The 72,089-nt window shown below is 41.8% G+C and overlaps 1 non-coding gene across 1 annotated transcript; it reads right to left on the reverse strand.

The window, feature by feature from the left end:
- Positions 1–39,540: 39,540 nt before the first annotated feature.
- On the reverse strand, positions 39,541–39,677 carry LOC119924121. The gene has a single exon (XR_005449042.1). It is a non-coding gene; the product is annotated as a small nucleolar RNA SNORA7 (small nucleolar RNA).
- Between the last annotated feature and the right edge of the window lie 32,412 nt (positions 39,678–72,089).

Genomic DNA, 72,089 nt, shown 5'->3' on the forward strand with positions numbered 1-72,089 from the left:
CATGGTCCTTGGCCCTTATGGGCTCACAGTCTAAAAATGAGATGGGGAGAGGGGACTGGTGACAGACATATAAGGAGAGATGAAACAACAGACTAAGACAACCCACAAGGAGAGGAGCAATCAATTGTATCTATTGAGGGCTTACTCTGTCCAGAGCACTGTACTAAGTGCTCGGGAGAGTACAATCCAGTTGGTAGACACGACTCCCGCTCTCCAGGCTTCTCGTGGCTCAGAGTGCACAACCGTGACAATGGTGACGACTCCAACAGTGCCTTCCAGTCTTCCCACAGTGTTGTGGAGGTGGGGCCGGGCCGTGGCTGCTTTTCTCTGTCCCGCTAGAGTGGTGCAGGGTGGGTTGGGGCAGGGGTTTCTCGGTGACATGGAGGAGAGCACAGTGGTTCAGGGTCCTGGGATGGCCAGCATGGTCATCAGGTAGAAGAAGGCACTGGGAACGCTGAACATCAAGGTGGGAGGTGCCTGGCAGTGAGTGCAACTCTGCATCTAGGCCCCACTGGGCCTAAGCTTAAGAGCTGCAGTAATAATAATTATGGTATTTTTTTATGCATTTACTGTGTGCCAACAACCGTTTTAAGCACTGGGGTAGATACAAGGTTATCAGGTTGGACACACTCCCTTTCCCACATGGGGTACACTGTTTTAATCCCTATTTTACAGATGAGGTAAATGAGGCACTGAAAAGTTAAGTGACTCGTCCAAGGTTACACAGCTGAGAAGAGCATCAGCCTCCTTGCTAACCTCCCAGCCCCCTGTTTTTCCCCATTCCAGTCCATACTTCACTCTGCTGCCCAGATCATTTTTCTACAAAAACGTTCTGGACACGTCACGCTGCTCCTCAAAAAACTCCAGTGGCTGCCCATCCATCTCTATATCAAACAAAAACTCCTCTCCATTGGCTTTAAAACACTCCATCACCTTTCACCCTCCTACCTCACCTCGCTTCTCTCATTCTACAACCAAGCCCACACACTTCGCTCTTCTAGTGCTAACCTTCTCACTGTTCCTTGATCTTGCCGGTCTCACTGCCGACCCCTAGTCCATGTCCAACTCTGGCCTGAAATGCCCTCCCTTCTAAAATCCAACAGACAACTGCTCTCTCCTACTTCAAAGCCTTATAATAATAATACTAATAATAATAATAATGGCATTTGTTAAGTGCTTACTATGTGCAAAGTGCTGTTCTAAGTGCTGGGGGGCATACAAAGTGATCAGGTTGTCCCACGTGGGGCTCACAGTCTTCATCCCCATTTTACAGATGAGGCAACTGAGGCTCTGAAAAGTTAAGTGATTTGCCCAAGGGCACACAGCAGACATGTGGCGGAGCCGGGATTCGAACCCACGATCTCTGACTCCAAAGCCCATGCTCTTTCCACTGAGCCACGCTGCCTTATTGAAGGCACATCTCCTCAAGGCCTTCCCAGACTAAGCTCCACTTTTTCTCCTCTCCCCCTCCCTTCTGTGTCGCCTTGATTTGCCCCTTTTGCTCGTCCCCCCTCCCAGCTTCAAAGCACTTATGTACACATCTATAATTTTATTTATTTGTATTGTTGTCTGTCTCCCCCCCATCTAGACTGTGAGCTTGTTGTGGGCAGGGAATGTCACTGTTTATTGCTGTATTATACTTTCCCAAGCACTACAGTGATCTGCACATAGTGCTCAATAAATATGACTAAATGAATGAATGAAGTGGCAGAGCTAGGATTAGAACCCAGGTCCTTCTGACTCCCAGGACTGTCCTCTGCAAGCTGCCCATTGTGGTGGTAGCTCTCTTGCCTGGTTCCCTTGGGCTTGGCTTGCAGAACCCCTGGAACAACCCAAGTACAGTGCTCTGCACACAGTAAGCGCTCAATAAATATGATTGATGATGAACAACCCCTGCAACAACCCCCTTACCCAGACCCAAGGGTGCTCAGCTGGCAGAGCCACCACACTCTTGCCCTTACACTTGCCCTGTATGTCTGGGTGCAGGGCACCTCTCCCTTAGTTTCTCTGCTTGTCAGGGGCAGTTTTACCCCTCCTCATCCCTCTGGCCTTTTTTGCCTGCTTCTTCCAACTCCTCCTCCTATGTCAAATATAGGACCCAGTGCATATCCCTGCTGCAAAGTACCCAAAAAATTGGGGGGGGGGGTGGTCAGGTCCACCCAAAAAATGCCTATCCTGAATGTGTCTTGGAGAGCATTTTGAAGTTCTAAAGTGACCATCCTGGTGGAGGTCAATAATCATATTTTCACTCCATCCCGTGAATTTTGTTTAATTTGGAATGGAAGTGTTCATCCTTGGGCAAAGAATGAACCTGAGCTTCTGATACTTGGGGGCCCATTCTCAGGATTTGCTTCACGGCAACCTTAAGTCAAGGGTTTGTTTGTGTATGTTTATTTTATTTTATTTTATTTGTACATATTTATTCCATTTATTTTATTTTGTTAATGTTTTGTTTTGTTGTCTGTCTCCCCCTTCTAGACTGTGAGCCCACTGTTGGGTAGGGACCATCTCTATATGTTGCCAACTTGTACTTCCCAAGCACTTAGTACAGTGCTCTGCACACAGTAAGCACTCAATAAACATGATTGAATGGATGTTACGTTTATATGAGTGCATGATCATTTTATTTTCCTCAGGTCTAGGACAGGGAGGGACCAAAATCTTCAGGGTTCTGGGCCCAAGAAAGGAGAGAAGATTTGGGAATAGCCGGGGGACACAGAGATAATCATTGAGTGAAGAGGGAGAAAAGAAAACAAGGGGAGGAAGTAGAAAAAGGAGTGGATCAGGGTGAATGATGTATTAAACCACTTCAGTTATGTGGCTGTCCTCTGCTGCCATTACCTGCTACTGGCCCTGGACAAAGTCAGCCCCACCATCACAGAACTAGAGCTGGAGGATCAGCGAAGAAGTGCAGAGCAACTATGGAGAACAAATGGAGTAATTTTTCTGCTACAATTCTACAAGTTTGTGCTACATTGGGTAATAACATCCCCCTAATTCATTCACTCATTCATTCAATTGTATTTATTGAGCGCTTACTGTGTGCGGAGCACTGTACTAAGTACTTGGGAAGTACAAGTTGGCGACATATAGAGACAGTCCCTACCCAACAGTGGGCTCACAGTCTAGAAGGGGGACACAGACAACAAAAAAAAACAAGTAGGTGTCAATACCATCAGAATAGATAAATAGAATTATAGATATATGCACATCATTAATAAAATAGAGTAATAAATATGTATAAATATACACCCGGGCTGTGGGGAGGGGAAGGGGGTAGGGTAGGGGGGTGATGAGGGGGGAGGAGGAGCAGAGGAACGGGGGGCTCAGTCTGGGAAGGCCTCCTGGAGGAGGTGAGCTCTCAGTAGGGCTTGGAAAAGAGGAAGAGAGCTAGTTTGGCAGATGTGTGGAAGGAGGGCATTCCAGGCCAGGGGTAGGACATGAGCTGGGGGTCGATGGGACAGGTGAGAACAAGGCACAGTGAGGAGATTAGTGGCAGAGGAGCGGAGTGTGCGGGCTGGGCTGGAGAAGGAGAGAAGGGAGGTGAGGTAGGAGGAGGCAAGGTGATGGAGAGCTTTGAAGTCGATAGAGAGAAGTTTTTGCTTCATGAGAAGGCTGATAGGCAACCGCTGGAGATTTTTGAGGAGGGGAATGGCATGCCCAATAAATGTGTCTGGATGAAATATATTTCCAATCTCTAATAAACAGCCACTGGAGTGGCTTAGTAGAAAACGCACAGGACTTGAAACTCATTGCGGGCAGGGAATGTGTCTACCAACTCTGATGTTATATTGTACTCTCTCAAATGCTTATACAGTGCTGTGCACACAGTAACTGCTTAATAAACACAATCGATTGAGACCTGTATTCTAATCACAGCTGTCTGCTGTGTGACTTGCAAGTCACAAGTTCTCCAAGTGTAAAGTGGTCATTAAGTACTTGTTCTCAAATCCCCATAAATTGGGAGCTCCATGTTGGACAGATACTGCATCCAACATGATTCTCTGTAATCTTAGTATTCATTCATTCATTCAATTGTATTTATTAAGCACTTACTGTGTGCAGAGCACTGTACTAAGCACTTGGGAGAGTACAATATGACTATAAACAGGCACATTAATACAGTACTTGCCTCATGGGGCCTACTACGGACTATTATTATTATTATTGGTTCAGAATAAACAGATCCTCAGGAAACATAGGGATCTATTCCAGAGAGAAATAAAAGCTCCTGGTATCCATTTTAAGTAATCCAAATACAACAATGAGGCTTAATTCTGAAAAACTGAAAGCAAGAGACGGGAGAAAATTTATAGGAGCTCTAAATCACAAAACCTATGACCTCAAAGCTTAAATCTCTATCAGTGCATCACCAAGTTTCTCTGGGAAAACAAACAGAGGTTATCAGCTTAATAGAATCTAAAGAGGTTTATTCAAGACACAAGGAAAAACCATCCTCTCTGAGGAAGACCAAGATTCAGGGCCAGAGAGGCAGGCAGGAAAAGAGAAAAGGTCACCCCTTGGCCTTTTTAAAAACACTGCCCCAGGGTGTCTGAGAAAGCACGGAATTCAGACCTTTTTCCTTCTAGGAAGTATAGTCTGATTGGGAGGTTTTTCCAACTTCCTGTTACTGTCCCTTAGCCCTTAGCTCTGCCTTGAAAAGATATATAAAAATGTTTATCCAAAACAGATGCCAACATGTTTTGGTAGCAGCCCTTTCTAGACTGTGAGCCTGTTGTGGGCAGGGATTGTCTCTCTTTTTTCCTCCCCCTCCTAGATTGTGAGCCCGTTGTTGGGTAGGGACCGTCTCTATATGTTGCCAACTTGTATTTCCCAACTTCTTAGTACAGTGCTCTGCACACAGTAAGTGCTCAATAAATACGATTGAATGAATGAATTGCACTTTAAGTGCTTAGTACAGTGGTCTGCACACAGTAAACACTCAATAAATATGATTGAATGAATGAATGAAGATATATATATAAGAAAATGTACATAAGTGCTGTGGGAATGGGGTATCAAAGTGCTTAAGGAACATCCAGCTAAGTGCAAAGTGAATGCAGAGGGGAGGGTGGATGTGGGAAACGAGGGCTTAGCCAGGGAAGACCTCTTATAGGAGATGTGATTTTAGGAGGGTTTTTGTAGGTGGGAAGTGAGTTCTAGGCAGAGTAAGCTGACCTAAGAGGACTGAAGTGTGTAGATTTGGTTTTAGTAGATCAGTAGGCTGGGGGAAGAGATCTGATTGCCTCAAAGACAATGGTAAAGAGTTCTGTTTGATTCATTCAATCATATTTATTGAGCGCTTACTGTGTGTACAGCACTGTACTAAGCACTTGGGAAGTACAAGTTGGCAACATATAGAGACGGTCCCTACCCAACAGCGGGCTCACAGTCTAGAAGGGGGAGACAGACAACAAAACAAAACATATTAATAAAATAAATAGAATAAATATGTACAAATAAAGTAAATAGGGTAATAAATACATACAAACATATATACATATATACAGGTGCTGTGGGGAGGGGAAGGAGGTAAGGCAGGAGGGAGGAGGGGGAGAGGAAGGAGAGTATCATATTGTACTCTCTCAAGCACTTAGTTAAGTGCTCTGTACAGAGTAAATGGTCAATAAATATGATTGATTGGATGGACAACTATTGTAGGAGTTTTGACAAGTGGGAAGATATGGACTGAGTGGCTTTGCAGACAACTGATCTGAACAGCAGAGTGAAATATGGACTGGAGAGGAGAGAGATGGGAGGTAAGGAGATCAGTGAAGAGGCCGATGCAGTAGTTTAGGCAGGAAATAAGTGCTTGGATTGCAGTTTAAGCACTTTTTTTCCATCCCACTATCAGCCCCACAGCACGTATGTGCATACGCATAATTTATTTTAATGTCTGGTTCCCCCTATAGAATGTAACCTCCCTGCAAGTGGGAAATGTGTCTACCACTCTATTTTATTGTACTCTTCCAAGAGCTTAGTACAGTGCTTTGCACAGAGAAAACCCTCAATAAATGCTATTGATTGATGGAGAGCAAAGGACAGATTTTAGAGTTGTCCTGAAGATAGAACTGACAAGATTTTCTGACAGATCATCATCATCATCATCATCAATCGTATTTATTGAGCGCTTACTGTGTGCAGAGCACTGTACTAAGCGCTTGGGAAGTACAAATTGGCAACATATAGAGACAGTCCCTACCCAACAGTGGGCTCACAGTCTAAAAGGGGGAGACAGAGAACAAAATCAAACATACTAATAAAATAAATAGAATAGATATGTACAAGTAAAATAAATAAATAAATAAATATGTACAAACATATATACATATATACAGGTGCTGTGGGGAAGGGAAGGAGGTAAGATGGGGGGGATGGAGAGGGGGACGAGGGAGAGAGAAAGGAAGGGTCTCAGTCTGGGAAGGCCTCCTGGAGGAGGTGACAGATTGAACATATGGGCTGAATGAGAGAGACGAGTAGAGGATAATGCCAAGGTTACAGGCTTGTGAGACAGGGAGAATGGTTATATTGTCCACAGTGATAGGAAAGTCAGGAGAAGGATAGGGTTCAGATGGGAAGATAAATAATTCTGTTAGCACTAGGAAATAAAGGGATAAGAATTAGACCCAATTCCAGATCCCAAAAAGACTCACAACCTAAAAATAAGAGTGGGGGAGGGAGGTGACAGTGGATGCATAAGGAAAGCTCAAACAATAAAAGCAGAAGAATAATATGAAATCAATCAATAGAATTTACTGAGCACCTACTGTGTGCAGAAAGTGGTACTAGATGCTTGGAATAATAATAATATTAATGATGGCATTTATTAAGTGCTTACTATGGGCAAAGCACTGTTCTAAGCTCTGGGGAGGTTACAAGGTGATCAGGTTGTCCTACCGGAGGCTTACAGTCTTAATCCCCATTTTACAGATGAGGTAACTGAGGCACAAAGAAGTTAACTGACTTGCCCAAAGTCACACAGCTGACATTTGGCAGAGCCGGGATTTGAACCCATGACCTCTGCCTCCAAAGCCTATGCTCTTTCCACTGAGCCACGCTGCTTCTCTAAGAAGAGTACGGGAAGAGTACTGTTGAGTTAGTGGACATGATACCTGACCTTTAGGAGCTTACCGACTACTGAAGCAAACACTAAAATAATTGGCAGATAAAATGAAAGAACATTATTTTAGAAAAATGATTCAGGCAGAGGAGTGGTGTGTGGCATAGAGAGGGGAGAGAGAAAGGAGGCAGGGAGGTCAATGGGGAGGCTAACAGTAGTCTAAATGGGATATGATAAGTGCTTGAATCAGCAGTTTGGATAGTAAGGAAGGGACACATTTTAGAGATGTTGTGAAGGTAGAACTGACTGTGTAAGGTGATAGACTGCATATGCAGGTTAAATGAGAGAGATAAATCAAGGATTAATGGTTAATAAAATGGTAGATTATTGAGCATGTTCCCTCAAAGCGTAATTTACAAAGATACACCTTACTGAGGTACTAAGGGCTACAGAATTATTGGTTCTGTGGAGGCTTTATTTGATCTACTGGTTGAAATCCTTGCCTTGAGGAATGTTTACAGGTTGTTTCCTCTGGTTCCCCCAGACAGATCTTATTAATGGACACATCCGTCAATCCCTCTATTGAGGATCTGATTGGCAGAGGGGAAAGAAAGCAGTGGCGGGCTGCGTTACTCTGAGAGAAATGTATATTTTATAAATTAAAAGAGTGAAATTTTTGAACCTTGTAGTCCAGCTAGGTTTGGGAAATTGTGGGGTTGGGCGCATGGGCCCTTCCCAGATCAGTTCTCCTTCAAAGTTTGCTTCTGGGATGTTGCCACAACTCCAGGCTATGTTCCCAGGAAACAGAAAGATCCAGCTGGCTTCCTTTGCCCTGCCCATTCTTCACTAGTACAGGTGAAAGTGATGCTTAAATGATTTAGTAAAGCATTGCCAGCCCTCTAAGCCAATCCCATGTCTTCCAGTCTCTAAGGGATTTTCCAAATAGCAGGATCACTGTCCATTAAAGGCACTATTACTCTGTGGAACTGGACCAATATACCAGCTTTCCAAAAACTAATGTTTTCTGGAGGGATGATAATATTGATGTCTTAGATTTATATAACACCTTGCTTCCAAAGAACTCTAAGTAACTCTAAGTAAAAAAAAAAAAAAACCTCATAACTACATAATGTGGGTAGATAGGTCATGAATTAGAAGGATATTCTCATGCACTGCTTATTTTCATGCCAGCTTTAGCCTTTTTAAAAATTAAACACAGGATAATGCTGCAGTTCAGTTGACATTTAATATTGCATTGTCCATATAATTTTATCTTTCATCAGGCTTATTGCTTTTATATTATTAAAGTACCCCCGAATGATCTAACATGTTTTCAACTAGGAAATCTTATTTTCAGGACTGCTTTGAGTTTTATTCTAGAAAATATTTGAAAAGTTATCCCTGTACATTTTAACCTCTGATGGCCAGGAAGGAAAGTGTGAGAACCAGCATTGTCATCCAAGGGTAAAACCAGGGATTACCGTGAATTCCACCTGCTGATAGAGACTCAGGCATACTATGCATTTGAACTCTTTGGCTTCACAACCTGAAAATTATTACTATTCTTTTTTTATGGTATTTAAGTGCCTACTTTGTGCCAGGCACTATACGAAGCACTGGGATATGTACAAGCTAATCAAGTTGGACACAGTCCATGTCCCACATGGGGCTCACAGTCTTAAATCCCCATTTTACAATGAGATAACTGAGGCCCAGAGAAGTTAAATGACTTGCCCAAGGTCACACAGCAGTCATTTGGTGGAGCCAGGATTAAAACCCAGGTCCTCTGATTCCCAGGTCAGTGGTCTTTGTACAAGGCCATGCTGCTCCTCTTCATAGCTCCTCTGAGATCGTTTCTTCTCCAGGTTATCTTCCCTGATTAACATCCCATCTCCCAACCCTATATTCCCAACTGCCTTTTCAACACTTCAGCACCTGTGCACTTTAGTATTCACAACCCCACATAGCACTTATGTGCATACTTTTATATGCTATTACTTCCTCCTTTGTGTAATTTATTTAATGCTTGTATCCCCTACTAGATATCACAAACCCCTTGAGGGCAGGAATGATGTCTCCTATTCTTATGTAATGATAGTCATTAGGCACTTGTCCTAAGCCCTGGGGTAGACAGAGAATAATCAGGTTGAGCATGGTCCCTATCATGCAGGGGGCTCACAGTCTAATAGCCTTAATAGTCAAGGTGTTCTAAAGTATTTATTTTGTGCAGAGCAGTGTACTAAGCTCATTAGGCATGGTCCATGGCCCTCAAGGGACTCAGAGTAAACAACAAGAGAAATGAGGTGAGGGTGGGTCACAGACACATAAGCAAGAATGAAGGATAAAAACACAATAGGAAGGGAGAGAAGAACTTGAGGAATGAATAAGTTAAATGACTTGTGCATGATTACCAGACGGCTTTTGGCAGAGTTGGGATTAATACCCTGGTCTCCTGAATTCCAGTCTCATGTGTTTTGAACTAAACAAAGCTCTTAGTACAGTTTTCTACCCACAGTAGGCATCCAGTACTATTTAATAATAATAATAATAATAATGATAGTATTTAAGCACTATTTACTGACCTTCATCTGACTACAAGAGAAATTTAGTCAGTGGAAATTTCATTGCAGCTGTAGACATATGTAGACATACATCTACGTATAAATAGTTCACAGTATAAATAGGCTGTAAAATCATTATGGGTCCACTAATTAATTAATTATGGACATAAATGTGTCCACTAATTATGTTGTACTATCCCAATTGCTTAGTACAGTTCTTTGCACATAGCAAGTGCTCAATGAATGCCAATAATTGATTGAAATATGATTGTAATTTGCCAAAAAGTCAAGTAATAATAGTAATAATGATGGCATTTATTAAGTGCTTACTATGTGCAAAACACTGTTGTAAGCGCTGGGGAAGTTACAAGGTGATCAAGTTGTCCCACAGGGGGCTCACAGTCTTAATCCCCATTTTACAGATGAGGTAACTGAGGCACAGAGAAGTTAAGTGACTTGCCCAAGGTCATACAGCCGACAAATACAGTGCTCAGCACACAGTAAGCACTGAGTAACTTTATTCATTCGTTCATTCAATCGTATTTATTGCGCACTTACGGTGTGCAGAGCACTATACTAAGTGCTTGGGAAGTACAAGCCGGCAACATATAGAGACGGTCCCTACCCAACAACGGGCTCACAGTTTAGAAGGGGGAGACAGCCAACAAAATAAAACACGCCATTACTAGATTGATATGGGCAAGGCACCAGCAGCTATTAAATCAAGGTACAGTGAATAGATTGGCATTAAAGAATCAAAACATTCAGGTTGGGTTGTAATAAGAGACCGGTGAGGAAGGAAAGAGTTTCAATAAGCAGATAGTAAGGAGTATTTTGAATCTGGGACTTCTCCATCTGGACATTGGAACAGGCTATTTGTGGCCCAGCAAGCCTGAATGGCAAATGGAGCTCATCAGTTACAACGTAAGAGGAGTTGCTCCCTTCCAGATATAATGAATACCTAAAGTTGAAGAATTACAAGTTGGCTGGGTTGCCTTCGTTGTGGTTAGCTGAACTTGTTCATCTTCAAGTGAATATTTCAAATTTATATTAATGATACTCAAGATTTCTTTCTCCAAAGTGGGCATCTTTTCTGACTTTAATCAATGTTGAGTGATTAGATTTCTGAAAATGAACGTGCAAAACATTTCTAAATATGTGCCATCTGATGTGCTCTGTTCTCTGGAGATTTTGTTAATCCTAGCGAGTCTTATAAACTAAAAGCTTGGGGACTTTTTTTAACGCTATACACAAAGGTATTGATCATCTCTAAAGTTTTGAAGAAGGATTATTTTATAATTCAAAACATGATTACTACATATGACAGTAATGGTAGTGAACTTGCATCTTGTAGTCTTAATTGTACTTTCATTAGAATTTAATAATGATGGCATTTATTAAGTGCTTACTTTGTGCAAAGCATTGTTCTAAGCACTGGGGAGGTTACAAGGTGATCAGATTGTCCCACAGAGGGCTCACAGTCTTAATCCCCACTTTACAGATGAGGTAACTGAGGCACAGAGAAGTTAAGTGACTTTCCCAAAGCCACACAGCTGACAGTTGGCAGAGCCAGGATTTGAACCCATGACCTCTAACTCCAAAGCCCGTGCTCTTTCCACTGAGCTAAGATGTAGTGTATCAGCCCAAATTCAGCTAGTGCTATTAGGATTAGTGCTAGTGGTAGCCACATGGCCCACTCTCCTCACACTGCATGTCAACACCCACCACACACTTAAATCAATGGTAATAATAATAATAATAATGGTATTTGTTAAGTGCTTACTACGTGCAAAGCACTATTCTAAGCCCTGGGGGGATACAAGATGATCAGGTTGGCCCACGTGGGGCTCACAGTCTTAATCCCCCTTTGACAGATGAGGTAACTGAGGCCCAGAGAAGTGAAGTGACTTGCCCAAAGTCACACAGCTGACAATTGGCAGAGCCGGGATTGGAACCCATGACCTCTGACTCCAAAGCCCGGGCTCTTTCCACTGAGCCACGCTGCTTGCTTACTGTTTACAAAGAACTGCATTAAGCGCTTGGGAGAACGCGGTATCTAATGAGACAGTAGAGTTGATATACACCATCCCTGACCACAAGGAGCTTACAGTGACATGAAAATAAATTATGGGTAGGGGAAATGGCCAGGAATAAGACTATGTACATATATGCTGTGGGGCTAAGGGTACACTGAAGAGCAAATGCTTAAAAGATACAGATCCAAGTGTAAAGGTAGCACAGAAGGGAGTGGGGGTAAGGGAAATGAGGGCTCAGGGAAGGTCTCCCGGAGGAAATGTGATTTTTGGATGGCTTTGGGAAGACTGATGATCTGTCAGATAGGAAGGGAGAGAGTGTTTCAGGCCAGAGGGAGAACTCTATTACATCTTCTCCAAGAGTCCTTCCCCAAATAAGTAGTTATTTCCTCTTCTCCTGCTCCCCTCTGTGTCATTCAAAGCCCTACTGAGAGCTCACCTCCTCCAGGAGGCCTTTCCAGACTGAGCCCTCCCATATCCCTTCAAGGCCCTACTGAGAGCTCACCTCCTCCAGGAGGCCTTCCCAGACTGAGCCCCTTCCTTCCTCTCCCCCTCGTCCCCCTCTCCATCCCCCCCATCCTACCTCCTTCCCTTCCCCACAGCACCTGTATATATGTATATATGTTTGTACGTATTTATTACTCTATTTATTTTACTTGTACACATCTATTCTATTTATTTTATTTTGTTAGCATGTTTGGTTTTGTTCTCTGTCTCCCCCTTTTAGACTGTGAGCCCACTGTTGGGTAGGGACTTTCTCTATATGTTGCCAACTTGTACTTCCCAAGCGCTTAGTACAGTGCTCTGCACACAGTAAGCGCTCAATAAATATGATTGATTGATTGATTGATTGATATCCTCTGCTCCTCCTACCCTCCCCATCGCCCCCCCCGCCCTATGCCCTTCCCCTCCCCACAGCACTTGCGTATACTTGTACATATTTATTACTCTATTTATTTTATTAATGATGTGCATATATCTATAATTCTATTTATGTTGATGGTATTGACACCTGTCTACTTGTTTTGTTTTGCTGCCTATGTCCCCCTTATAGACTGTGAGCCCATTGTTGGGTAGGGACTATATATGTTGCCAAACTGTACTTTCCAAGCACTTAGTACAGTGTTCTGCATTCATTCAATCATTCATTCATTCAATCGTATTTATTGAGCGCTTACTGTATGCAGAGCACTGTACTAAGCACTTGGGAAGTACAAGTTGGCAACATATAGAGACGGTCCCTACCCAACAACGGGCTCACAGTCTAGAAGGGGGAGACAGACAACAAAACAAAACAGTAAGCACTGTTCAAGTATGAATGAATGAATCTTGCATTTGAATTTGCACCCTTTCATCACCCTTCTCTCAGACTCCTAACATTTATGTACATAGCCATAATTTAATTATATTTGTCTATCCCCTTCTAAACTGTAAGTTAATTATAGGCAGGGAATGTGTCTACCAACTCTGTTACGCTGTACTCTCCCAGCTGCTTAGCCCAATGCTCTGCACACAGTAAGCACTTAATCATTATCACTGAGGGATTGATTGACATTTGTCAAGCACCTAGTACAGTGCCCTGCATACATTAAGCATTCAGTAAATGCCATTGATCGATTGATATGGCAAGAGGTCAGCGGTGACTAAATAAAGGTACAGTGAATAGATTGCCATTAGAAGATTGAAGTGAGCCGGCTGGGTTGTAATAAGATGTCAGCAGGTGAGGAAAGAAGTGGGGCACTGATTGAGTGCCTTAAAGTCAATTATAAGAAGTATTTTGAATCTGTGTTCTTTTTAGAGGAATCTGGTTCTGCCCTTGATTCCAGCTAACGAAAAGAGTGACGACAATGAGTCTCAATTGGATTCTTTGTGGTCTTCCTAACGGACTCAGAATTTAGATGTACTTTTAGACTGGGAATTCATGCTCCACCAGGCCTAAATGGAAGCCCACAGTCGGTCCAATCTCCAAGGATATTATGAAACTAGCCTAAATTTCTAAAAAAAACCCCACCTCAGACTGAACCACATCCTCAGTCTCACACCCTATATCCCTGACCCACATGCTTATGCCTATCACAGGTAAAACTAGCCTATGACACTGAGACTCTAGTCACTTCCAATCAATCACTCCAGAATTTTCTGGAGTGGCTGAGTACAGAGCTCAGAGAAGGAGCAGAGACAGCAAATGGGCAACAAAGGGATGGACTGTGGATGAGAAGGTTTAGGGAGGGGATGAGGGTTAGGAATCAGTGAAGAGGAGAGTGATAGAGCTGACTTGCATTCCCTGAAGAGATTTTTCAAAGGTTGAAGTGGCTGCAGGGCAAGCTCATGTGTCCCAGAATTCAATTTTTCACACAACTTTGGTTAATTTCTGGGACTAACTTGAACCCTGAAGGCAAGGTTGGGCTGAGCGGTACCGGTGGATCACTGGAGAAATCTAGTTAAAAGAAGACTAGTCCCACTGATTTCACGGAACACCTCCCTTCTCACAGTGGTTTCTATAAAAGAACTGGAACGTTTCCCCTTTGGCAACTCTGAACATCTATCTTCCAAGACTTGGATCCCTTCTCAAATTTTCTTTAAGGGCTTAAGTCTCATTTGAGGAGGTCAGTCATCCCCGCCAGTCTCCCCACCAGCCCAGGACAATGAACTTTTCATAAGTGTGACTTCCCCTGGCCCTTTGAAATAGGGTAACATCCACCTGGGGGAAAGCTTGAAGGTCAAACTTGCTGAGGCTGACTCATGACCCTAACAGGGCCCTGGGCATCCTGGTGGCATGTGCTAAGTGACAGCCAGCCCAATTCCTTTAAAACATGGGTAGAAAGAGACTGTTCCTCAGGCAGGAGAAATGCCCTAAGCACCAACCCCTGGTACCCACCATTATGACACAGGAAACCTAGCAAGTTAGAAAGATAATCCTATCTCCAGCCCAAAACCACAGAGAGATGCCTCCATGGCTTAAAAACGCCTGGTAGTTGAACAACATGAAAGGAGACTGCACATTTTCCTTAAAGAACACTTCTCCCCTCCATTTCCACCCTAATATGGAGAAAATTGATAATTTTACAATGAGGTTTCCTTATGTCATGAAAATGATGAAAATTAATGTGGAGTTAATGAAAGGATTTTGTCGTTCTGATTGTGGATTATTGTTTAGAAAGCAAATAACAAGCAGCATGGCCAAGCAGAAAGAACACAGGCTTGGGACTCAAAAGGCCTGGATTCTAATCTTGACCCTCCCACTTGCCTGCTACATGATCTGGTATGAGGCACTTCATTCATCTGTGTCTGTTACCTCATCTGTAAAATGGGGAAAATGTGCCTATTCCTCCGCCTTTTTAGGTCTTGAGCCCATGTGGGGCAGGGACTGAGCCTGATCTATTTGTGTTGTGTCTATCAGCGCTTAGTACATTAAGTGCTCAGTACAGTGTTCTACACATGGTAAGTGCTTCATAAATGCAACTGAATGGAATGAATTTTGCACAATGTTGGTACATAGTAAGGACTTAACAAATACCACAATTATTATTACCATTATCATTGTTATTAGGATCATTATAAATAATAATAAGCTACATGAGAACAGCAGGTTTTCCTCTTGATTATACCCATGATTTGGATAATGATAGGCATGAACAGAAAAAATTCATATACAATTTCTGCTAATAAAGATGGTAAAGGAAATGGGTAATCTTTGGAGGAAAGTAAAGTAACTATTTTTGCAAACCCAAAGTAATTTTTAAAAAAGAGCAAAACAATCTCAATAATATAAAAATCTAATGAAAAATTTGATGCAGTTAATTTAAACTTAATAAAGCAATGATTGCATGATAGATGTTGGTCAACTAAGTCCCTAATAAGATTTCAAAACAATATCAAATTAAAATAAAATTGTCTAAATAGAAATATGAATTTACATAAATAGCAACTTCCAGATTGTGAGTTTGAAAATGATAGTCTTTGTCAATCAAACTTTGAGCAGGACTGATTATAAATCATTATTGAATGATGGCAAGACAACTCTCAGCTATTTTACTTTTGGTATTGTGTAATCCTTTGCCAAATAAAAAAGCATTAAAGATTTCTAAGATGTTAGTACCTACCTTATTCCCATGAGTTGCGGCGGCAAAGAGACAGGTTGGTCGTATAGTTGAGTTGTGCTTAGAAACAGAGTCAGTGTGGAGGATGGAGGAAGCATCATAACATAATGGAAATATCATGGGCCTTGGAGCCCAAAAACCTGGGTTCTAATCCCAGCTCTTTCACTTGCCTGTTTTATGACCTTGGGCAAGTCACTTAACTTCTCTGTGCCTCAGTTTCCTCAACTATAATATGAGGATTAAGACTAAGAGCCTCATGTAGAACATGGACTATGTCCTTCCTGATTATCTTCTATCTAGACCAGTGTTAAGTACAAAGCCAGGTACATAGTATGCGCCTAACAAATACCATGAACAAAACCCCCAAAAATATTGATTTGGAAGCATGGAAAACGGCTGTGTAGGGTTAGCGTTTGCTTTGCAAAAAATATTTCACATGAAAAACAGGCTTTGGGGTTTTGTCCTGTTTGGGGAGAGGGCATGGCTAAAGAACACTCGATAAATACCAATGATAGATTTTTTTTTATGGCATTTGTAAAGTGTTCACTATGTGCTAAGCACTGGGGCAGATACAATCTAGATAGGTTGGACACAGTCCATATCCCACATTGTGCTCACAGTCTTAGTCCTCATTTTACTGATGAGGTATCAGAAAAGAAAAGGTAAGTGACTTGCCCAAGGTCACAAAAGGGAAAATTGGTGGAGTAGGGATTAGTACCTAGTTCCTTCTGACTCCCAAACCCAGGTCCTCCTGACTCCAAAGGTCTGTGGTCTTTCCACTAGGCCACGCTGCTTCTCTTATTGATATCAATCGATTTATTGATTGATGTCTTGGACTCTCTTTGGTACACATGACTCCTACCCTCTAGGCAGTTCTGCCTAAGGTTTTTGGTGGTAAGCTTTAATGTCCACTCCATACCTACCTAGAGAACTCTGACTCAGAATTTCAGGAATGTTCTTGTTCCTAGCCCTGCTGCCATCAAGGTGGAGCTTGCTTGAACATACACATCTTCAGTGTGGGGAATCTGCTCATCTCATAGAAGCCTTTTTGAGAAGGAAACTCTAACTCTAAGGTCTAACGTCAACAATAAGTGGGGATCTCTGTGAGATCCTCTTACTTGGGCAGCTTCCCAATACCTGCTTCAGATATTTGGCCAAATGGAGGTTGGCGTAGTGGATAGAGCAAGAGCCTGAGAGTCAGGAGGTTACGGAATTTTTTCCTGGCTCTGCCACTTGCCTGTGTGAACTTATGCAAGTCACCTTACTTCTCTGTTCCTCAGTTACCTCATCTGTAAAATGGGGATTGAGACTATGAGCCCCATAATAATAATAATAATAATAATAATGACATTTATTAAGCGCTTACTATGTGCAAAGCACTGTTCTAAGTGCTGGGAAGGTTACAAGGTGATCAGGTTGTCCCATGGGGGGCTCACAGTCTTAATCCCCATTTTACAGATGAGGTAACTGAGGCCCAGAGAAGTTAAGCGACTTGCCCAAAGTCACACAGCTGGCAATTGGCGGAGCTGGGATTTGAACCCATGACCTCTGACTCCAAAGCCCGTGTTCTTTTCCACTGAGCCACGCTGCTTCTCCCCATGCTTCTGCTTCTCTGCTTCTGTCCCATGTGGGACAGGGACTGTATCCAACCCGATTTTCTTGTATATACCCCAGCACTTAGAACAGTGCCTTGAACATAGTAAGTGCTTAACAAATGTCATTATTATTATGATTATCCTTACAATGATAATAATAATAAACATCCCCCATCTCTCATTCCATACAGCATTTTACAGAAGTCCCTCTGAACCCCTGAACTTTGAGCACTTTTCCATCCCCCCAGGTCCAGAGCCATAGCGCCCCCTCCACCCTGCCAGGTCCCTGACGCCATCTCCAATAAAATCATCTAAATAGAAATGAAAATGTACATAAACATTGTGAGTTTGAAAATAATAGTATTTATTATAGGCGCCACCTCCAACTTGGATGGGCACTTTTCAAATCTTTAACTGCAGCTGGTCTTTCTAGACTGTGAGCCACTTTCTATACTGTGAGCCCACTGTTGGGTAGGGACCGTCTCTATATGTTGCCAACTTGTACTTCCCAAGCGCTTAGTACAGTGCTCTGCACACAGTAAGCGCTCAATAAATATGATTGAATGAATGAATGAATGCCAGTCCCTGTCCCCACCTTGTTACTGCACCCAGAGGGGGCTGTCCCATATGCTTCCTGCCTGAAACCAATCCTGCCCTAAGCCTATGAACACAGTAAAGTGACACTAATCCTGAAAAATCGGCTCAAAGATGAAAAAATAACTGCAAATAATAATAATTATTACATTTGCAAAGCTCTTACCAAGCACAGTACTCAGCACTGGGCTGAATACAAGCTATGCAGGTTGAACACAATATAAGGCTCACAACCTAAACAGGAATTTCATCCCCAATTTACAGATGAGGAAACTGAGACACAGAGAAGCTCTGTGAATTGTAGAAGGTCACACCGCAGGCAAGTGGCAGAGCCAGGAGTAGAACACAGGTCCTCTGATTCCCAGGCCTGCGCTCTTTCCATTAGGTCACATTGCTAAACAAAGCACGAAAAACACCATCTATACTTGACAGCTCCTCTTGACCATGATGACAGAGAAGGCTATAGAAGCTCTGGTATAGCAGGCACATCAGGCTAAGTAATGGGTATCTACTAATGGAACAACAAAACTCAAAGCAGCTGCACTTTCCTTCTTTCTCATTCTCTTCCCTGTCAACCCTGTGAGCTTGGTACTTCCCGGGGAAGGCAGAATGCAGGTTCCTAATCTCAAATGATAAATTCCTGCTGTTCTGTCAGTCACATGTTTCTATTTTCAGTCATAATTGCATACATGGGGTTGGTCTCTCAGAGTAGCATTTCCGTCACACGCAGAGGACAACTGTATAGTGGTTGGTATATATGTGTGCGCACGTGCGTCTGTGAGTTTTATCTGCCAGTGACTGTGCTCTGGAAACACACACCTAAGGGAATAGCAGTCCAACATTCAGTAGTATTTATTAAATGTTTAGGGTGTGTAGATCACAGTACTAAGCACTTGGGACAGTTCAATAGAGTTGGTACACATGACTCCTGCCCTCTAGGATCTTACAATCCAGTGGAAAGGCAGATATTAAAATAAATTCCAGATGAGGGAAGCAAGAGAGTATAAAGATATGTACAGAAGTGCTGTGGGGTGAGGGTGAAGTAAGTATCTAAGTGCTTAGGAGTAGGGACCCAAGTGCTTAGGTGATGCAGAAGGGAGCGGAGAGAGGTTGGGAAGATGAGTTTAGTTAGGGAAGCCTTCCTAGAGGACATTTGATTGTAGCAGAGCTTTGAACAATCAATGGTATTTTTTTTCTTAACGGAAATGCATTTGGTTTTGAGGTTTGGTTTTCAGGGCTGAGAAATTGTTTTTGGTAGGGCTGGAAATTCTTCAATATTTTCATAAATCACTAGCTTCACATCTCTTTCTTTCTCTTCCCACTTTCCATCAGACTTTGCTTGAAAAGGAAACGAGGCTATCAGAGTGAAATTAGGAACTCCGTAATTTCTTATCAATCAATCAGTGGTATTTATTGAGCACTTACCATGTGCAGAAAACTGTACTAAGAGCTTGGAAGAGTACAATACAACAAAGTTGGTGACATGTTGCCAGAGAAGCAGCATGGCCTATTGGATAGAGCTCGGACCTGGGAGCCAGAAGGACCTGGGTTCTAGTCCTGATTCCACTACTTATCCGCCATGTGGTCTTGGGCAAGGCACTTAATTTCTCTGTGCCTCAGTTACCATATATGTAAAATGGGGATTGACTGTGAGCCCCATATGGGACTTCAACTGTGGCCAACCTGATTAGCTTGTTTCTACTGCAGTGCTTAGAACAGTACCTGGCACATAGTAAGCACTTGACAAATACCATCGAAAAATGAGCTTACAGTCTAGAGAGTGCTTACAGTTAGTCTTTGAAGATGGGGAGAGTGATGGTAGGTTAGATATAAAAAGGGAGGGAACCTCAGGGAGAAAGGAGAGCATGAATTTTCAGTGACAAAAGAAATGAGATCGAGGCACAGTAAGTAGATTGGTGTTGGAGGAACAAGGGTTGTGCGTTGGGTGGGAGTGGGAGAGGAGCAAGAATATGCCGGTGATTCCAAACAACTTTAAGAAGTAGCAAAGATGTGGACTGTCAACTAGTCTGAAGAGGATCCAGGTTGTTTATGTATCAGCCTGTACTTGGCAAACTGTTTGTAGATATGGATCTCCAGTGGGATCTTGGAATTCGGCTACCTTGGCATCACATTTTCCAAATAATGCAAGGCTGAACTACAGAATCAAGAGGATAAAATGTTCTTTTGGAAGCTACAGTGACTTCAGCTACCATTTCTCTATGGATGTCTCCCAAATTTACAATGTTATCCCTAACCTCCTTTTCTGCAGTCTCATATTTTCTACTGCTTCTATGATATATCTACCTGAATGTCCCACTAGTGTCTCAGGTATACTGCATCCAAAACTGAACTACTCATCTTCCCTCCCAAATCCTCTCCTCCATGAAACATTCCAATCAACCTTATTTCTTTGAAAAGGGCCAATTTTTAAATAAAAATTTAGTTTAGTTAAACATTTTCAGTGTTGAAACATATACTGTTTTAGCTAGGATCCTCAGTTTCTCATGTAAACTCATAAATCCATGCTTTTTATAAAGGATGCTATTAAGTAATGCTAAATGCATTTTATAAAAGATGGTACTAAACAATACTAACTAAATTGAGACTGCATATGCAAAATCAACACCTAAATCCAGTGTTTCGGGTTGATATGGCTTTAAGTAAACTATAAATTCCCTAAAAACAGGATGAGTAATTTAAAATTTTACATTGTGAGCATTATGCTCTCATAGATCTCTATAATTTCAGGAATGTTCTTAACCATAATTATTTAATTGACTCCCTGTAACTGCAGTTGAGAATGCAAATTAAATATTGAATGAGTTTTATATTTGAAATACTTTATTCGAAGTGTTATTAAAATCTGTTTGGCGTCTGTTCTAATGGGCATTATATCTGCATCTTGCACTTTCATTCATTAAATTCTGACACCTTAGTTCATTTGAATGATGTTATTAGCCTTTTTAAATGAAGTAAATGCTCTTCAAAGCTTTATAAATTATTCTTTAAGTATCTGATAATGTGTTTAAATGGGCAACACACCAACAAAGTCTTGAGGAATCAATACTGGAACTTGAGCCAAAATAGAACAGCACTTTTGCTATTTAAAAATTAAAGAGTTTTTAAACTGTTGAGAGATTTCCTCATATTTCTTAACATGCAGTCTATTTGGAGCCCATGACAGTGTTTTTCTAATACAGATGGTCATTGTGATGTGTGTCCCCATTAGTAAAAACGGCTGACAGAAAAAACACTTTCAATTTAAAATCCACTCTATGTATTTCCGTTGACAGTTGTTCACCTTTCCATATCCTCTGTCCTACACCCCTTACACCCCATTGATTCTTTTGAAATGTATTGTTGGAGAAGGCTTTTGCAAATACCATGGACAGCCCCCCAAAACACCAAACAAATGGATTTTAGAGGAAATTAAACCAGGTGGTCTTTGGAAGGCCAAATAACTCAGATTAGCATATTTTGGGCACATAATCAGGAGAACTAATTTTCTGGAAAAGACACTAGTGCTAGGAAAAGTCCAGGGAAAACATGGAAGAGGCTAGATGGACAGTGACCATAACAACAATAATGGAAGAACCATTGGAAAGGTTGCAGATTATGGCAGAGGACAGGACTTCTGGAGAAAGCATATCCATGAAGTCACAATGAATCAGAAATGACTTGATGACATTTTATAATAATACACAAAGTTTCATCTCCAAGGACCACTGTCTCTGAGTGGTAGACTCACAATTTATGTTGGAAGGAATGCATTCAAAAGAAGAGGGGAAGACCTCTCAAGGATGCTACTTCTGTTCATATAGGCAAAGAGATAAGATTATTTTCCATCTCAACAGGGTAATAATCATTTTCCCAGTTACTAACCCAAAAATTTCTAGTAAGACAAAACTGAAGCCAGATGCCCTTCAGGTTCATATTAGGTAAAGGTGTATTTCTCTGACCTTATAATGATAATACTAATAATAATAATAATAATAATTGTGGCATTTCTTAAGCACTTACTACGTGTCAGGCACTGTACTAAATGCTGGGCTGGATACAAGCTAATCGGGTTGATCCAGTCCGTGTCCCACATGGGGCTCACAGTCTTAATCCACATTTTACAGATGCGGTAACTGAGGCATGGGGAAGTGAAGTGACTTGCTCAAGCTCACACAGCAGACGATTGGTGGAGCCGGAATTAGAACCCACAACCTTCTGACTTGCAGGCCGGTGCAGTACTACACTATGCTGCTTTTCAAGAAGTCAGAAAGAGAAGGCTTCAGGTTTGAGACCCTGCTAAAATCATAGGTATCTATTTAATTCCTGCATTTAATTTATTTTTTTATAAGTCCACGGATGGTCTTAGTAATTTTAAAATTCTTCCTGTCCTTCAAGCCATTCATTATAATCAACCAATCAGTTGATCGATGGTATTTATTGATTGTTTACTGTATACAGAGCACTGCACTATGCATTTGGAAGAGTTCACTATAGAAGAATTGGTAGATAAAATCCCTGCCCTGAAGGAGCTTACAGTCTAGTAAGGGAGCTTACCACCTGGTGTTTACAACTGTGTAGTCAGCCAGTCAGTCGGTATTTATTAAGTGCTTACTATGTGCAGAACATTGTACTAAGTGTTTGGGAGAGTGCAATATAAGAATGAAGACACATTCCCTGCCCACAATGAACTGCAGAATTAGTAACAGCTATCTACACTATCTCAGCTATGGATGATTAAAGACCTACCTACTCCTTAAATTTTCCGTTTTGCTTTGGATGCAGCAATCTTCCAAAAGGCAGGCACTGGAATTTTCAATACGTTTGTATGGCAGGCAAATTTGAAACTTGTAGACATATTTTAGAAGAGAGAGAGACCTTTCCATTTAAAAATGCCAACATGTTTAGTGGGAGTTTTGGTCGTCATGGAAGCATCTATGGTAACCATTGATTTGACAGTAGTCTATTTCAGGTGAGATCTATTGATAAATCAATACAAGCATATCATTTCAAAACCTGTGCATAAAATGGTGGCTTGGTATGTAGAAGCTTTTATTTTCCAGGAAGGTAGCAATTCCCTGGAAAGCAAGTTCCCTTTAATCCTACAATTTACTGGCTTCACTTTGGCTTTCCATAAATAGGAAACTTGGGAACCTTCCCCATTCCCCTTATCTACAGACCTCTGCCAAATAATTAACAGTTTTGCTCTTCCTGTTTATGCAAAAAAACAGGAAATAGGATCAAGAAGAACTAGAGGAAAATGACTGAAATAGCAGCCTCTGATTGTTTAGTCAGTTCTATATTTTGTATGTTAAATAAACTGCAGTCTTTAAATAAGAGGCCAATTTAGTATGATGCTTTTTAAACAAGATGAAAGGATCCTGGAATTTTAAGCCACAGTGGTATTTCCTTTAATAACTGAGCACATTATACATTATAGTGTTTTGGAGAACAGTCTTTTTGTTTAAAATACTTTTTCCTTCTCTCATGCATTGAAACACATTTTTAACCACTGCCCATCTAAATATCCCAAAATATCTGATCAAAAATAGTTTAAGGAGGAAAGAAAGGCAGAACTGCTAGTAAATGATAAGGCTGGGAAAAGATGTTAGGTTAAAAATATAAAACAAAATACAAAAAAAACCAAATACTCTAACTGAATAATTTGATTAAGAAAGCCTTACCATAAAAGCTTTGTAATCAAACCTGAATTTAAATATCAGGATAATTAGCTATGAAAAAGAGGAACGTTTGATTTTTAAAACCAGAAAACCCTTTCTTGAAAAGTGTCTCATAATATTCTCCCTCTAGGTATTGTAATAGCAGTTGGATGTTAGATGTTTATATACTGAACCTTGAAATTAAATTCGTGGCAGACTGAAAATACAACTGAGTAGTGAAAGTGTTAAGAGAGTGGTTCCTGCGAGGATAGAGATCTGCCTACCCAAAGGTTTCCACCTGGTTACTCAAATCCAAGTGGGTGACTCCCTTCCAAAGGATGTAGCTTTATGAAGGGCAATGAAGGGAGATACAGACACCAAAAGGAAATTAAGCCTCCTTTGCCCATTAATAAAAAGTCCTCGGACCCAGAGACACACCCAGACACACACAGATAGACACAAAGTGAAAGAAAGAAAAAAACACACAATGGCCTAGTGGAAAGAGCATGAGCTTGAGAGTCAGGAGACCTGGGTTCTAATTTTTATTATTATAATTATTATCAGTAATATTAATACTTGTTAAGCATTTACTATGTGCCAAGCACTCTTCTATGCACCAGCGAAGATACAAGTTAATGAAATTGGACAAGGTCTCTGTCCCATATGGGACTCACAGTCTAAGAACGAGAGAGTAGGATTGAATCCCCATTTTACGGATGAGTTGACTGAAGCACAGGGAAGTTGCGACTTGTCCAAAGTCACACAGAAGACACATAATAATAGTAATGATGGCATTTGTTAAGTGCTGACTACGTGCCAAGCACTGTTCTATGCGTTGGGGTCGGGGGATACAAGGTGATCACATTGTCCCATGTGGGGCTCACAGTCTTAATCCCCATTTTACAGATGAGGTAACTGAGGCTCAGAGAGGTGAAGTGACTTGCCCAAGGTCACACAACAGACGTGTGGGGGGAGCCGGGATTAGAACCCATGACCTCTGACTCCCAAACCCGTGCTCATTCATTCAATCGTATTTATTGAGCGCTTACTGTGTGCAGAGCACTGTACTAAGCGCTTGGGAAACACAAGTTGGCAATATCTAGAGACGGTCCCTACCCAACAGTAGGCTCACAGTCTAGCAGGGGGAGACAGACAACAAAACAAACCATATTAACAAAATAAAATAAATAGAATAAAGATGTACAAATCAAATAAATAGAGTAATAAATACGTACAAACATATATACATATATACAGGTGCTGTGGGGAGGGGAAGGAGGTAAGGCGGGGGGAGGGGAAGGAGGGGGAGAGGAAGGAGGGGGCTCAGTTTGCACCTCACATGAGGCTCACAATCTAAGTAATAATAATTGTGATATTTGTTAGGCGCTTACTAGTGCCTGGCACTATACTAAGCGCTGGAGTAGATAAAGGCAAATCGGGCTGGGCACAAGGAGAACACCTATTTAATCCCCATTTTACAGTTGGCGAAACCGAGGCACAGAGAAATTAAGTGACTTGCCCAGAGTCACACAACCGACAAGTTGGCAGTCAGGATTAGAACCCAGGTCCTCTGACTCCTAGGCCTGTGCTCTTTCCACTAGGCCACTCTTCTACTCCCTAGTTTTCTATTGGTGATTCACATCCGCGTGCTGAGCTCCAGAACCAGGTGCTGCAATTTCCACAAGTGGCTCAGTGGAAAGAGCCTGGACTTCGGAGTCAGAGGTCATGAGTTCAAATCCCGGCTCTGCCAATTGTCAGCTGTGTGACCCTGGGCAAGTCACCCAACCTCTCCGTGCCTCAGTGACCTCATCTGCAAAATGGCGATTAAGACTGTGAGCCCCCTGTGGGACAACCCGATCACCTTGTTACCTCTCCAGCGCTTAGAACAGTGCTTCGCACATAGTAAGTGCTTAATAGATGCCATAATCATCAACTGAGCCACGCTGCTTCTTGTGTCCTTTCTCAGGGCAAGCATGCGAATTTGTGCAAGTGACTTAATTTTTCTGTTCATCAGTTTTCTCATCTGTAAATGGGGATTAAATACCTTCTCTCTCCCACCTCCTTACACTGGGACAAGGACTCCGTTGATCTGATTGTACTGGATCTGTCCTAGCAGTTAACACAAGCTGGGGCAAAGCATTTAACAAATGTCATGATCATTATTATTATTATTTTACTCTATTTATTTTACCTGTACATATCTATTCTATTTATTTTATTTTGTTAATATGTTTTGTTTTGTTCTCTGTCTACCCCTTCTAGACTGTGAGCCCACTGTTGGGTAGGGACCATCTCTGTATGTTGCCAACTTGTACTTCCCAAACGCTTAGTACAGTGCTCTGCACACAGTAAGCGCTCAGTAAATACGATTGATTGATTGATTTAATATTAGCAGTCTGCCTTGCCCACATTTCCCCCCATTCTGTTCTTTGTATCTGCATTTCTGGGTCCCAAGGAGAGAAGCAAGACCCAGGCTGAACCAGGGCCAGCCCAAGACAGACCTAGAGAATAGAAAAGGAGGCACATGTCCCTTTACAACAAACTACTACCCCCATTTCACATGTCCAGAATTTTACATGATTTTTATTTAACCTACACATTCAATCTGTAACCAAAACCTGTCGGTTCTACTTTCAAGTCTCTAGAATCCTCTCCATCCAATGCTACTATGCTGATCTATAAGCACTTATCTTATCCTGCCTTGACTAGAACAGTGCTTTGCATGTAGTAAGTGCTTAACAAATACCATAATTATTATTATTACTGCATCAGCCTCCTTTTTGAACTCCCTGCCGCATAGAATGCACTCTTGGCACTCAAGAATAACAGGCATGTCTTCACCACTCCACTCCAGTACTGGATAGGAGACAGACCATTGCAAAACCCGACTAGAATAGATTAGTTCAATGACCACTCTGCTCTGCTCAGCTGCTAATGCTCAACTTCCTCCCCTCTGCTGTTTCAATTACTTCAGGGCCTAGCCATTACCACTTTTGCCTTTTCCCTGAATCCCACGAGACTTTAAAATGGTGTCTCAGAGGCTCACCTTCCCATAAATATTTCTTTCCATGTCAGGAATGGGCCAAATCATAGTGCCATCATACTTCTGGTATTGTGTTTCAAAGAAGTCAAGAACTGTTACTGCAATTTTGCAATGTCTATTCAGCTGACGGCCACTCTTGAAGTCATTCAATCAATAGACTTCATTGAGTACTTACTCTGTGCAGTGGACTCTACTAAGTACTTGCAGTACAGACATTGATTCTAAAGTAGAACTCCCACCAAAAAAAAATATTAAAGAACAGACAGATGATTTGGGATCAATTTCACTTCTGCACATTTCTGTGTTTATCTCTTGTTCTGCATATTTCTTAGCCACGCAAAACTACAAGGATTAAATCCATGTAGACATTCAGGGATGGCTTCACATGGTAAGCAAGGGAGGCTACCTCCTCAGGGTACACCTTCAAGGGGAAAGATGGCAGTGCAGGGGTAAGGTAACCTCATAATTCTGGAGATTTCACCTGTAAGGATTTTCAATTCAGAAGTATCAAAGCATGACCATTTTGAGAGTCTCATTAGTAGCAAACCTTGTTGAGGTGGCAGGCCCAGGTGGATAAATTTGGGTAAATTCAAGGTAGTGAAAAATAGTCTTGGGTGGACTCCCATAAAATAGTCGATAAACACATGCAGCTGCGTATGTGATGTTTGTTTCATGGCTCAGTTTTTTCTTTAACATTCTCCCTCCTGTCTCCTACAGCTCTCCCCATCTCCAAAGCCCTACTAAAATTGTATCTCCTCCAGGAAGCCCTCCCTTACTAATCTCTCATCTCTCCATTCTGTTCCCACCCCTATACTCTGTCACCTGTGCATTAAATTCATTCATTCATTCATTCAATTGTATTTATTGAGCACTTACTGTGTGCAGAGCACTGTACCAAGTGCTTGGGAAGTACAAGTCGGCAACATATAGAGACAGCCCCTACCCTACCCAACAACAGGCTCACAGTCTAGAAGAGGGAGACAGACAATAAAACAAAACATGTAGACAGGTGTGAAAATCGTCAGAACAAATAGAATTAAAGCTATATGCACATCATTAACAGAATAAATAGAATAGTAAATATGTACAAGTAAAATAGAGTAATAAATCTGTATAAATATATATACAGGTGCTGTGGCGAGGGGAAGGAGGAGAGGAAAAAGCGGGCTTAGTCTGGGAAGGCCTCCTGGATGAGGTGAGCTCTCAGTAGGGCTTTGAAGGGAGGAAGAGAGCTATCTTGGCAGATGTGTGGAGGGAGGGCATTCCAGGCCAGGGGAAGGACGTGGGCCAGGGGTCGACAGCGGGACAGGCAAGAATGAGGTATTGTGAGGAGTTTAGCAGCAGAGGAGCAGAAGGTGCGGGCTGGGCTGTAGAGGGAGAGAAGGGAGGTGAGGTAGGAGGAGGATAGGTGATGGAAAGCCTCGAAGCCGAGAATGAGGAGTTTTTGCTTGATTCATAGGTTGAGAGGCAGCCACTGGAGATTTTTGAGGAGGGGATTAACACGCCCAGAGCATTTCTGTACGAAGATAATCTGGGCAGCAGTGTGAAGTATAGACTGAAGTGGGGAGAGACAGGAGGATGAGAGATCAGAGAGGAGGCTGATACAGTAATCCAGGCAGGATAGGATGAGAGACTGAACCAGCAAGTTGGCAGTTTGGATGGAGAGGAAAGGGTGGATCTTGGCGATGTTGTGGAGGTGAGACCGGCAGGTTTTGATGATGGATTGGATGTGTAGAGTGAATGAGAGAGTGGAGTCAAGGATGACACCAAGGTTGCGGGCTTGTGAGACAGGAAGGATGTTAGTGCCATCTACAGTGATGGGAAAGTCAGTGAGCAGGCAGGGTTTGGGAGGATAGATAAGGAGTTCAGTCTTGGACATATTGAGTTTTAGATGGCATCCCTACTTGAGTCTGGACTCAGCTCAACCCCACAGCACTTACATCATACGTTTATACTATTTGTAATTTGTCTTAATGTCTGTGTCTCCTGATAGAATGTAAATTCTAAATTTCTTGAAGGTGTCCCAATAGCTACTTACTCTATAGTACTATCCCAAGCATCTAGTGCAGTGCTAATTGATGATCCACTAATTGAGGATCCAGTAGAATATGTAAATAAACCTGCAGGATGGTACTAATATAGATAGGAAGGTAGTAATTGATAATTGATGAGTGACAAATCAACAAAGCCTTTAGGGAAGTGCTGTAAGAAAATTTATAGAGCCCAGGTTATTTGAGAGACTCATAGACAGAAAATAGTGACTATGAGACATGAAGCTTTTTACCAAAATAGGCATAAAGCTGCAATAGTGTTCAAACAACTTTGTGACTGTGAGATAAGGAACTACCACAGAAGGCACATCCAGTATTATAATAATTATGGTATTTGTTAAGCACTTACTCCAGTATAATAATAATTATGGTATTTGTTAAGTGCTTACTATGTGCCAAGCACTGTTCTAAGCTCTGAAGTAGATAAAAGATAATCAGGTTGTCCCACAAGGGGCTCACAGTCCTAAGCCCTATTTTACAGATGAGGTAACTGAGGCACAGAGAAGTTAAATGGCTTGCCCAAGGTCACACAAAAGACATGTGGTGGACTCGGGATTAGAACCCACATCCTCTGACACGCAAGCCTGTGCTCTTGCTAGCAAGCCATGCTGCTTCTCATGTACCTACTCTCAACTTTTAACATCAAATGTCAGGGTGAAGTCATCCCACGAGATTTTGGAATACAATATATTGATCAGCATTAAGGCAATGATTATCTCAACACAGTTTTGGGCTGAAATGAGGCATATGTCAGCAGGTAGGGAAGAACAAACACCTTATAGATCTAGTGAAGCACGGTAACAACCTGAATGGTGTATAATCAGACTCTTAGAAGAAAACAGTCCAGGCAGACCACCCTGGCATGAAGAATCAGGGATGGGTTTTTTTTCTGGAGCAGAGTCTCCAGGAAGGATAGGGAATGAAGAAACAGATTCAACCTAACAACTGAGAAGCAGCATGGCCTAGTGGAGAGAGCTCAGTCTTTGCAGTCAGAAAACCTGGTTCTAAACCTGGCTTCCCCCTTGACTGATGTGTGACTTTGGCCAAGTCATTTAACTTCCTTGTGCCTCCGTTATCACATAAGTAAAATGGGGATTAAAACTTGGGAGCCTTATGTGGGAAATGAACTGTTTCCAACCTGTTTATCTTATATCTACCCCAGCACTTAGTACAGAGCCTGGAACATAGTAGTTGCTTCAGATACATTAAAAAAATTAGTACTACAAGTGATAAAACATCAGCATGGCCAAGGACAGGTTCCTATACACATAGTGTGGAATGGCTTATCAATTGTGTGTGGAGTTTTTTCAGTCACACTTTTAGGCATGGAGGGGATTCACTGTTAGCTCTGTCCTCTTCATCATGTTCCAGTTCACTTACCTGCCTAGTCCATTTAAGATCCACTGTATTCTCTGGACTCCTTTGTTGTTCTTTGAGCCCTTGTGCTTGCATTTTTACCATGTGCTGTGGTAACTCCACTTGAGGTGTCCCCTGTCTTTTTCCCAGTTACTCTTGTGACTTCAAAGCTCTGACAGAGTTCGGTGTAGCAATATCTTCTCCTCAATGATCATCTGGTGGGAGGAACAAGTTCACATTTTAAATCATGTTTTTAGGGGGGAATTGAGGCAATTGTACCAATTCACACATTTCAATTATTTATGACAAATTCTTATTGTTTACATTTTTGAAGTTTCAATTGCTGTCATTCTTAATGCATGTTTCCTATTAATTTTTTATTTGTTTACTTATTTTAATGGAATTTGTTGGGTACTTGCTATGTGCCAGGAACTGTACTAAGTGCTGGGGTAGATTCAAGATAATCAGGTTGGACACAGTCCATTTCCACAGAGACTCATGGTCTCAATCTCCATTTTACCAGTGAAGTAACTCAGGCAAGGAGAAGTTATTATTATTGATTTCTCTTGTTTTTTCTCAAGTATTCAAATGATACAAAACAACTATCACTATCCTCCACCTTCCTTAGTTATTTTACACTTCATCTCCACAAGAAGATATTATAGTACTCTTTCCTTTTGAGTGCTTAGTACAGTGCTCTGCACAAAGTAAACGCTCAATAAATATGATTGAATGAATGAACTCACATCTAACCCTTCATCTAGCATCCTCATCTTAGTATTGGGAACATCGGTTAATCCACAGAAGGAAAAGTAAAGGATTCTCAAGTACTCATTAGCAAAGCTAAAATAGGTTGGGCTGCTTGCTACCTACCCATGGCTGACAGAAGAAAAAACATTCAACTTTACTTATATTTTGGCTCTGTGACACTAAGCTAATACAGGGAATTTCACAGAGCACTTTTGAACACATCATTAGATAATGAGAGTCAACCCAGGAGCCAGAGTAAAGCCTTATTTTCTCCTCTGTACTAATGTTTTAAAAATGTGATTTCACATTTCGGCTGTCCAGTTATTCAATGTAATTTTTTAGCTTAAAGCATTCCAGGAAAATCTCCAGATTAAAGTCCTCCAGGCTCCTTAGGAGTTATATGTCATCTTTCCCAGGTAGCTTAAGTCCCAAAGATGAATTTCTCTTGAGTTCTCTTAAGGCGATTGGGGGTTGGATAAACAAAAAGAAACCAGGGCTAAGGAAATATAGTTTCATTAAAAACTACTGACAGTCAAAGCATCTTAGTAATGTTTACAACATTCACAGTCAGAATTTTAATGTGATGGTGGCCTGCTGTACATGTTTTCCGTGGAAAACTCCAGATTTGATCCAAATCAAAAGTGAATAACATTTTATCATCTGTTTTACAATCTAACAGTTACTTCAGACCTATTTAAAAGATTCAAGATTTGGGGATTCAAGGGTAGAGAAATCTCCTATTTTGCCCTAACGAGGAGGTTGATTGTTCATCATAAAGTTCTGCCCAGTGGAACAAGGACCACATGAGAGCTAGTGAAACATCAGGGAATAGCAACAAAAAGGCTGGAAAGACGCTGCTCTCATATTTCTCCTTCCTAAAATGCCTCTGGCCAGCTTGCTGGAGCTGTGCCAAGCCCAATACCAAAATACCTCTTTCCTCTGCGAAGTTGCTGCTACCACCACTGTCCTTGGTAGACTGTAAGCTCTTCATGGGCAGGGATTATGTCAGCTGATAGTATTGTGTTCTACTCTCCCAAGCACTTAATACAGTGACCTGCAGGCAGAAAGTGCTCAAGAAATATCATTGATTAATTGTTTGATAATGGAATTTGAGTAGAGTTGAGTGGTTGAAAAAACTGTTTATTTGACGTATAGGAGACAGAAGGCAGGTACCGTAGTAGATAAAATGGAGCTAGACTGGGGAAAGCCACTGTTGATTTTCCAAGGAATCTGGCTCAATAGATAGTGGATTTAAGTTGGAACCAGTTAAAGACAAAGGTACATAAGTAGCATGTCGTAGCGGAAAGAACGTGGACCTCAGAGTCAGAGGACCTTGGTTTTAATCTCAGCTCTGCCAGTTGCCTGCTGTGTGATTTTGGGCAGGTCACTTTAGTTTTTTGTGCCTGTTTCCTCATCTGTAAAATGGGGATTTAATACCCATTCTCCCTCCACTTAGAAAGTGAGCCCCACGTGGAACAGAGACTGCGTTTGACCAGATTATCTTTTAATAACAATAATAATAGTTAATAATCATTGTAGTACTTGTGAAGCACTACGTGCCAGGCACTGTACTAAATGCTGGGGTGGATACAAGCAAATTGAGTGGGACATAGCCCCTGTCCCACATGGGGCTCACAGTCTCAATTACCATTTTACAGATGAGGTAACTGAGGCCTAGAGAAGTGAAGTGACTTGCCCAAGTTCACACAGAAGACAAGTGGTGGAGCTGGGAATATAACCCATGCCCTTCTACTCCCAGGCCCATGCTCTATCCACTTCACCATGCCACTTCTAAGTAAACGCATAAATAACACTGTTATTACTATTATATTCTTTATTATTAAAGGCATACTTTGGAGCAGGTTAGCTAAAGATTTCCTGTCAATTCAGGAATGTGCCTCATTGACTAGACTGAAGAATATGTTATTCAGCCCAATGAATTGAGAGACTTCACATAGTGTCAGTGCTTTTGCACTGCATCAAGGAGTGGAACAAAGTGACCTTGAGATTACTTTGAATACTGTGATTCATATGATTTGCCCAGTAATTTTCGGGAATACACCTTCTGATAGCCCTAGTTATTGTTTTTACTAATCAGCTCTCAGGTTCCAAGTGCTCCCAAAAAGAGATAAAATGCCTGTCTCTATGTGAAATAAAAACAAGCATTTCAGCGGACAATATTCAGGTCTCCTTGTATCCAAGAACAAATAGTTCAGAATGGCATCAGGGACTATTTAAAGGTCAGTGTTATAGTATCACACAACGTTAGACCCAGGAAGGTAAACATAATGTTCTCTCAGTTAATAAGCCAGAACATTTTAAACATGTGACATGAACCAATTAGATCAGCCTGTAGTGCATTATCATTAAAAATGGTAATGATCTTCATTGCCAAGTGGATTAGTAAATTGCTCTTGACCTGCTTTTACCATCTATGCAAGCTTCAAGCCAGACTGCCACTATTTTTCTAAGGATTATATTCAATATGTTTGCCCCAGTGTAACAAACCTAAACCCTGGGCAAATGAAATTAGTCCAGGATGAAGAACAAGGCCACGTCTCAGTATGGAGGGCCATCCCAGAGTGGCACTCAATGATTCAGAATCAGGGGCTCACAGTACACTGCTCATTTTTTTAAAGGTCCTCCCAATAGAAACCAAATCACCTCAACCACAAGAAAGGATCCAGATAGATTACCTCTAAAGTATTTTGGGGGTAATCATACCAGATTCATCCTCGAGGGTTAGGCCGACAACGCTGACATTTAGCAGATGATGTTTTAATTTGACCTTTATGATCTTCTTTTGCTAGAGGAAAATTTTTGCACTGCCTAGTACCAAAGTGACTAGTTTTGCTTGAGCAGCTAATTACATCTTCAGTGGGCTATTTGCAAGCACATTTACTGGTAAATGAATAATGTCCTAATATGGTAACATTTGCAGTAGCAAAATTGAACCTGAAACTATTAGGTAAAACTGTTTGCTATGTTTAAAACTTACCTTGAAATTGGGGGATGGTTTTTTTTTTTTTCTAAATGTGACAACTTTTACATAGCAGCATCATCTGATAGGAAAAGGAACAAGTTCAATGATCAAGAGATCAGTTTGACATTATGTATATATATATATATATATATATACACACACAATATATGCATATATATATATATAAATGTATAAATATATAGGTATATATCTGTTTGGAGTTCATGCTAGAGATTTATGAGTAAATGATTAATAAATGGCTAGGTGGTTTTCCTTGAAATGTACCTGTAATATAGAATGCCTGAACAAACTGAACAAGTTCAATTTCCTCCTAGGCTGAAGAATGTGTAAATTCAGCTCTGTCGGTTTGCATGGGGCAGAGGTGGTATAAACATCCATTCCATTCATCATCCCCTCATTCCAGTTTATAATATTCATATAATATTTTTGCCCTATCCCCACCCCTCCCCCAGTCCTATTTACCTGAATTTACTCACCCTTCAAGATATCAAAAAAATACACTTCTTCTATTAGAGGCATGCTTTTAACACAATAAATGCACACTCCGGCATTATTCACCATGCAAATGGGCAATTAAATCCTCTGTCATTAGTTTACTTAGAGAAAATTGACATTTTATGTGTGCAGAACAAGCGGAGAAAATTTCTGAAGCATCTATTAAGAAGGTACTACCATGATTTTTCGCCTGGATATTTGTAAATGTATATTAATAAATGTAAATGCAGCCGTTGGAAAAAGGCTAAACAAGGATCATTCTTCTCACTAAGGCATTTTTCATCACTGTAGAAGTCACAAGGAGATCTTTCCCAGGTGTGCAGGAAATTGGAAAAAAAAAATAAAACATGTTTCAGGACCCTGGAGCATACCATTAGTTTAGTCGAAGGGGAAATTCCCATATGGAACTGTCACCTTGGACTACACAGCTGCTTATTTTACAAGATTTCTTGGTTTGGTTGCGGGGATTTGCAATTGTAAAATTGTTGCAAGATGTTCAGGCACATTTTCTCCCATGGAAAACAAATAGCTTAAAGTGTGTTAGAAGTAGTACACATCAAGTCAGACCATACTAGGCTGCGGATTATTTGATTCTCAAGGACCTTATAAATACTTGTGTTCATGCTGAAATCCCAGAATAATTGTGCTCTCAAAGGACAAAAGTCACAAGTCAACTGTTAAGTAGTCTGTTGCACTCTAGAGAATAGCAGGACTTTCTAAACCTGGTTGCATTGTTCAACCGTTAACATATAAACTCCTCAAGGGCAGGGATTAATTCACTTAATTTTGTCTATTTCCTAAATGCCTAGTGCAATGCTCAGATGCTGAGTACATATTGGCAATGATGGTGATTTTCTGAATCACTTGGACCCAGATGAGGATGGAATATTTCTAATCATCTGAACACCCTCCGACTGTTGCAATCCCCCTTTCTTTGTCCAGCTTTGTGACATTAGAGATTCAGTGTCTAGATAGAAAATTCTGTGACAGCAATCAGCTCTTTATTACAGCTGCAGATGCTTATTTATCTAGAAGGCTCATTAGGGTAATCACTGGAGTCAATGCACCTTATGCTAAGCACATAGCAGCAAGGGGCTTAGGAGAAATAGTGGCACCTAATGGAAAGAACATGGGCCTCTAAATTAGAGGACCTGAGTTCTAATTTTGGCTCTGCAACTTGTCTATTGTGTGACCTTGGAAAAATCACTTATCTTTCTGTACCTCAATTTCCTCATCTGTAAAATGAGGATAGAACACCTGTCCTCTCTATTACTTAGACAGTCAGTCCCTTGAGGGGACAGAGACTATGTCCAGTTTGTTTATTTTGTATCATCTACTCCAGCATTTAATGCAGTCGGGCACACAGTCAGTCAATAGACTTCACTGAGTGCTTACTGTGTGCTGAACACTGTAATAAGCACTTAGCAAAGTACAATATAATGGAGTTGATATACACAATCTCTGCCCACAAGGAGCTTGCAGTCTACATGGGGGAGACAGGCATTAAAATAAGTTACAGATAGTAGAGTATAAGGATAAGCACATACGTGTTGTGGGGCTGGGGTGAGTATCAAAATTGCTAAAGGTATACACAACCAAGTGGATAGTCAATGCAAAGGGGAAAGCAGAGAGGGGAAATAAGGGTTTAATAATAACAATAATGGCATTTATTAAGTGCTTACTATGTGCAAAGCACTGTTCTAAGTGCTGGGGAGGTCACAAGGTGATCAGGTTGTCCCACGGGGCGTTCACAGTCTTAATCCCCATTTTACAGATGAGGTACTGAGGCACAGAGAAGTTAAGTGACTTGCCCAAAGTCACACAGCTGACAATTGGTGGAGCCGGGATAAGATCGAGGTATAGAGAGTTGGTTGGCTTAGTGGAGAGAAGTGGGCAAATTGGGCTATAACAGGAGACTAGCAAGGTGAAGTAGGAAGGGACGAGCTGATTGAGTCCCTTAAAACAGATTGTATGGAGTTCTATTTCTGTTTCATGTGGAGGTGGATGGGCAGCCATTGGAGGTTTTTGAGGACTGGGGAGATGGGAACTGAACAATCTTTCAGAAAAATGATCTGGATGGCAGAGTGAAGTATCAACTGGAGTGGGGAGATACAGGAGGCAGTAAGGAGGCTGATGCAGTAGTGAATGTGGGGAAAAAAAGTGCCTGGATCAGACAAGTAGCAGTTTGGATGGAGAAATGACAGATTCTAGAGATGTTGGGAAGGTGGAATGGACAAGATTTCATGACACCGAGTCTGTGGCTTGAATGAGAGAGATGAGTCAAGTATAATGCCTAGATGAGACAGGGAGGGTAGTGTTGTCTGTGGTGATAGGAAAGACAGGGGGAAGACATGGTTTGGGTGGGAGATGAGGAGTTTAGTAAGTGCTTAACAAATACCACAGTTATTAGTGCTATTAGACTGTCTCAGGTCCCATTAACCAGAAGAATGCTTATTTCTCTTGATTTCAGGATGTTTCTTGGGGAAGAATTCTGAATCTCCAGATCTTGTACATTCCCTTCCCAGTTTTGGGTTTTTTTTATGGTATTTAAGTCCTTCCTTTGTGCCAGGCACTGTACTTAGCTCTGGGGTAGATACAAGCTAATCAGCTTGGACATAGTCCACATCACACAGGAAGCTCGCAGTCTAATCCCCATTTTACAGGTGGGTAAATAAGACGGAGAAATGAAGTGACATGCCCAAGGTCACCCAGCAGGCATATGGAGGAGCTCGGATTAGAACCCAGGTCCCCCTGACTCCCAAGCCTGTGCTCTGTCCACTATGCCAAGCTGCTTCTTGGCGTGAAATCTGGCACAGTGTCCAAGTCTCACAACTACACATTCATTCATTCAATCATAATTATTGAGCGCTTACTGTGTGCCGAGCACTGTACTTAGCACTTGGGAAGTACAAGTTGGCAACATATAGAGACGGTCCCTACCCAACAGTGGGCTCACAGTCTAGAAGGGGGAGATGGAGAATAAATAGAGTAATAAATACGTACAAACATATATATGTATATATATATATATATATATATATATATATATATATACAGGTGCTGTGGGGAAGGGAAGGAGGTAAGGCAGGGGGATGGAGAGGGGGAGGAGGGGGAGAGGAAGGAGGGGGCTCAGTCTGGGAAGGCCTCCTGGAGGATATGAGCTCTCTGTAGGGCCTTGAAGGGAGGAAGAGAGCTAGCTTGGCGAATGTGGGAATGGAGGGCATTCCAGGCCAGGGGGATGACGTGGGCCGGGGGTCAATGGTGGGACAGGCGAGAACGAGGCACGGTGAGGAGATTAGCGGCAGAGGAGCGGAGGGTGTGGGCTGGGCTATAGAAGGAGAGAAGGGAGGTGAGGTAGGAGGGGGCGAGGTGATGGACAGCCTTGAAGCCGAGGGTGAGGAGTTTCTGCCTGAAACAGTGAGTGAAAGAGCGAGAAGCCCAAGAGATGTAGGGAGCCAGAGCTCTGAAAATTAAATATAGAGGAAATGTGTTCAGTTATGGGACAAGGAAGCTAAAAACCAGACTGTATACAACTGGATATTGGTCATCTCAGGGCTTGCTGTTGGAGCATATGCACATGGCTTTGTTGTATCATGGGTTGTGAGTGGAAATTGTATTTTAAATTAGAAAGATGTGATAATTAGTAAAATTTTATAGCCCTTTTAATCCTCAGTAACCCCAAAGTTGACTCTATAGAACTTTTAAGTAGGGGATAATTAAACACAAAAGTATTTACTTTTCCATTTCCCTCAGGACATCTCAGTATATTTTCTTGCAGTCACATCTTTCTTGGTGGCTTAAAATGGTAGAATGTGTAAGTGCTAGATGAGTATCTTCTATCAAATTTTCCTGTTCTATTTTTACCCTCTTCAAGCTTCCAAAATTCTATATAATCACTTACCATCAAATATTTATTATCAATGTTATGTTAAGGGAGAGAATAAGTACTATACAAACTGTAATATTTTATTTATGAAGTGAACAAAAAGCATGTGGATTTTTATTTTTTTGAGTAATTGCTGAGGTTAATAGGCTTTGTCTGAAATTGAGCTGTGGCTGTTGCCCTAATAACCAATGTATTTCAAATATAACAGAATAAACCTAGTCCAAACCACATACGACAGTATATAGGATGACTTGATTGAGCTATAAAGGACAATTTCTACTTTGGAAAGAGCTTTTGATATCTTGCTCACCATCAAATTGGAAGCATAAAAATATTCAGGGGCCTTCATAGCCAGGACTCCAGTGAAATCAGAGAAAGCATAATGAGAATTACGCTGCAGAGTTGTAATGAGGAATTTATTATGAGTGTCTCTCCTCTCCACCCTTTCTGGTTAGATTTTCTTGGGAAGTTATGTTTTGGAGGAAATGTTGAAGATGGGGCAACAACAGAAGGTAAGCATTTTAGTGTGGAGTAGTGAATAAAGCCCAGGCCTGTGAGCCAGAAGGACCTGAATTCTAATCCCAGCTCTGCCACTTGTCTGCTGTGTAGCTGTGGGCAAGTCACTTCCCTTCTCTGTGTTTTGTTGCCACATCTGTAGTCTGCAAACTGGGGATTGAGACTGTGAATCCCATGTGGGACAGGGACTGTGTCCAAACTGAGAACCTTGTATCTACCCCAGTGCTTAGAACAGTGCTTGGCACATAGTAAGTGCTTAAATGCCATCATTATTATTATTATTTTTATTAGCCCCAAGTGATTTTTCCCCTCTAGGAGGATCACATGAGTAAGTTAAAGCTAGGAACAGGGAACAGTCTTTGTCAGCCACCTGAGATATATTTTCTGTAAAATAAATGGTGGCATTTCATTGTCACAACAACAAGAAATTTGGGGGTGGACATTTCTCCACAATAAGGCAGTTGGGCTCTAAGCAGCAGGGCCTCTTGGAAAGAGGATGGGATTGGGAGTCAAGAGACCTGGGTTCTAGGCATGGTTCATCCCACTTGCCTGTGTGGGGTCAAAACAGGATGCCTGCAGGGAGGCTTAGAGGGGAGGGAAGGTCTAGATAAATGTCTTGTCTTATGATATTGAGTCCTTTCCGATCGATAGCGATTCCATGGACACATCTCTCCCAGGGAGCCCTACCTCCATATGCAATCTTTCTGGTAGTGTACCCATAGAGTTTTCTTGGTAAAAATATGAAAGTGGTTTACCATTGCCTTCTTCCGCACAGTAAGCTTGAGTCTCCGCCCTCAACTCTCTCCCGTGCCCCTGTTGCCCAGCATAGGTGAGTTTTAACTTGTAGGAGATTACCTTCCACTCACTAGCCACTGCCCAACCTAGGAATGGAATGGGTATGCCTCTGCTTGACTCTCCCTCCCATAGCCAAGACTGGTAGAGTACTGAAAACTCTCCAGGTGAGGCCTGAGAGGGGTCTAGATAAATGTAGATGAAGTCAAATGGGGTACTTGTGAACCTAATGGCTCTTTACCAACTACTTTAAAGCTATCAGAAAATATAAATAGTAGAAGAATGTTGATTCTGCCGCATTTTGAATTCTGGCTCATAGTTCTAGGAACTGTGTAAGTACTTTTTCATCCTCATTTCTCTCAAAAGTGATCACAAAAGTGGATACTGTTTCGGCACTCGAAAGTATTTGCCCATATACATAGACTTTAATTAGCTGCTAAAGTAAACTCGAAAGTTTGTTTCAAAATGTTTCATCATCAGCATCATTTCCCATTAATTGAAAATCCATTAAATGCTCATTTTTTAGAACCAGACATCCAGCAACAGAGCTTTAACTTTGTGGGATGATGGGTACAGTCATTCTTGGACCTGAAACTTTGGATTGAAGCCTTTAGTAGCAGTAGTAGCATTTGTTGAGCACCCAGTAGCTTTGATGCTCTGTACTAAGTGCAGTGCTGCCTACTGAAAAGCAGCCTGGCTTGAGCATGAGCCTGAGAGTCAGAGGACCTGGGTCCTAATCCTGTCTCTACCACTTGTCTTGTTGGGTGATTTTGGGCAAGTCACTTAACTTTTCTGTGCCTCAGTTCCCTGGTCTACAAAATGGGAATTAAATACTTGTTCTCCCTCTTAGGTTGTAAGCTCCAAGTAGGACCTGATTATCATGTATCTATGCTAGTGGTTAGCACTTAACAAATACCACAATCACTATTAAGTGCTTAGAAAATACAAAATAAAAATTGCAGGCTCCTGCCCACAAGAATCTTACCCTCCAACAGAGGAGACTGCTTCAGGAAAACCTTGTTCCGTATGGCCTGGGAACCCTGCTCCCACTCCAGCCTTTCTGAAGCATCCCACCTCCCCTTACACCCCATGGTAGCCCAAGAACAAAGGTCACCCTATTTGGACAAGGATGCACTTTACTGCTGTGAATTCCCACCTAGAAAAATGAGAAGAGTCATTGCGGTTTGCCTGTTTACTATTATACTGTATTCTCCCAAGTACCTAATACAACGCTTCGTGCAGAATAAGCGTTCAGTAAATATGATTGAATGAATTAATGAATTAATTAAATGATTACATTATTTATACATGCCTAACCCCGGATCTGTCCTTTTCATTACCATTTGGCTTGTCATGGCTTTTTCTGAAAAGTTCCCTTTTCTTTCCAGAGAAGCAGCATGTGGAAAGACAGGTAACTTCAAGGGTGGTTGTCCTGTCTCCTCGCCATCACTGACCCTTTTCCTGGCCAGCTTAAACTAAAGGCTTGCAGTGCACCCTTACATCCATGCCTCCCGATTCATAGACTTCTCTTCTTCTGGTAGTCTACATTTTTTTCCACTGCAGCTGACCTTTCACCTGTTTTGCAACCCTGGCTTTTCACACTTAGACCTGAACTTCTGCCTCCCCTCTCATTTACAATTCTGGCTTTTCATCTTACATTCTTCTTTGTAAATCTGTCCTTCCATCTTGCATCCTTAAGTAAACCTGGTATTTTGCCTTACACTCCATAGGCCTATTTGGATCTCTCAGGACCGGTGTTTAGTGTCATTCATTCAGTCACTCAGTCGTATTTATTGAGCACTTACTGTGGGTAAAACACTGTAGTAAGCACTTGGAGAGAACAATATAGCAATAAACAGACATATTCCCTGCCCATGATGAGCTTACAGTCTAGGTCCCCAGCCCCCTTCCATTCCTCAGGGTGAGCAAGGGAATGGGGTGGGAGAGTCAAGAGTGAGGTACAGTTAGAAAGTTATCTTAGTTTAGTGGGGTGGGCGGGGGTCCCGCAGATGGTTCCCCTGTAGTCTTAAGAGGATTCCATTGTGGAGACAGAAGATTTCTTTTCCTTTAGTTTCACTTGCATAGCTTTTTGGTCACAGTGGGAAGTTAGCACTCTGCTATCTCCACCCTTTCTATTAAGTGGGGAACTGTTCAGAAACTGGAGTCACTCCATTCTGCCCCAAGTCCATCAGGCTTGTATCCTCTAACCAAATGGCTGTGTGTTTCCACCCCTTCTTGGCACATCCCCTAGGCCCACCACCCATATTGGCACAATGATATCTTCTGCTCCTTTAGGCAGTAAGAGGTTTTGGCCATCCATGTCCTTTATGCCAAACAGTATGTCCTTCCCAGATGGAGAAGTAGGCCAGAGTAGCCTACGCTGCTGGGTTAGGTTCATTTAAAGAATGAAGAAGGGAATTGAGTAACAGTGATTGCATTTATGTGCCTACGGGGTGTAAAACACTGCACTAAGTGCTGAGAAAAAAGTATCTGGATGAGATATAGACAGTGGTGCCCTGCCCCCAAGGGCGTCACAGCCTAAGAGTAGGGTAAGGACATAGCTGCTGATAGTCAAAGAGGAAAAATGAAAACATAATAATAATAATAAAATAATAATGGTGGTGTGTGTTAAGTGCTTAAGTTAAGTATTAAACACTGAACTGAGCTCTGGGGTAGAGACAAAATTATCAGGTCCCACAAGAGGCTCATGTTCTAAGTAGGAGGAAGCAGATGAAACAAAAAAAATGGAAAAACAATGTGAAAGATAAGGACTATGATAAGGTAGAAAGTTGGAGCAAAGGCAGACGTAATAGCTGGTGAGTATTTAAAAGATCTGCAAATAATTACAAAGTGATTTCCAAATTTTGGGCCCACTTTCAGTAGTAATCGAGATAGTAAACACAGCCAAGAGAAACCACATATAAGTAGGATGCCTTCCAACACTGAGTAAGAGAACTTACTCAAAAAACAAGAGAACTTGTCCATCTAGGAGGACATAACCTTTACTCTAATTTTAAGACAGTCACCAGTGCCATTAAAATGAGAAAAATGTCATAGCACCCAGGACGGTGGTTACCTTCTGAGATATACAAGCAGGCAGATTATGCACTGTTCCTCTACTTTTCTGCTGTCACCTTGGGCAAGTCACTTCACTTCTCTGTGCCTCAGTTACCTCATCTGTAAAATGGGGATTAAGACTGTGAGCCCTATGTGGGACAGGGACTGTGTCCAACCCAATTACCTTGTAGCTACCCCAGTGATTAATACAGCACCCAGCACATAGTAAGTACTTAGCAAATACCATTATTATTATTAGGATTCTCCATAGCACCCAGAGCACCAAGAAAACGTCCCAGGATTTCAAAGATTTTGCCCCTGTTTTTTACCATCTTTCCAAAGAAAGGCAAAGAAGCTGACTGAGAAACATATGAGATAATCTCACTAATCTTCACTGCTGGCAAGGTCCTGGGATAGAGTCTTCCTAGACTTGTACTGTGGCTTCAGATCACTGGAGGATGAAAGTGTGCGGAGAATGCGGGAGCAATATTAAAGCTCCAAACAGAATTTGTAGTCTTTACAAAATTATTTGACTCCATCATAATTCCTAGACTTGGATGCATTCATAAGAGATTTGGCTGTCCTGAAAAGTTCATTAACAACCCGCGGTTACTGCAATGGTTGAGAAATAGGTCCAGATTTATTCACCATTTTTTACTAAGCCTGTTAGAGAATGCAACAAGCAGCCTGAAGCAGCATGGCCCAAGTGGATAGAGCACAGGTGTGGGAATCAGACAGACCTGGGTCCTGATCCCGGCTCTGCCACTTCTCTGCTGCGTGACCTTGGGCAATTCACTTAATTTCCCTGTACCTCAGCTACCTCACCTGTAAAATGGGAATTAATACTGTGAGTCCCAGATGGGACATGGACTGTGTCCAACCTGATTAGCTTATATCTACCCGAGCACTTTCTATAATGTCTGGCATGTAGTAAGCTCTTAACAAATACCATAAAGAAAAGAAAAGAAAACAAAAAATCAAACAAGGAATACAGTGTGAGAATTTGATTCTGGTCTAGTGGAAAATGCATCTACCTGTCTACTTGTTTTGTTTTGTTGTCTGTCTCCCCCTTCTAGACTGTGATCCCGTTGTTGAGTAGGGACCATCTCTATATGTTGCCAATTTGTACTTCCCAAGTGCTTAGTACAGTGCTCTGCACACACTAAGTGCTCAATAAATACGATTGAATGAATGAATGCATAATGATAATAATAATGATTTTAGTATTTGTTAAGTGCTTACTATTGTGCCAAGCACTGTTCTAAGTGCTGGGAGAGATACAAGATAATCAGGTTATCCCACATGGGGCTCCCAGTCTTAATCCCCATTTTACAGATGAGAGAACTGAGGCACAGAGAAGTTAAGTGACTTGCCCAAAGTCACACAACTGATGAGAACCCATGACCTCTGATTCCTAAGCCCCTGCTCTTTCCACTGAGCCGTGCTGCTTCTCTATGAGAAGCACGAATGAATGAATGCATGAATCTAATTCAAGAGGATCAATAAATGTCTTTGTATCACTACTCATGCAAATGTTGCTGTGTGCTTATAACTAGTCTTCAGAAAATCACACATCGAAAAGACATTTCAAAACAGACTAGGGCTGTGAACTTTCAATTATCCTAAAGGACATATCTGGCAAGTCATACTCATGCAACCAGAAATCTCTATCAGGGGACAAAGAATAGAATGCTATCATTGAATTTTTCTACTTAAACTACTCTCCAATAACTCAAGGATCGGATCAGACACTCAAACCTGATGGAAGCCATTGATAACATAATCTTTAAACCCAAGGAACAGTGTATTCTCTATAGTCATTTTCCCTCTTTTTCTTTTCTAATTAGTTAATTTCAAAGTATAGTCCATTCTCCCTAGACCCCATGTCTAGGAGACATTCTTGGCAAACACTGCAGTAAGGAAAACTTACCTTATTTCTGTAGTATTCTCATGCCACATTCGATGGCTTATGCAGGTGCATATCATTTCTTACAGCAGCTCCCCATTATGTCATATCTAGGCAAATGCATGTTATAGGAAGAATGTTCTGTAATTCTTCTGTCTCAATTTATTGGAAATGCACTGTGAAAACAGGAGTTCCTGGAGAACTGAATTGAGCCAGTACGGTTTTGTTGCAGATAGAACCATGACCTTATATTCTACTTCAACCAATTTTAAAAGAATGACTCATGTATCAGCATTATTATTAAGGAAATTTTCCTTAACTCAAGTTTTTTCTTTGTTTTGAATCCTTAAAAGTTAAGGAAGTTAACCATTTTAATATTAATGAAATACTAAGACAGAAACTCAAGTAATCAATAGCCTTATGATGAAATAAAGAAATCAAGCCTTCTGAAGCTATACACATTAGGCCAGTTCCAAATAAAACATTTTATGTTCTTGTTATGGTTAATTGTTCTCTTTTTATGTCTTACACTCAAGTGAACATTAGACAATATGAGCCACTGGAAGCATCTATTAGAACCTCTACTTGGTGTTTCCAGGATTTGGGACTTTGTTTTACAAATTTTATATTGATTTTACTCAATATTATTTATGTTTAACTTCAGTTAATATGGTGAAGAAGCCACAAAAATAGAAATGAAGTAATGATTTCCTTAAACATCATCGGATAACTAGCTTGCTCTGCTTTCTCTACTTGGAAACATCTGTAGCCCGTCAGCTCCTTGGCAGTGCTCCTAAAGTCTTCTTACAGTTTGCATGCTGCCAGAGTGCACCCTTCCATCGTTACCAAATGGGAACTGAAATATTCAGATGTGCATGATATTCAAATATTTAATCCCCAAAAGGAGATCGGGAACAATGGCCTGGCTCCAAATTAGTATTTTCTTGAAGTTTTGCAGCAAGGAATATGGGCCCCCAGCCAAAGACAGAACGAATACATCTTTGAGGAACAGTAGATTTTCCACACTAGGCAAGTTTCCTATTTTCCGCTCAGGCCTGTTTTAAAATGCCCCATTGTTTTGTTGAATCTGAAGGATGCCGTAAAATAATCGAAATGCTATTCCTTCTGCATCTGACTCTGCCAGAGCAAAGGTCTGGGAGATAATGGCTTCTTCCAAGTTCCTGAACAATGCAAATGTGGAAACTCCTTATGGGAATCTAAAAGCAGCTCTATCACCAGTGAGGAAGTTTGAGTGCAAATGAATAGGACCCAACTAGAAATTAGCCTTTTCCCAAGCCAATCTACTGTTGGGATGGTTTAGTAAAACTGGCAAGTGAGTTGATGCAAACTAAAAGCAAGTGACATTTTCTAATCTTTTTATTTTCCTCTCATTTCTTTTTCATTTCTGGTACATTTTAGCTTTCCTGTAGGCAAGCAAGTCTTTGTTTCTGTCAATCAACTGTATTTAATAAGGATCTACTGTGAGCAGGTCACCATAGCTCAGTGGAAAGAGCCCAGGCTTTGGAGTCAGAGGTCATGGGTTCAAATCCCGGCTCCACCAGTTGTCAGCTGTGTGACTTTGGGCAAGTCACTTAACTTTTCTGGGCCTCAGTTACCTCATCTGCAAAATGGGGATTAAGGCTGTGACACACACACCCCCACCCCCACCCCGGGGACAACCCACCAATTGTCAGCTGTGTGACTTTGGGCAAGTCACTTAACTTCTCTGGGCCTCAGTTACCTCATCTGTAAAATGTGTGAGCCCCCCCTGGGACAACTTGATCACCTTGTAACCTCCCCAGTGCTTAGAACAGTGCCTTGCACATAGTAAGCGCTTAATAAATGCCATTATTATTATTATTATTACTACTTTTAGGGGAGAGTCATTTGATCTGGGCTTTTAAGAACACTTCTGGGATAGCATATAGTCAGTGATGTCAAATGTAAAGACTGTAAGAATTTGGTATGAGATATTGGATCCCCACAATTCTTTCTCTTCGGGATAAAAAGAAGTCTTTGCCCTGGGTAACAAGAATATTAGTAATAGAAATAGCTGTATATTTTGGGACAACATAAAACCTGTCATTAGTCTAACACTTTATTCATAAAATTCTGTTTGAAAATTGATGAACATTTTAGGGGTATCATGCAGGAAAGAGTTATATAGAACTCACATTAGCAATTTTATATGTAGTTTATGCAGGTACCTTTCATCCTTCTTATTTCCCAGGGAGTGTCGTTGTTGTTTCTCCATAACTCCTGGAATATCAAAAAGGAAACATGTATCTGACCACAAAGCCACACAATGAAACCCACCTTTTTAGCAGTTATGGATATGTGTGCCTCAAATGCCTTCAAACATCATTAACCTTTGTAATATCCTTGAAAGACAAATATTAAGCTTTATCCCCCGTTTGTGGAGGAGCCAAACGTAGGGTTAGTCTTTGAGCCGCATAACAAAATTAGTTCCTGAAAACTGAGACAATTTGAAACACTCTGTCAGAATTCCTTTTTCCTCATAGAAACAATGCTGTGATGGGGTAATTGGTTCCTGAACCAGGGTCTGATAGTCTATTTTTACTTAAATTACCAATCATGTTCTCAGTCAAATATAACTGAGTATTATGGCTACATTTATATATTTGGTTTGAGATATTTGGGAGAGAGATGTTCCACCCCTGCTCTCTCTCCCTCCCTCCAGTCTCATGTCTCCTCCTGCTTTCAGGACATCTCCATCTGGATGTCTGCCCACCATCTAAAACTCAATATGTCCAAGACTAAACTCCGTATCTTCCCTCCCAAACCCTGCCCTCTCCCTGACTTTCCCTTCACTGTGATCCTTCCCGTCTCACAAGCCCGCAACCTTGGTGTCATCCTCAACTCCACTCTCTCGTTTACCCCACACATTCAATCCATCACCAAAACCTGCCAGTCTCACCTCCACAACATCGCCAAGATCTGCCCTTTCCTCTCCATCCAAACTGCTACCTTGATGGTTCAATCTCTCATCCTATCCCGACTGAATTACTGCATCAGCCTCCTCTCTGATCTCCCATTCTCCTGTCTCTCCCCACTTCAGCCTATACCTCACTCTGCTGCCCGGATCATCTCTGCGCAGAAACGCTCTGGGCATGTTACTCCCCTCCTCAAAAATCTCCAGTGGCTGCCGGTCAACCCACGCATCAAGCAAAAACTTCTCACCCTCGGCTTCAAGGCTGTCCATCACCTCACCCCCTCCTACCTCACCTCCCTTCTCTCCTTCTACAGCCCAGCCCACACCCTCTGCTCCTCTGCCGCTAGCCTCCTTACTGTACCTCGTTCTCACCTGTCCTGCCGTCGACCCCCGGCCCATGTCCTTCCCCTGGCCTGGAATGCCTTCCCTCCACACATTCCCCAAGCTAGCTCTCTTCCTCCCTTCAAAGCCCTACTGAGGGCTCACCTTCTCCAGGAGGCCTTCTCAGACTGAGCCCTCTCCTACCTCTCCCCCTCCTCCCACTCCCCATCCCCCCCGCCTTACCTCCTTCCCCTCCCCACAGCACCTGTATATATGTGTATATGTTTGTACATATTTATTACTCTATTTTACTTGTACATATTTATTCTATTTATTTTATTTCGTTAATATGTTTGGTTTTGTCTGTCTCCCCCTTCTAGACTGTGAGCCTGCTGTTGGGTAGGGCCCGTCTCTATATGTTGCCAACTTGTACTTCCCAAGCGCTTAGTACAGTGCTCTGCACACAGTAAGCGCTCAATAAATACGATCAAATGAATGAATGAATAAAGCTTTAATTCTATTTGTTCTGACGATTTTGACACCTGTCAACATGGTTTGTTTTGTTGTCTGTCTCCCCCTTCTAGACTGTGAGCCCGTTGTTGGGTAGGGACCATCTCTATATGTTGCCGACTTGTACTTCCCAAGTGCTTAGTACAGTGCTCTGCATACAGTAAACGCTCAATGAATATGATTGAATGAATGAATAATAGGGTAGTTCACTTTTACTTCATTGGAACTAAATATTTCCCCTCTCCTTCCCCCACCCTCAATTTCAGTTTTGAAATTATCCAGATACCCTGCAGCTCTCAGCACTGCTGGTGCCATAAAAGAGGGTGGTGTTGTAAAGGCAAAATTAATGTGCTGAGCAGCTGAAACGGTGTAAATTTAGAATTGAAGGCATCATTCATCTTAACTCAAAACATCTTAAGTCGAGGACTGCCAGTTGAAGTTACTTAGACAAGTCATCTCTACCTCTTTGGTTGAGCCTAATCTAGGCAGCTATCTAAAGAATTAAAAATGCATTTTTACCTCAATCACCTAAGTATTTCTGACCATAACATTTAGCCTTCCACTCTGGCCAGGTCAATATAAGTCCTGTCTGGATCCAGCCAAGTACTTAAAAAATTCAAATTATAACAATACCTTAGGCCCACATATTCAAATATTTGAAACCCACATAATTATCCACATATTTGACTTACTTTTTTATGCCACCATGTTAGCTTTAGCACTCATTTCTGGATCCATGGTTGCATTTATGACACAGAATAACTTTTGCACCAAAATGTGCTCATTTCCGAACTCCAATATTATAACATTTTTCTCTGTATTTTTTTTTCTGGTTTAGGAAAGTGCTATTGTGAAAGGGAAAGCAGCACCAATGGGAATTCCAACAATTACTGTAGGGCTGTGTTTAGCTTATTTTTATACTTCAATCCTATTGCTTAAAATGTTATTACTGCTCTCTTGAGATTTCCTCACACTTGAAAAAAAAAAAGGTTATTTTAAGATTACATCTTACCTGGAAGTTATTCCTCCTCTTTACTCAATTGATTTATAAGAATTTATAAAATAAATTTTTTTAAAGGAACAGCATTATCTGAGATAATGGATGTAAATGTGCATGTTGGATGACAGAAGGAACTTTTTTGGGCTGCTGATCAGGTCTAATGCTTTATCTTTAACTTATTCTCTGTGGTTAGGGAAGATTGAGGAAAGAACCCAGTGAGCTGTAGAATAAAATGTAAAATCAATGTCAAAGCTGCTAGGGAAAAGGAATGAAGTCCCTTTATTGTGTGGTAATAATGAGTTGTACAAGCATTACTTGAAAATATTTCCTCTCATGGCTTCTAGGCCTAAGTCATGAAATGTGACCAATGGCTGAATGACGTCACAGACAGAAGATGTGTTTTATTTTTCATTAGAGCGGAGTTCCATTCCATCAACTAGATTTATTCACCTACTCTTGCCTGGCTGCCTCATTTTATGTCACTTCTTTTTCCTGAAATCAATCTTCAGATTTCTGATTTCTCTCTCTGTTCCTCATCGGTGGTATTTATCAAGTGCCTGCCAAGTACAGATAGTAGGCGCTTAGAAGAGTGAAACAGAAGGAGGAACTAGTGGCCTAGGAGTCAGGAGGACCTGAGTTCTAATTTTGGCTCCATCACATGTGTGCTGCGCTACTTTAAGCACATTTAACTTCTCTGTGCCTCAGTTCCCTCAACTATAAAATGAGGATTAAAACTTTGAGCCCAGTGTGGGACAGGGGCTGTGTCCAACCTGATTTGCTTGTATTCACCCCCACCTCCACCCCAACACTTAGAACAGTGCCTTTAGAACACATAGTAATAGCTTAAAAATATCATAGCGATTATTATTTTTGTTATTATCATTATTTTTAACTAGCCATTAGAATTAGGAAGCAAACATAATAATTAGTAATTATGGTATTTGTTACATGCTTGCAATATGTCAAGCACTGCACTAAACACTGGGATAGATTCATTCATTCATTCAATCGTATTTATTGAGTGCTTACTATGTGCAGAGCACTGTACTAAGCGCTTGGGAAGTACAAGTTGGCAACATATAGAGACGGTCCATACCCAACAACAGGCTCACAGTCTAGAAGGGGGAGACAGACAACAAAACAAAACATGTAGACAGGTGTCAAAATCATCAGAACAAATAAAATTATAGCTATATGTACATCATTAACAAAATAAATAGAATAGTAAATGTGTCCAAGTAAAATAGAGTACAAATCTGTACAGATATGGACAAGTGCTGTGGAGATGGGAAGTAGGATGGGAGGTGGGTTGGGGAGGAGGAGAGGAAAAAAGAGGCTCAGTCTGGGAAGGCCTCCTGGAGCAGGTGAGCTCTCAGTAGGGCTTTGAAGAGAGGAAGAGAGCTAGCTTGGCGGATGTGTGGAGGGAGGGCATTCCAGACCGGGGAAGGACGTGGGCTGGGAGTCGATGGCGGGACAGGTGAGAACGAGGCACAGTGAGGAGGTTAGCGGCAGAGGAGCGGAGGGTGCTGGCTGGGCTTTAGAAGGAGAGAAGGGAGGTGAGGTAGGAAGGGGCTGGGTGATGGAAAGCCTTGAAGCCTTGAGTGAGGAGTTTTTGATTGATGTGTAAGTTGACAGGCAACCACTGGAGATTTTTGAGGGGAGTGACATGCCCAGATAGTTTCTGTACAAAGATAATCCGGGCAGCAGAGTGAGGTATAGACTGAAGTAGGGAGGCACAGGAGGATGGGAGATCAAAGAGGAGGCTGATGCAGTAATCCAGTCGAAATAGGATGAGAGATTGAACCATCAAGGTAGCAGTTTGGATGGAGAAGAAAGGGCCGATCTTGGTGATGTTGTGGAGGTGAGACCGGCAGATTTTGGTGATGGATTGGATGTGTGCGGTGAACGAGAGAGCAGAGTCGAGGATGACACCAAGTTTGCAGGCTTGTGAGATGGAAAGGATGATAGTGTCATCTACAGTGATGGGAAAGCCATGTCTACTTAACTCAATTGTTAAATAAAAGTTGATCAGCTAGACGCAGTTCCTGTTCCACATGAGGCTTTGAAAGGGGAACAGCTATTGAATCCCCATTTAACAAATTAGGACACTGTGGCACGGGGAAGTTTCGTGGCTTCCCCGGGGTCACACACCAGACAAATGGCAGAACCGAGATAAGAGCCCAGGTCCTCTGACTCCTGGGTACAGGTTCTTTCCAGTAGGGCACACTGCTGCAAGATTTTTGGGTAAACAGTGGGACCAGGAGGAAGAACAAGGATATAACAGTAACTTCCATAAATGTGTCAGGATGAAATAGCTGAAATCTCCCCTAGCAAAGAGCTTGTTCTTTTTGGTTTGGAAAAAGCACCCACTGGCCTCCAGGTTTATCCTGTTCAAACTACCCTGAGTTATGCTGCCTGTGGCTTTATGGGCTCTCTGAAGAATGTTTGTGTTGCAATTTGTCACAGGCAAATTTCCTGGATGTCCTAGTCACATTAGTGGAGTTTCAAAGGAAACCAAAGAACAACCGATCCAAATAAAAAACAAACAAATAAACACATCAGCGATATTGGATGAGGCCTTATCAGGTGTAAGGATGAAAGTTAAACATGCAGTTGTTGAAGTCTTTGGCATGTCTTTTGCTGAATTTTAGGAAAGGTTCATAGAGGGGAAAAAGAGAACTGTAGGCCAGAAAGTCTGACTTCAGTTCCAGGAAAGATTCTAAAGTTATTTATAAGAGGTGAACTGGTGAGCTGCTTAGAGAAGTGGTAAACTAATACAAATTGCCAGCATGGGATTAAGAGAAACAAATCTTGCCAAACCAATTTGACAGAATCCTTTAAAGAGTTGACAAATAAAATTAATGTGGGGAAGGCCATGGATGCTGCACTGTTATTTCTCAACAAGGCTTTTCATAATGTATCACACCAGAAACTATTAAGAAAATCAAGGATTTTCAAATCATTGCTATAATAACAAATTTGATAGAAAACTGGCTACGGGACAGGGTTCTAAGAGTCTTAGTGATTCAGATTATGTTGCACTGAAAATGATGGTAAAACATGGGTTTTCTTGAATTGGGGCACCTGGTCTATTTTATATAATAATAATAGAATTGATTTTGAAGTATGCGCAAGATGTTCCTGATTGTACCATCACTGAAGGAACAGTAAGTACAATTGGAGAGAATTTAATCTTGAGAGTTGGATGGAAAGAGTTTAATATGATCCAATAAAAAAAACTATTGTTATAGGATCTGCTAAAATACTTTTTCAAAATTTTTTGGCCACATAACTTGGATTCAGACTGAACAGTTTCCATTATTATGAAGCACATTTGCCAACATCTTCTACTGGTTCCCTTATCATTAGGTTAAGTAACATAAACATGAAGAAGCAGAGAGACCTAGTGGAAAGAACATAGCCCTGGCAAGTCAGAGGACCTGGGTTCTAATCCCTGCTCCTCCACTTGTCTGATGTATGACCTTGGGCAAGTCACTTAATTTTTCTGTGCTTCCATTACCTCATCTGCAAAATGGGGATTAAAACTGTGAAGCCCATAAAGGACATGGACTATGCAACCTGATTAGCTTGTTTCTACCCCGGTGCTTAGTACAGTGCCTGGTACGTAGTAAGTGCTTAACACGTACCATTATGAATAAATAAACATCTATTTGCAGAAAAATTAGCAAACATTATCCCACAAAGAAGCCTGTGAAAACTAAAAAGGAAATAGAAAGGAGAAACTGAGTCTTTCAATGATGAAGTCCCTAGGGCCAATCCAGATGAGTTTTAAGTCCTGAGCACAAGCACAGAAACATTTTTGTGTTTGTCAGCCTGACAGAGGCTCTTGCTGACTGGGGCCTAAGTGAGCCATAGAACCGAAGAGACTGTAAGCATCTAGAGTTCCAAGTCCCCTGGATCTCCATGCACACAACCAATGTCTTGGGCCAGTAGGAAAATAGAATGGAAGAATATTTCCCAAGAGATGGTAGAACTCCAGGGAATTTGACACTAGCTTAGCCAAAGCTCCTCCCAGACCATATGTGGCCCTTTTTAAAGAAAAACCAAAGCTCTCACCTGGGACAACTGCAGATCAATCAATCAATCAATCATATTTATTGAGTGCTTACTGTGTGCAGAGCACTGTACTAAGTGCATGGGAAGTACAAGCTGGCAACATATAGAGACAGTCCCTACCCAACAGTGGGCTCACAGTCTAGAAGATAGCTGGCCTCTCTGAGGCATGCAAAAATTAGCTACCTCCTCCCATTCTATATGTTTTTGCATTGTATTGGGAGAAGCAGTATGGTATAGTGGATAGGGCACAGGCCCAGGTGTCAGAAAGACCTGGTTTCTAATCTGAACTCTGCCACTTTTCTGCTGTGTGGCCTTGGACAAGTCACTATACTTCTCTGTGCTTCAGTTTCCTCATCTGTAAAATGAGCATTGAGACTGAGCTCCACATGGGCTAGAGCCAGGGACTGTATCCAATCCGACTTGCTTGTATCCACCCTAGAGCTTAATGCAGTGCCTGGCACAAAGTAAGCACTTAACAAATCCTATTATTATTATTATTAACAATAATAATAATAATAATAATGTAATGATATATGGAAAATTACGTCTCTTCCAGGAGTTCTTCCCCCAGCTTTTCCCTTGTCTCCCCATCCTATTTTGCCCCTATTGCTTCTTCAGAAGTTCTTTATCACTTAAGCACTTGAGTCCTCACTCACTAAATTAGGTATTCAGCCCACCTCTCCACTCCCACGCAGGTGTCTTTAAACTGTGTTGCTTTCCCCTGAATTGTACTTTATGTTAGTGCTTAGTTCTCCTGTGAGACAGTAAGCTGCTTGAAGACAGGGATTATGTCTACCTAACTCTATTGTTCTTTCCCAGGTGTCCCATGCAGTAGCACTAAATAAATCCCATTGATTGATTAACAGAAGTCCATTTGAATCCTGAACCTACATCATATAAGCCCCTCTCTTTGTACCTTAGTCATTGGCTTCTTAGCCCACTGCCCTGTTCACACAGGCACTGCTTCCAGAAGATGAACACTTTTAAAATTCACTGTCTGTGGCTATCTCCCTCACCAACAGATCCCTGGTGGTGTGACCCAAGAAAGTTGTCTCACTCTCTTACCATCTGAGGTCAGTCCTGGTGATTTCTTAGTGATAATTATAGTATTACTAAGTGCTTACTATGTACCTAGCACTGTACTAAGTGCTGAGGTAAATACAAGATAACCAGGTCAAACACAGTCCCTGTCCCACTTGGGGCTCACAGTCCAAGTGCTACCTAATGGCACTTGTTTTTTTCCACAGCCTGTCTCCAAACATACTTCTGCTTTCAACTTTCATTACATTGAAGAACACTTGAAATTCAAAAAGAAAAAACAAACAAACCGGGAGTGCTGTCATTGGCTGCTGTGAATAAAGGACTAACTTATTTGGGTGCTGGGGCTGTAGCAAGTCACCACTCCTGTCAATATCCTCTTGTTTCAACCTTTTATTCTTTGCAACTGTTGATTTCTGAAGGTTTTTACTATTTGGTTGCCAGGGTCAGTAAGTCTTTTCACCAGAATCATGTGCCTGACCTTTACTTTTCAATACTTGGTCATACAGCCATCACTCAGTAAATCTGTGTTTTGGGCTTGTTTTTTTATTATATTTATTTAATGGTATCTGTTAAGCACTTACTATGTGTCAAGCACTGGGGTAGATACAAGTTTATCAGGTGGGACACAGCCCCTGTTCCACATGTAGCTCACAGTCTAAATTGGAGGGAGGAAGATTTAGTACTCATTTTACGGATGTGGAAACTGAGGCACAAGAGAAGTTAATTGACTTGCCCAAGGTGACACAGCAAGCAATTGTCAGGGCAGGGGTTAGAACCCAAATCCTCTGAGTCGCTGGCCCAGGCTATTTCCACTAGGCCACTTGGCTTCTCTTACTAATTCATTGATTCTCCACACCTCTTGATCCACTGTTCTAAGAGATACCCTAGAAGTTGCCACCCAGTGCACATCACTGTGGGAAGCATCCTTCCCCACTCACCTCGTAACGTGGCAATAAGGCCCTGCAGATCTCTCTATCAACCCTTTTGAATCACAGGAAATAACATCTAACATTTAAAGAGAGGAAAAACAGGCTGAAGCTGTGGAAAGACATATATATTTTGTGAGAACTCAACTCATAGTTTCAAAAGGAGAAATGTTTTGTGAATGGTTTTGAACCTGTGGTAGAATTAATGTGAATGCTTTTTCATTGTAATGCCCATGAACCCAGGGCTATCACACTAATAGACCATAGGAGGGATCATAGTACTCAGCAGTAAGTGGAACCCAGTGCCCTAAAACAGTTCATGTGCCTTCCAAAGCACCTAGTTGCGTACTGGGGAATGGTTTAAAAGAGAGGTGGGGGTCAATCAACTCTAGTGAGATTGTATTTCAAACACTGCATAGTGCCAATCATCAATTTTTCTATCAGATATTCAAGATTTTTTTTTAAAAAAACCATAGGGCAGGGGAAAGGGATGGAGAAAATTTCAGAAAGAGATATTACTCCTGAATTTGAGTCAGTGGTGTACATTACGTTCCCAATTTTCCTCTACAACCTCAGCATGTGAAAGTTTTAATCAAACTATGGACAGACTTTTCAAGGTAAATATATGTACATCTTGCTCATTATTGGTGGAAGCACACAGCCCAAGGGATAGCCAGAAGTTAAAAATATATATCGTTCTCCATAAAAATGGAGATGAGGGGTGTTGAATAAGGGGAACATGGAAACCTTAGACAGAATTTGGTATTTGACAAAGGCATAATCTGAAGGCACAGCATGAAATTGAAGTAGGAGAAGTTTAAATTAGGTATTACCTGGGACTTTTTGTGAAATGATAATTCAACAAAACTCAATTCTCTCATGTTTTGAGGAACCAAGAAAATAAAATGGGGAATCTTAAATTAGGGCAATATTACTTCTTTGTGATTTTCAGGGAACTTTTGAATTTGGATTTTCTATGTGCAAAAACTTTAAATGAAGGGGAGCTTAGCTGTCAGAAGATTCAGAAATTGAAAAGTTACTGATTCTGTTTGATCACAAGGAATTGAAAGGTGAAAATGGGCTGTATAAATGGGTTTTCATATAATCATAGCACCAAAGCAATCATTTTGGGGAAGAGTTTATGAATATTCCAGCAAGGGATGTTTCCCTACCAAAGAATGGTCCTTTTGGCTTTCCCTTGGGTGCATGTGAAAATGTTCATTTTCTCCATTAGGAAAGTAAACAAACTATTCCTCCAGGAACTAACTAGTATAACACAAGTAGTGCATTCTAATGAGGAATGGAATTTTTCTGATTAGGTTTATCAACATTTCCTGGCTGTTCGTGCTTTTGTAGATTTGTACAAGGAGCTTTGTGAGTAACTGCTGTCTTGTGTTTTCATTGGCATTATGTTTGCTATTCCTTAGATATCAGTTGTAGTTGTTTCATATGTTGTTTGTCTGTAGGAAAGTAGATTATTTTGCCATAACTAATGGTTGAAAGAACCACTAGTAATTCCTAGAAAACAAGGACTCTTCCATTTCAGAGATATTTGATAATTTAATAATAAAAGCATAGGAATAAGATGTAATCTCATATTTATGAGCAATAAGCAGTTTCTTTTGCATATTGTCTTGGATAGTTTTGCTATTATTATCATAATTGCCCAGAATTTGCAGGAAAACAGAATCTTTATTATTTAGTTCACTGACTTTTACTGCATATGCCACATAATCTTTGGAATATGGCCTCATTATTGGTTGCTATAGAAATGACTATGCTGTCATAAACAGAGTATATAAGAGTTTGATATCGGAAAGCAGAACCTATGGGGATATTTTTCTCACTGGTAAAGCTCTCTTAAATTGGTGTAGACGAATTTGTTTTTCTTATGTTGCTCATGGGGACTTTGTTAATAAGGAGTATTTTTGAAGTTGCTTTTTTAACAAGATTTTCATGGGGGAAAAAAAAGGTGCTGCTTCTATAAAAGCCATTCAGTGGATCGGGGGTACCAATGTGTCTTGGATTTTTTTTTTTAATGTCTAATTTGTAAATCAAACCTGTATGGGCTGAATCAATGATGGCATTTATGGAGTATCTGCACTAGGCAGGATACTGTACTAAGAACCTGGAGATTACAATAAGTAATAATAATAATGGTATTTGTTAAGCACTTACTATGTGTCAAGCACTGTTCTAAGCACTGGGGAAGATGTAAGGTAATTAGGTTGTCCTATGTGGGGCTCACAGTCTTAATGCCCATTTTACAGATGAGGTAACTGAGGCACAGAGAAATTAAGTGACTTGCCCAAGGTCACACAGCTGACAAGTGGTGGAGCCGGGATGAGAACCCATGACCTCTGACTCCCAAGCCCAGGCTCATTCCACTGAGCCATGCTGCTTCTCACTAAATTCTCAATAATTTATGTAGGGATCCCTGCCCTCAAATACTTTCCTGCCTTATTATTTGACTCCAAATCAGCATTTACAAGAGAGGTGCAGTGTGGATTAAGAGGTTCTTTACATTTACTCTTTCCTAAAACCCACTGCAGGATCTCTGACATCAGCATGTCCACCTGTTGGGTAGGGACTGTCTCTATATGTTGCCGACTTGTACTTCCCAAGCGCTTAGTACAGTGCTCTGCACACAGTAAGTGCTCAATAAATGCAATTGATTGATTGATTGATTGCCAGGAATCTCAATCAATCAATCAATCAATCAATCAATCGTATTTATTGAGCGCTTACTATGTGCTGTACTAAGCGCTTGGGAAGTACAAATTGGCATCACATAGAGACAGTCCCTACCCAACAGTGGGCTCACAGTCTAAAAGGGGGAGACAGAGAACTGAACCAAACATACCAACAAAATAAAATAAGTAGGATAGAAATGTACAAGTAAAATAAATAAATAAATAAATAAATAGAGTAATAAATATGTACAACCATATATACATATATACAGGTGCTGTGGGGAAGGGAAGGAGGTAAGACAGGGGGATGGAGAGGGGGACGAGGGGGAGAGGAAAGAAGGGGCTCAGTCTGGGAAGGCCTCCTGGAGGAGGTGAGCTCTCAGCAGGGCCTTGAAGGGAGGAAGAGAGCTAGCTTGGCGGATGGGCAGAGGGAGGGCATTCCAGGCCCGGGGGATGACGTGGGCCGGGGGTCGATGGCGGGACAGGCGAGAGGGAGGTACAGTGAGGAGATTAGTGGTGGAGGAGCGGAGGGTGCGGGCTGGGCAGTAGAAGGAGGGAAGGGAGGTGAGGTAGGAGGGGGCGAGGTGATGGAGAGCCTTGAAGCCCAGGGTGAGGAGTTTCTGCTTGATGCGCAGATTGATCGGTAGCCATTGGAGGTTTTTGAGGAGGGGAGTAATATGTCCAGAGCGTTTCTGGACAAAGATAATCCGGGCAGCAGCATGAAGTATGGATTGAAGTGGAGAGAGACACGAGGATGGGAGATCAGAGAGAAGGCTAGTGCAGTAGTCCAGACGGGATAGGATGAGAGCTTGAATTAGCAGGGTAGCGGTTTGGATGGAGAGGAAAGGGCGGATCTTGGCAATGTTGCGGAGCTGAGACCGGCAGGTTTTGGTGACGGCTTGGATGTGAGGGGTGAATGAGAGAGCGGAGTCGAGGATGACACCAAGGTTGCGGGCTTGTGAGACGGGAAGGATGGTAGTGCCGTCAACAGAGATGGGAAAGTCAGGGAGAGGACAAGGTTTGGGAGGGAAGACAAGGAGCTCAGTCTTCGACATGTTGAGCTTTAGGTGGCGGGCGGACATCCAGATGGAGATGTCCTGAAGGCAGGAGGAGATGCGAGCCTGGAGGGAGGGGGAGAGAGCAGGGGCAGAGATGTAGATCTGGGTGTCATCAGCGTAGAGATGATAGTTGAAGCCGTGGGAGCGAATGAGGTCACCAAGGGAGTGAGTGTAGATTGAGAACAGAAGGGGACCAAGCACTGAACCTTGGGGAACCCCCACCGTAAGAGGATGGGAGGGGGAGGAGGAGCCTGCAAAAGAGACTGAGAAAGAACGACCGGAGAGATAAGAGGAGAACCAGGAGAGGACGGAGTCTGTGAAGCCAAGGTCAGATAACGTGTTGAGGAGAAGGGGGTGGTCCACAGTGTCAAAGGCAGCTGAGAGGTCGAGGAGGATTAGGACAGAGTATGAGCCGTTGGATTTGGCAAGCAGGAGGTCATTGGTGACCTTTGAGAGCGCAGTTTCCGTGGAATGAAGGGGACGGAAGCCAGACTGGAGGGGGTCGAGGAGAGAGTTGCTGTTGAGGAATTCTAGGCAGCGCATGTAGACAACTCGTTCAAGGAGTTTGGAAAGGAATGGTAGGAGGGATATGGGACGATAACTAGAAGGTGAGGTGGGGTCAAGAGAGGGTTTTTTTAGGATGGGAGAGACATGGGCATGTTTGAAGGCAGAGGGGAAGGAACCAGTGGAGAGTGAGCGGTTGAAGATGGAAGTTAAGGAGGGGAGAAGGGATGGAGCGAGAGATTTCATAAAATGAGAGGGAATGGGGTCAGAAGCACAGGTGGCCGGAGTAGCACTTGAGAGGAGGGAGGAGAGTTCCTCTGAGGATACCGCTGGGAAGGATGGGAGAGTAGCAGAGAGTGTTGAGAGCCGGGGGGTTGGAGAAAGGGGGGAAGAGACTTTGGGGAGGTCGGACCTGATGGATTTAATTTTGTTAATGAAGTAGGAGGCCAGATCGTTGGGGGTGAGGGAAGGAGGAGGGGGAGGAACCGGGGGCCTGAGAAGGGAGTTGAATGTACGGAAGAGCTGGGGGGGGTGATGGGCATGGGTGTCAATAAGGGAGGAGAAATAGTTTTGTCTGGCAGAAGAGAGGGCTGAGTTAAGGCAGGAAAGGATAAACTTGAAGTGAACGAGGTTGGCATGGTGTTTAGACTTTCGCCAGCAGCGTTCGGCAGCTCGAGCATAAGAGCGAAGGAGGCGGACAGTGGCAGTGATCCAGGGCTGTGGGTTAGTGGTGCGAGAGCGGCGAAGGGAAAGGGGAGCGAGCGAGTCTAGCTGAGTAGAAAGGGTAGAGTTGAGAGCAGTAATCTGATCATCAAGACTGGGTAGAGAGGAGAGGGCGGCGAGGTGGGGTGTGAGGCGCTCCGAAAGATGGGTGGGGTCCAGAGAGCGGAGATCTCTGTGAGGAAGTAATACGGATTTACAGGGGAAAGGAGTGTGAGTGAGGAGGCAGGTGAGAAGATTATGATCAGAGAGAGGGATCACAGAGTTGGTGAGGGTGGACACAGTGCAGCGGTAGGAGATGATGAGGTCGAGGGTATGACCAAGTTGGTGAGTGGGTGAGGTGGGGTGGAGGAAGAGTTTGGCAGCGTCAAGGAGAGATCTCAGGCTTTCCAGTCCCTATACTATTTCTCCCATTTAGCTGCTGACTTCAAAACACTTATGGCAGCCTCCAGAGGCCAAGCAGACTGGGAGCGGTGAAAGAACAGAGGTCATATCCTTCCCCACAGCACCTGTATATATGTATATATGTTTGTACATATTTATTACTCTATTTATTTATTTATTTTACTTGTACATATCTATTCTATTTATTTTATTTTGTTAATATGTTTGGTTTTGTTCTCTGTCTCCCCCTTCTAGACTGTGAGCCCACTGTTGGGTAGGGACTGTCTCTATATGTTGCCAACTTGTACTTCCCAAGTGCTTAGTACAGTGCTCTGCACACAGTAAGCGCTCAATAAATACTACTGATTGATTGATATCCCCTAGGAATCCCAGTTTGCAGCTGTCTTTGGTAGAATCTCTGCTCAGTCAGGAAGCTAGCAGAAGCACACACTCACTTGGCCAAAATGCCACCTGGACTAAATGAAACAAATGGATATCCACTGATCCCCTAAGTATATGATATCAAAAACAGTGGCCAATTTCCTCTTTGTATGATTGAAAGTAAGGCTGAAAGTGTTTGTCTCATTCGTAATAATGGTGGTGCTGGTTAAGTGCTTACTATGCGTCAAAGCACTCTTCTAAGCACTGGAGTAGATATAAGCTAATCAGGTTGGATACAGTCCTTGTCCCACATGGCGTTCACAGTCTTAATCCCCAATTTACAAATGAGGTAAATGAGGCACAAAGAAGTTTGTTTCTATGTGCCCAAGGTCACATGGCAGATAAGTGGCAGAGCTGGGATTAGATTCCAGGTCCTTCTGTCTCCCAGGCTGTGAATTAAGAAACTAATTTGATTTACAAATTACAGAAGCAGTGTGGCTCAGTGGAAAGAGCACAGGCTTGGGAGTCAGAGATCATGGGTTCTAATCCCGGCTCTGCCACTTGTCAGCTGTGTGACTTTGGGCAAGTCACTTAACTTCTCTGTGCCTCAGTTACCTCATCTGGAAAATGGGGATTGACTGTGAGTCCCATGTAGGACAACCTGATTACCTTGTATCTCCCCCAGTGCTTAGAACAGTACTTGGCACATAGTAAGCGCGTAACAAACACCAAAATTATTCTTATTACTATTACATTTTAAATTTTATTCTGGAATGATAGTTCATTTGCCCCTTGATTACTGGGATAGATTGTAAACTCCTCTTCTATTGATTCTAAGCTCCTTGTGGGCTCTATTGTACTATACTCTCCCAAGCCTTAGTACAGGGTTCTGTACACAGTAAGCATTCAGTAAACACCACTGATGGATTGTATATCTCAGCCTCTCCTTTTGATAAATGGAGAGCACTGACTCTCCTCTTACCCATTTCATGTGGCTATTGTGAGAATGAATAAGGTAACATCTATGAAACATCTCTTCTGCTCTTTGGAGTAATAGCATCCAGTGATAGTTTTGAGTGTCTTTTGTGGTAGAGCATGGTACTAAGTGCTTGAGAGACTACAGTAGAGTTGATATCTGCCCTCAAAGAGCTTACAATCTAGCAGAGGAGCTCTGATAATCTATTCTAATTGTTTTGTTACTAATTATATGGATTCTATTATTACATGGAATGAAGAGTGTAATATAAACATTAGAAATTACAACTTTTATGTGATTCAATATAATTGTTTATTTGACTTTAAGTGCTCTCAAGTCATTAAAACACATGAATGCAGTTATAATCATTTATACCCTAAAATAGACTCTTCCATTAAAATGATCTAGTTCAGTACAATGAGTATAATGCTTAAAGCACAAAAACTTACATTTATTATCTAATCATTTTTCTCAGTGGATTGAAGTGGATCTGATTCTCCATCCTGAAGAGAATAAACTAGTTGATGCAACATTTTTTAGCAATCTCTTCTACCAAATGTAAACACAATAATAATTTATGATTACCTGTATTGGGATGATAGCTATGTTTTGAGATAAGCGAATATCTCCCAAGAAACAATTGGAATAAGTTACGTTATAAAACCCCAAGGGGATTTTTCTCTTATTTGGTAGACCTGATATGATGAATATTTTTCATTACCTGAATATCTCTGGACATACCCGAGCGTGGGGGAAACACTGCTATAGAGACTATGAAATTAGGTTTTGAAAATATCTGTTAATTTTTAATTGAATAAGGAATAGGAAATGCCATTTTGTTCATTAACCACATAATATCTACTGAGTGGAACTAGAATGCCACAGACAAGACATTTATTATGCTGCTGGGATCCAGTAGGTATTCGTGTTAGGTGTTAGGTATGGTAAATGATTTATGAATATGCCAAAAAAGAAAACAAAATTATGCTTGTAAAGTCTACTGAAACAGACATACTTCTTTTTCCTTACTGCTCTTCTGGTAGCCTTTTCTTTTCCATTACTGGCTGCAATTTACTTGAGAATCTTTTGACCCAAGTAGGAATTTGTCAAAAAGAAAGTAACTCCCTGTATTTATAAGTCCAAACTCTCACAAAATGTAGGCATACCATTAGAAAGTTACTAGTAATTAATATAGTCACAAGTTGACCACAAAAGGCCTATTCCCAGGAATAAAGTTAAACTCTTTGATCGATGCATTACCACATGAAGGACTGAGATGAGTTATTTACACCCCATCGTAATAATGATTCCATTGTGCGACTCCTCTCTCTACCTTCTACTCCCTCCACCACCATGACGACATCCATGTGAGCCCACTGTTGAGTAGGGACTGTCTCTATATGTTGCCAACTTGTACTTCCCAAGCGCTTAGTACAGTGCTCTGCACACAGTAAGTGCTCAATAAATACGACTGATTGATTGATTGATTGATTTCTCATCCTTCTACTTACGTATTGCCAGCTTCTTTTTGCAACTGGAGAAAGTTCTCACTCATTATCACTTATTATTACCCCCTCCTTTTTCTAAGTTGTCATAATGGTAGCGATGACAGAAGTGGTAGAAATAGCCATAAAAGTATCCCTCTTCCTTTTCACTGTAAATGAGAGTGGCACCCCTGGAGCATGTTTTAAAACTATGAGTTGTACACAGGCAGATGTGTTTTGTTTGGCTCTATGATGGTATTCTCCGGTGACATCTGGCCACTCAGGGAAAGCCTACAGACAATGAATGTAGGTGGTGGTCCGGGTTAGAGAAAGCCCAAGGGACTTTGCCCCCTCCTACTTCATCTCCCTACTCTCAACCCAGCCCACACACTTCACCCCTCTAATACCAACCTACTCACTGTTTCTCAATGTTGTCTATCTCACTGCTGACCTCTCACCCTCGCCTTGCCTCTGGCCTGGTATGGCTACCCTATACATATCCGACAGAAAATTATTCGCTCTACCTTCAAAGCCTTATTGAAGGCATTTCTCCTCCAAGAGGTCTTCCTTGACAAAGCTCTCATTTCCTTTTTTCCCCACTCTCTTTTGTGTCATCCTGACTTGATCCCTTTACTCACCCTATCCCCCCAGCCTCACAGCACTTATGTACAGATTTGTAATTTATTTATAATAATGTCTGTCTCCCCCTCTAGATCATAAGCTCATTGTGAGCAGGGAATGTATTTAATAATGGCATTTATTAAGTGCTTACTATGTGCAAAGCACTGTTCTAAGCACTGGGGAGGTTACAAGGTGATCAGGTTGTCCCACAGGGGGCTCACAGTCTTCATCCCCATTTTATAGATGAAGTAACTGAGGCACAGAGAATAATGATAATAATAATAATGATATTTATTAAGCCCTTACTATGTGCAAAGCACTGTGAAGTGACTTGCCCAAAGTCACACAGCTGACAATGGGTGGAGGCAGAATTTGAACCCATGACCTCTGACTCCAAAGCCCTTGCTCTTTCCATGCTGCTTCCCTATATTATTATGTTATTATATTTTATATTATATTATTGTGTTGTATGCCCCCAAGTGCTTAGTACAGTGCTCTGAATACGATAAGTTCTCAATAAATATAATTGATGAACTACAGGGCACATCTTCTCCAGAACACCTCCCCAGATTAAGTCCTTTTTTCTCCGGCACCCTCTCTCTTCTGCATCACCTATGCTCTTGGATCTGTAACTTTTGAGCATCTGATATTAGCTCCACACTTTACCCCACAGCACTTATGAACAGATCTATAAATTAGATATGTACCCTTTATATTATTATACCTGCCTCCTCCTCTAGACCATAAGCTTGTTGTGGGCAGGGAACATGTTTACCAATTCTGTTGTATTATGCTCTCTGAAGTGCTCATTGCAGTGCTCGCAACACAGTAGATGCTCAAGAAATACCATTGCTGCTGATGATGATGGCAAGATTTGCATCTTGCCATTTTCCCTGGAGCAGGCATATCTAACCAGCGTCTTCACTTCAAGATTCAGCTGGGGCTATTTTGACTCAGGAGAGGTGGTGGTGGAAGTAAGGACAGGAGGGAAAGGACAAGCTGTTCTTAGTGGGAGAGACCCCAGATGGTTTGGACCCTTAATAATAATAATTAATAATAATAATAATTATGGTACTTGTTTAGCACTTATTATGTACCAAGCACTGTTATAAGCACTGGGATAGATACGAGTTAATCAGATTGGATACAGTCCCTGTCCCACATGGGTTCACACTCTTAATACGCATTTTACAGTTGAGTTAACTGAAGCCCAGAGAAGTTAAGTGACTTGCTCAACAGCAGACATGGGGAGTTGGGATTAAAACCCAGGTCCTTATGACTCCCATGCCCATGCTCTATCCACTAAGCCATGCAGCTTTCCTTCCCTTATTACTCAATAATAATAGGAATAATTATTATTATTATTGTTACTATGATATTTGATAAGCACTTACTATGTGCCAAACATTATTCTAAGCACTAGGGTAGATGCAAAATAATTAGGTTTTCCCACACGGGGCTCAGCCTTAATGAGGTAACTGAGGCACAGAGAAGTTAAATGGCTTTCCCAGGGTTACACAGCGGACAAGTGGTGGAGCTGGGATTAGAACCCACATCTTCTGACTCCTAAACCCATGCTCTTTCCACTAAACCATGCTGAAGCTGAAATAGGCTTGCTACAAGACTGACAGCCACAGTTACATGACTAACAGCTAATTCTTGGCAGTTGCCTCTCTAGATACTTGAGCTCTCTCTGTCCCTCTCCAGGATTTTACACCTCACAGATCATTGGTAGGAAGTGTAAGCTTTCAATCATGGAAGATGAAGCCTCTAAACCATGTCATGGCACCTCTCAGCCTCACCTCTCAGGTGTTGGCAAGTTCATATTCCAAATATGAATTCAACCTAGGGAAAGAACCATTCCATGTCTGGGCTTCCTGGAGGACTATGGCTGGGAATGTGTCTGTTTACTGTTCAGTTGGACTCTCCCAAGTGCTTAGTACAATGCTCTGCACACAGTAAGCGCTCAATAAATACAATTGAATGAATGAATGTTTTGCTAAGGGGACACCTCACAGATGTTTTCTACTAGCTCCTCTTCTTCCTGTTCTCCAATCCAACTTCTCCATCCAGACGAGTGGGGATAAGAATCCTTGGGAAGAAGCAGGGACAGAATAGCGAGACACACCCGAACTAGAGGCCTAGCACCATAAATATCAATGGATCTTGGAAATGGAGTCAACTGCTATTGAATCAAAGCAGGAAATTAAAGAACATCACTATTCATTTGTTCATATTTTAAAGAAAATCAATGTATTAATTTAAGTATGGCATGCATTCATCCCTTACTATTTAAGAGCTTACTCAGTTGTCATCCTGTCAGAGCCCACACAGTCCTGCGTGAATGAAAAGGATGTGTGAAGGTTCAAAGGGCATTGTTCAAAAGAAAACATCTTGAGTGAAATATTTAATGGCTTGGAATCTTCATTTCAAAGTAATTATAAAACAGCTTTCTTTAAACCTCTGTGTTTTCATTAGTTTCAACTTATAAAGTGCTTGCCCTTTAAAAGGTGATGCCCTTTAAAGAGAGGAAACTAAACAACAGTTTTACTCGACCCCAGGAGAAAAATAACTACCAGAAATAACCAGAGCCGTCACTGCTGCCCATTGAAAAGTGAAATGAGAAGCCTCAGTCTGACACATTGCCACTGACAGTATTTCTATGACATATTCCGCCTCCCCAGTGCAAAGACGAAGTGATGCATTTTGTCTTTTTGACTAAAATTGTGTCATTCCTGTGGGTAATGTGTGACTGATTACATAGCTCTTGTACTATGGAGAATTTGTGATTAAAATAGAGTACATTTAAGGAAATTCTGGATTTGAAAAACTAATGATTAGTCTCAAGCATTCTATTTGCACTTAGTTTCTCTAGCTGGGATTTTATCTTTAGCCTTTGTGTAGAAAAGGAATTGAATGTTTAACAATAGTCATTTATTAACCAGATATTTCACTTTTTACTTGGAATAAGTACAAACTAATCATTTAACAATCATAGGTAGCCTTTTCTAAAGGAAAACATGGAAAGGAACAGAAAGAGTTCCTATTGCACATGGCTCTTGATTTTGGTCCTTCAGTGATGTTTGGGATCCCTCTTTGGTTTTTGTTTTTTGGTTCATTGTTGGGAGGGAATGTGTCTGTTTATTGTTGTATGCAACTCTCCCAAGAGCTCGGTACAGTGCTCTGCACTCAGTAAGCACTCAATAAATATGATTGAGTGCTTATGATATGATAAATATTAATAAATATGATAAAAATGAATATCAGGCACTTGGCTATTTCTATTCTGAGGTGGAAGTTGGTAGCCTCTCTGCATAAACATGCAAAGATATTGTACCTTTACCTGTCAAAAGTTGGATGACTCATATCAGAGAAATGGATATGATGGTTCTGGGAGAAAATCCATCTATCTTTAACAAAGAAGTAAAATGTAAGAAAGCTCATACATGGTGCATAGAGATTTTCTCCTAGCTATTCCTTACAAGTTATTCAATTTAGTCGCATGCCCTTCTCCTGCTTTTTCTATAACTCTTCAAAGATAGAGAAGCAGCATGACCTAGTGGATAGGGCACAGACCAGGGAGTTAGAAGATCATGCATTCTAATTCCAGATCCACCAAATGTCTGCTGTGTGACCTTGGACAAGTCACTTCCCTTCTCTGTGCCTCAGTTACCTCATCTGTGAAATGGGGATTGAGACCGTGAGCCCCAAGTGGTACAGGGCCTTTGTCCAACCTTATTTGCTTGTATCCATCCGAGTGCTTAGTACAGTGCTTGACACATAGTAAATGCTTAACAAATGCCACAATTATTATTATTATTTGGCCTCTTTCTATATTATCCTAGAATACTCCCTCAAGTTTTCATATTTCTTCATCCTTAGGGATCACCTCTGAATAAGTACTTGAGCAGTAATAGAATGCTCAAAAGGCTTTTTGTTTGGTTTAATGTATTTTTTTGAAAGAAGAAAGGAAAAGGGGCTATAATTTAAACAGCTTTCTTTTGTCCCAGCTCATAAAGGTGAGGAAAGATTCCAGGATTCCTGCTCCTTTGCTCAGGCCTAAGCAATAGGCTGCTTTTCTATTGAATGACTATCTTTGTACCATTTTGTGTGTGAAGGAGAGTGGTTAGGCCAATCAATCATCCAATATCATTTATGGAGAGTTTTTCCCCAAGGTAAACTGTGGTATTGGTGAAGGTGTGATCAAGGCTGAAGAAAAAGAAAGAGAACAATGAAGGAAACAAGACAAACCATAAAATCGGCCAAGGTGTCCATCTCTGCTAGAGTGACAGAATTATAACTTCCTGCAGTACTTTCCCAGTGAAGATTGAGGGAGGCAGAAATACTCAGAGATAAAAATTGTTCCACAGTCTATTTTACGGTGGATAATGTGTGGAACTAATGGGCAAAAATTTGGCAATTGGTGGGGCAGCTATTGGATAGCCAGTTCTGCTATTATGCGGAATAAATCCGAGGCACAGGAGTGGGTTTAGGTGTACACTGCTGTCAACACACACCCTCTCCATGTCCCCTTTCTGTCCCTCCCTATCCCTGCCCTGAAGGCAGGCTTGGCTAAGGAATAAAGCAGAGTCTTCACTACTGAGCACACACACTCTCAATACTGCCTATCTGGGCATCAACCCTAAAGAATCAATCAGTCAATCATATTTATTGAGCGCTTACTGTGTGCAGAGCACTGTACTAAGCGCTTGGGAAGTACAAGTTGGCAACATATTGAGACGGTCCCTACCCAACAGTGGGCTCACAGTCTAGAAGCTGCAAGGTTCTCCAGAAGCACAAAAGATTTTGACCTGGGCCTTGGTAGGATGGTCTGTCATCATCATCCTTATCATTATTCTCATTCTTATCATCATCAATCGTATTTATTGAGCGCTTACTATGTGCAGAGCGAAGAGCTTTATTGATGTGGGCACCAACTGTGTGCAGAGCATTGGTCTAGGTGCTCTGGAACATATAATTGAAGTCAAAGATGTGGTCCCTTCCCCTGGGAAAGAAGTAGACACAATTTGCCAAATATATACTAGAATATATTATAAAGACAGAAGTCATAAAGCAAAAGTAAGCAAAGGAATGGATAGCACTTAATAAACATATGCTCAAGTGGCTGATATGGTGGATGACCAGAAAGGTGGGTGATTAACAAGGAATGCTAAATGTGCCTCTAACTGTACATATCCAGTGACTCTGCTCCTCCTTCTGTAGACAAAAGACTTGGTGGGGGTCCTTCTTTTTCTCTCCCTCATTGTTTCACTGACATTTTCCTGATCATTTTGATTGGCTTGGAGCATGTCTACCAACTCTGTTCTATTGCATTCTCCCAAGTGCTTAGTACATTTCTCTGAGCCCAGTAAGTGCTCATTAAATGCCTTTCACTGATATACCCTTTAGATGTGCTTTCACATCAACAAGATGACAATCCTTCATCCACTTCAGTTTCCATCACTGTATTTGTAATGTTCTCATTTTTCATGATTGTCTTACCATTAAACTAAGTCAACACCAGCACAACACACTCTGACTTGTATCAGAAAAGATGGGTCCACAACAAATCCTGTTTCTCCTTCTTTGGCTGAAAGTTGGAGGGAAACACAAATTCAGTGGAAAATGAGCAGCGATCCCTCATCTCAACCTGGTTGACAGGGGATGTAGAAGTAAAGATATGACAAAATTGTGATTGGTTTTATATTTGTGTTTAGGAATGTTTTGCTAAAATATAGATATTCAGCATTGTTGACATACTTTTTTATTTTTATTTTCCCATTTGAAAAGAAAGGTCTATTAAGTAACGGAACCACAATTTGGCATGCATTAGGGTAGGAACCTTGGCAAGGCATCCACAGGCTCGCATCTCCTCCTGCCTTCAGGACATCTCCATCTGGATGTCTGCCTGCCACCTAAAACTCAACATGTCGAAGACTGAACTCCTTGTCTTCCCTCCCAAACCCTGCCCTCTCCCTGACTTTCCCATCACTGTGGATGGCACTACCATCCTTCCCATCTCACAAGCCCGCAAACTTGGTGTCATCCTCGACTCTGCTCTCTCATTCACCCCTCACATCCAAGCTGTCCCCAAAACCTGCCGGTCTCACCCCCGCAACATTGCCAAGATCCGCACTTTCCTCTCCATCCAAACCGCTACCCTGCTTGTTCAGGCTCTCATTCTGTCCCGTCTGGATTACTGTATCAGCCTCCTATCCGATCCCCCATCCTCCTGTCTCTCCCCTCTTCAACCCATACTTCATGCTGCTGCCCGGATTGTCTTTGTCCAGAAATGCTCTGGGCATGTTACTCCCCTCCTCAAAAATCTCCAGTGGCTACCAATCAACCTACACATCAGGCAGAAACTCCTCACCTTCGGCTTCAAGGCTCTCCATCACCTTGTCCCCTCCTACCTCACCTCCCTTCTCTCCTTCTACAGCCCAGCCCGCACCCTCCGCTCCTCTGCCGCTAATCTCCTCACCATGCCTCGTTCTTGCCTGTCCCACCGTCGACCCCTGGCCCACATCATCCCCCTGGTCTGGAATGCCCTCCCTCCGCCCATCCGCCAAGCTAGCTCTCTTCCTCCCTTCAAGGCCCTACTGACAGCTCACCTTCTCCAGGAGGCCTTCCCAAACTGAGCCCCCTCCTACCTCTCCCCCTCCTCCCCCTTTCCACCCCACTGCCTTACCTCCTTCCCCTCCCCACAGCACCTGTATATACATATATATGTTTGTATGTATTTACTACTCTATTTTATTTGTACATATTTATTCTATTTATTTTATTTTGTTAATATGTTTTGTTTTGTTCTCTGTCTCCCCCTTCTAGATTGTGAGCCCACTGTTTCGTAGGGACCATCTCTATATGTTGCCAACTTGTACTTACCAAGCACTTAGTACAGTGCTCTGCACACAGTAAGCGCTCAATAAATACAATTGAATGAATGAATGAATTTATAAGAATGTGACATCTATGCATCTACATCATGGGAGACAGAGTTGTCCAAGTAATACCCCAGAGCCACATCTGTTAGCCACCTATCATTCTTTATTTTCTCAGACTCAGCTACAAGAAAGTAAAGCCCTTGATCAGAGACAGAGAGCTTCATTTTAATCATGGGAAATGAGATTCTGAGCAGCGACCCAGGTGGGTGCCCTGACGTCTTTTCTCGGTTATTAATTCAGGGAACGTGCTGTTGTATCAGAGTCCTAGTAACAGGCTTCCTTCCAGCTAGAATGAAGTTTCCCTCTAGAAAACTCAGTCTCGGCCATGTCGATGGCATTTCCAAGCATTGTATTTGACCTTCAGCAGTTTCCATGGATAGATACGTGCACACGTTGGGGATCGTAGACTTGGGTAGGGGTACAAGCTGTCATTCCCAGGCCAGGCTTGGCTGGTGCAGTGGTATTCACTGGTTGCCCTGGGCCACCCCACAGTAGGAGGGTCAGATTTTCCAAACCAGAATAATGGCCTGGTTACCCAGAGTGGCTGATGTCACTGCTGTGGAGCACTGGTGTTTCAAGGCCTGCAGCCAAGGCAACATTCTTATGCAGATATGGGCCTGTTAGTGTGCAGTGAACCTGAAAGCAGTACAGGAGGAGCAAAAGTGGGCCCCTTTTCAGAACAACAAACCTCCTCAATTCAGCTGCTTAGATAAATTAACTCTGAACTTTGATCATATTTCTTATTGAAGAAAAACTGATTAACAGTACCCTCCTGTTGAGGGTACACAAACACACACACACACACACACACACACACACACACACACACACACACACAAACTCATTCTTTTATTTGGCTTTAAATTAGAGCAAAAACAAAATGAAATCCTAGATCAATGGAATCCTTACACAGAACCCATGAGGAGCAGAGGGATAGAGAAAAGAGGGCAGAGACCTACTCTTTAGCTACAAAAGACTTAATAATCACTTTGGTCACCAAGAAGGTCAGCAAGGGGACACTATTTGATAAAGGAAATTAT

The sequence above is a fragment of the Tachyglossus aculeatus genome, chromosome 2 (genome assembly GCF_015852505.1).
Source record: "Tachyglossus aculeatus isolate mTacAcu1 chromosome 2, mTacAcu1.pri, whole genome shotgun sequence".
NCBI classification, from domain to species: Eukaryota; Metazoa; Chordata; class Mammalia; order Monotremata; family Tachyglossidae; genus Tachyglossus; species Tachyglossus aculeatus.